Source organism: Vicia villosa, linkage group LG1 (assembly GCF_029867415.1).
Source record: "Vicia villosa cultivar HV-30 ecotype Madison, WI linkage group LG1, Vvil1.0, whole genome shotgun sequence".
In the NCBI taxonomy this organism is placed as follows: Eukaryota; Viridiplantae; Streptophyta; class Magnoliopsida; order Fabales; family Fabaceae; genus Vicia; species Vicia villosa.
Window position 1 is genome coordinate 96,359,969 of NC_081180.1, and position 72,089 is coordinate 96,432,057.

General features: G+C 33.9%; 1 long non-coding RNA gene across 2 annotated transcripts; it reads right to left on the reverse strand.

Annotated features, from left to right (window-relative positions):
* Nucleotides 1-46,919: 46,919 nt before the first annotated feature.
* LOC131613044 (uncharacterized) lies at nt 46,920-52,465 on the reverse strand. 2 transcript variants are annotated; one of them, XR_009287555.1, is made up of 4 exons: nt 52,152-52,465; nt 51,152-51,222; nt 50,982-51,065; nt 46,920-47,068 (listed from the first exon to the last, which is right to left on the reverse strand). It is a non-coding gene; the product is annotated as an uncharacterized LOC131613044 (long non-coding RNA). The 2 variants fall into 2 exon arrangements; XR_009287557.1 differs by lacking the exon at nt 46,920-47,068 and adding an exon at nt 50,681-50,789.
* Nucleotides 52,466-72,089: the final 19,624 nt, after the last annotated feature.

Genomic DNA, 72,089 nt, shown 5'->3' on the forward strand with positions numbered 1-72,089 from the left:
AATGCTTGTAGTTGGAGCATCCAAAACTGATCGTGGGATGTCCTGAACTTACACATACTGTCACAAACACCTCTCAGGCAAGTGTCTAGCCACTAAGGTCTCCCACCTCATATAGCTTGAAATTAAAAAAAGACTCGTCTTACTGACGGTGGACCTTGTGATTTGTGTATGATCTCCAATGGTGTTGTCCTTCCTCCTGGTCTTCACCACAATATAAAAAAAATCAATGAACCAATTTTCAAATTTCTAAGAAATATAAAAATTCACGTATTTTTAATAAAATATTAATAAAAATCAAGTGATTTTTACTAATATTTCTTAAAATATGTTATTTTTATCATTTCTTAATAAAACTATAATTTTTTTAGTTAAAAAAACTTGTATTCTTAATTTAAAAAAAACGCACTACTTTTTAAAATAAAATTTTATTTGATTCACGACTGAATTATTATGTTCTAAATAATTATTATTTAGTTTTTTTTATTTGTTATACATATTTTGAAAATTATTTTGTATTGTTTTTAAAAATAAAACAGTTTTATTAGTTACATTAAGTGAATATAATATTTTTTTTAGACTAAAAAGAAATATATCATTAAAAGGAAAACAAAGTACACAAGGGGGGACCGAACCAAGACCCCTTAACGACAAAGTCTTAGCCTAGGAGTACCTGCTTATCTAGCAAGTACTCACTAATGATATCTTCATGAATGTAATTGAACCAAGTAGTAGCTTTGTTTCTTAATCCAATACCGGCAAGAAAATCCGCACAAAAATTGGCTTCCCTAAAAATGTGTGTGATCATAAAATCTATGGAAAGTGAAAATGCCCAACACACGAGCCAACGAGATTTAATTTTCCAAGGCACAAAGCTATGGTCCTTAAAAGCGTTAACAACTAGAATGCAATCAGATTCAATCCAAAGTTTAGATAACCCCAAATCCTTGGATTTCTCAAGGGCCATAAAAACTGCTAAAAATTTTGCAGTTTCCGGAGGTTCCTTGCCTAGGAAGGCACTAAAGCTGAGCACATGAAGATCATTATGATCACGGAAAATACCTCCACACGCCGAGGTCCAAGGAGAGCCACAAGCAACACCATCGACATTACATTTTAACCAGCCATGAAGGGGAGGAGTCCACAAAACATTCACATTAGTAAAAGCCTTACTAGGCCTGATAGAGATGTTGAAATTCTTAAGCACAATGAAGTTAGAAATGGAGGAGTTGGAGGTCCTATTGGTGTTATTTCCAATCATTTGCAGCTGAGCAGCAATTAGGGAAATGCAGTGTTTCCAATGAATCTGCTTGTCCTAAAATCTAGCATGGTTTCTAGCAATCCAAACCTGATAAAAAACTCCCACCAAACCAGCTTTAACCACAAACATGGCTTGAGCAGACCAATTCATCTCAATAATTCTTCTGCAATCCTCAATGCAACAGATATTAAAATTAAGATTGAGAAGACCCTTCAACCAATTCCAAAGATTCTTAACATAACAGCAATCAAAAAATAAATGCTCATCAGTTTCAAAGTTGGTCAGATAGAGATTGCAAATGGAAGGGAAAGAGAAGCCACGAATCCTAAGGTTATCATCAGTTGTCATCTTTTTATGAATCACTCTCCAAACTATCATAGAGTGGGAAGGAGGTGAGTCTTTGTCCCAAGGGAAGGAATACCATAAAACAGAAGGCCTAGGTTTAACCAATTCCTTATAGGCCTCTTTGATAGTTAGCAGACCAGAAGTAGAATTTCACCAAACAAAAGAATCAGGAACATCCACCTCAAGGATAGAAAAACTGGAAATAGAGCTAAGAAGATGATGGACAACTTCCTGGATATTACTATGAACATACCATGCATTGTTCTTCCACCAATCACAGACCCTGGAAGTCAAAGCATAGTGAAATTGTTTTGGAATATGAAATTTGAGAGCCAAAGTCTCACCAATCCAGTCATCCAACCAAAAATTAACACTGCAGCCATTTCCAACTAACCAACTGCAATTGTCTATAACAGTCTGATGGACCTCCTTGATGCTTGTCCAAATGGAAGACTTAATGGCATATTTGATCAGATCTCCATTTCTTTTCACCCTGGCCTTAAGAAGCTTGCACCAGCTCTGAGTATTGTTGAGAAGTCTCCAGCAAAGATGAAGATTGGTAGCAGTATTATAAGCTTTTAGAGAAATGATACCAAGACCACCTTCATTAGTATGCTTGCAGCAGTCTTTCCAAGAAACAGTGATTATTTTCTTTTTGTCTGTACATCCACTCCAAACAAAATTCCTCATCCAACCTTCAATTTTCTTAACAATGCTGCCTGGCCAGTTATAAATGGTGATGCTATGAACAGTCATGCCAAAGATTATAGATTTGATCAGTTGAGTTCTGCCTGCCATTGATAGAAGCCTTGCCTTCCAAGTAGCCATCTTAAGCCTGATGTCATCTGCAATTTTCAGAAAGTAACAAGCTTTAGGCCTCCCAATGAAGATAGGAACACCAAGATGAATAAAGGGAGGAGTAGCTTTAGTAAAACCAATAATATTGGCTAGACTGCAGTGTCTCTCATAGGACATTCCTCCTGCATAAATTAAGGATTTAGATAAATTGCAAAATTGCCCAGAGTTATTTCCATAGTCATTAAGGAGATTGGATAAAGCCATGAGAGATTTAGAATCACCCTTGCAAAAAACCATGATATCATCAGCAAATAGAGTGTGAGATGGAACCATACAACGTCTGTTAACTTTGATAAGGTTTATGTGCCCATCTGTGACTAATTTGGAAATGCCCCTGCTGAGGACATCTTCAGCAATGCAAAACAGAAGTGGAGACAAGGGATCACCTTGTCTCACACCATTAGAGCAAGAGAAGTAGCCAACAGTATTACCATTGAAACAAATAGACATAGAAGCAGAATGAAGAATAGTATGTATCCAATTACAAAAAACCTGGTTGAAGCCAAAACTCTTGAGGGTGAGCAGAAGAAAATCCCAATTCAGGGTGTCAAATGCTTTGGCAATGTCAATTTTGAGGGCCACATTTCCACTATAGCATTTATTATTGAGGGTGTTTATGGCTTCAGAGGTTAAGCAAATCCCATCATGAATATTCCTGCTAGACACAAAAACCTTTTGCTCATGGGAAATAATGGAAGGGAGAATAGAAGAGAGTCTATCAGCCAGGATTTTGGATATGATTTTGAACTTGAAGTTGGCTAAGGCTATAGGTCTATGTTAACCCAGGGAATTGGCCTCTTTAGTCTTAGGGATAAGGATAAGGCTGTTAGCATTGAAATTAGGCAAGATCCAGCCTTGGGTGAAAAACTGTGTAACAACATTCACCACATCCCTCTGAATGATATTCTAGTAATGATAAAAGAAGATCCCACCAAAGCCATCAGGGCTAGGGGCAGAGTTAGGGTTGAGATTGAGGACAGCTTTATGAATCTCTTCAGCAGTAGGTATCATGGTAAGAAGCTCATTAGTTCTATCATTAACAATAGAGGGAACAACGTTCCTAACCTGGCAGGGACCTTGCATAGCATGATTTTTATTAAACAAGTTTTTAAAATGCTCTTCAATGTGATTCTCTAAAATCTTCTGATGAGTAACAATAGTGTCATCAATGACTAAGGAAGAGATGGGTTTGGTTTTTCTCCTAATTTTAGCATAAGTGTGAAAAAACTTAGTGTTCCTATCCCCCTGCAGAGTCCAATTAAGTCTGGACTTCTCCCTCCAAAAAAACCTCTTCAATGGATTGAGCCTCTTCCAAGGCATGCTAGGCTTTAGCCTCTTTGTCATGTAAGCTGTCAGTATAGCCAGAATTACCAATCTCAGTTTGAACCTCCTTTAAAGCCTTCTTAGCCTCAATGACTTTAAGTTGGACATTACCAAAGTTATTCTTATTTCAGTCCCTAAGTCTAGATTTTAGGATTTTAAGCTTTTTGTCAAGGACAAACATGGGACAACCATACACATGGACTTTCCAAGTCTCCTCAATAACTCTGTGATAGTCCTCACTCTTAGTCCACATATTATGAAACCTGAACCGAGACTTAAAAGGTCTAGAGTCCATATTAATAGCATAGAGAATGGGATAATGATCATACTTGACCTTAGGAAGAGTATTGCAAACAGCAGACTTACAAACATCTAACAAATTCAAATTGCATATAACCCTATCTAATCTTTTTTCAGTTCTTTGTCTACCTCTCCTACCATTACACCAAGTGAAGAAATTGCCCAAAGTAGGAAGATGGATATATTGATTGGAATCAGACCAGTTAAAGAAATCATTAATAGGAGTTTGAGCAGGGGTGTTATTACCTTTATACTTAGCAGCACTGACAATAGAATTAAAATCACCAATAAAGGACCAAGGGATATTAGAAGGGATGTTATTGAGACTAAGCCAAAATTGTCTTCTAGTTAAGTAATTCGTAGAAGCATAAACCACAGAGAAGCCAAAACCATAGTTATTGCAATTAATGGTGAAACTGATATGTTAATCATCAGACATAATAATAGTTGGATTTAAATGACTTTTGCAAAAACCAGTGAATATAATATTATTTTTTCTTTAAAATAAATCACAATTTTCATACCATTTTTTCTTAATAACAAACATTATTTTTCATCAAATAATGCTTACTAACAATTTTAAAGAAATCACAATTTTTATAATAATATAAAAATATATTCTATTCAGTTATTCTTATTAATATTTTAAAAAATTTATGATTTTTAACATTTATTAATATCAAAACTTATTTTTATATAAATTTTTTTTAACTTTAAACAAAAATTTTCTATTTTTTATGTAAATAAATTTATATTTTATTTACTTAAAATTCTATATATAATTGATATATTTTAAAATCAGAAAAGTTTTTTTTTAATCTTGATATTTTTTATGAAATATTTAGAATCATGTTTTTTATAAAATTGAAGTGTGATTTAATTGTTACAAAATTAGGAGAGATTTTATTTATTTTATGAGAAAAATAATAAATTATAATATGTTAAAATCAAAATTATTAATTACCAAAAATAGAATAAAACTATTTTAAGTAAGAATCACGAGTCACTAATTAAATATTTCTAACCATTGAATTAAAATAAAATCAAAGATTATTAATGAGTGTAACTATAAGTGTAACATATTGGTGTAATTTGATCCTTCCTCTCTCTCTCTCTCTATATATATATATATATATATATATATATATATATATATATATATATATATATATATATATATATATATATATATATATATATGTGTGTGTGTGTGTGTGTGTGTGTGTGTGTATAGGGCAACTCAAGTGAGTATGTGTGTACAGGGCAACTCAAGTGAGAATATTTTTTTTGAATAAGATTAAAGATTAAACCAAAAAAACTGATAAAAAAAGAGGGGGACAAAAACCAAAACTCTCTCAATGAGACATAAACCTAAAGAAAGGCCAACCAAATCTATTTTTTACAAAATCTGCCTGCAAAAAATTAAGAATGCTATACTTATAAATGTTAATTTTAATTATATAATAATTTTTTAAAAATAAATAATGATTGCTAAATGAAAAGCATTTTACAGATTTATTTTTTATTAAATAATTAAGATACACTTATATTAACACTTATAAGTAATATATCATTATATTAGTAGTATTTTGTGGATTAATATACGTTTATAATAATATTTTTAATAATCTATGATTACTTTAAAAATGTAAAAAAAATCATTTTTTACATTTAAGTTTTCAAAAAAAAATTATGTAAAAAATAATAAATTTTATGATAGGAAACCAACACAAATTAGCTTTTATTTTTTAAAAATCTCTAAACTTTTTAATAAGAAAATTTATTTATTTTAATCTAAAACAAACTGGCCCTAAGAAGGAAGGAGAAATTATTACGATTCAAATGAGAATTTAAATTTATCAGCTGAAGAGTTTGATAAAGTCTCTCTGGATATATCTCATATCATTTAATTATCATGGAGAAACAAATGATAACAATTCGTCTGATTTTGTTGAAACAACATTTGCTAGTAAGATTTTCAAAGCATGTTGCACATTTTACTAAAGTTGATTTTAAGAACAAAAAGTATAATTCGATAAGATTAAAATTTGTTGTCTATATGCACTTGGGGTAATATTTTTACTTGAATGATCAACACATGAATTCATACTTCTAATCATTATATCTTTTGGATCGGGGAAGAACAGAGATTAATTAAAATTTGAGATAAGAGAAGACAATTTAAACTCAGTTGCTCAATAAAAATACGAAATCGATTGAAATTAAGTTGTTGGGTTGGAACAATGGCGATAGATAACACAAATTGAGTTTTATGGTACAAGACAATTGCAAAATATATAAACCATTTTGCTTAATTTATTTTGTTTTAAATTAATATAAATTTTCATGTGGAAGTCATTGATTGTGCAATCGATACATAAATATAATTTCTTTGTCTAATACTTTAAACTGTTTTTGTTGAATTGATTGCAATCTATGTGATTGTAATTGGTTTCTTATAGGAACAAAATCAAAGAAAAATCTGATTTGAATTGATTGTACACAAAGTGTTCGACAAATTGCTTAAGTTAATTTTTGTTTTTTATTTCATTGGTGCTGTTAAAAATATATTGATTAAGTTTCTCATCTAACGTATACGTTCTATAAGGTTTAATGCATATCCGATCTTTTCGATAACTGTCCGGGATAGACGATTGTCGACACGGGGTTGTTTCTGCTAGCCATAGTCAAACATTTTCAAAACAAAATTTTAATTAAGAAAATTTCATTTGCGATCTATTCACCTCCTCTAGATCGTAGCCTATCGTCTAACAAGTGATATCACGAGCACTGGTTTATCTTGTGCTTCAAAATCATTTATTAGATGATGGATTCTGAACCTAAAGGGGTGTATAATAAAGCGCACGTTTTCAATGGCGAAAACTATGGCTATTGGAAAGATTGTATGCGTATCCATCTTAATTCTATGGATAGGAATGTATGGAAAGCCATCCAAAATGGTCCATTTGAAATTACCATGACCAATGCAGATGATGTTGTTTTACCTAAACTGGAAGCACAATGGAACGCAGAAGATGAGAAAAAATAATCGTATGATTGGAAAGCAATGAATGTTCTCATATCCTCTTTAGGAGTTGATGAATATTATTGTATTACTCATTGTACAACCGCTAAAATTGTGTGGGACTCATTGCAAGTTGCACATGAGAGTACTGATTGTTGGGTTTGGACTCCCATCCTATGTGGAGAAAGACCCAAATATGAATAGCCCATTCGTCTCACTTATTTAAGTGGAGAGTGTCAATTTAGAGTTAAGAGAGATAGAGAGAAAATAAGGAATCAAATGAGAGAAAAGAAGAGAGAAATCTATTTCCATTTTTTCTGCATCAGTCTCACTAAGCCGATGATCCCCAATTTGTTCACCATTGAATCTAGCTGAAATTTTGAGGGCAGTTTGCAACTCATGTATCTAACTTTTGACCGTTTAGAATTTGAAAACAAGGTATGAGCTAAGGGATACGTGCCTCACATTGGGGCTGCAGATTTGGGTTATTTTTCAGATTTTTTTATTCTTATTTGTAAGTTAATCTTGCTTTGTGATTTACGCTTGTTAGAACTTGTTTGTGAATCACTCTAAGTCTCTCTTGTACCCTCAATTGATTATAATGGAGCTATTTCTTTGATCTGAATGACACATGATTTTTATTGAGGGGTTTTCCACGTTAAAATATCAGTGTTTTTTGTGCGTTTATTTGTTTGATTTCTCCTCTTATATTTGTTGTTGATCCTTAAGGTTCCAACAAGTGTGGAGAATTTTATATCCGCTGCGTATTGGTATGTTATTGTGTCTTAATTTTCCATCACTAATGAAGTCAAACAAGCTAGAATCAATACTTTGAATCAAGAGTTTGAACTTTTTCATATGAAGCATGGTGAAACCATTGCCGATATGCAAAAAAGTTCACTCATCTTGTAAAGCGTTTGAATGCATTTGGTAAGTCCATTTCTAATGAAATTGCTACTAACAATGTTCTAAGATGTCTTAATAGGAAATGAAAACCTAAAGTCACCGTAATCAAAGAAGTTAATGATCTATTGACATTGGATATCACTACTTTGTTCGGAAAGCTTGAAGAATGTGAGCAATAGCTCATTTGCCTAGAGAAGAATGAGAAGAAGATTAAGAAAGATGAGAACAAGGAAAAGGAGATAGACATGATGTCAATTGCTCTTATGACTTCTAGCTCTAAGTCCTTAACTAAAGAGCAAGATGATAGTGAATCTAGTGATGATGATTATTTGGATGATAAAGAAATGTGATTGTTTGTTAGAAGATACAATAGGTATCTCAAGAAAAATGGAGTGAAACATTCTGTCAAAAGTCTCATTAACTATAAAAGACAATCTAATTCCTCAAGACAAGATGAGAATAAGAAAGATAAATCTAAAGGTTCATGCTATAATTGTGAAAATGTCAATCACTATAAGTCGGATTGTCCATTACTTAAGAAAGATAAAGGAAATGGTCAATACAAGAATTCTAGCAAAAGCCCAAAAGAGCGTACATTGCTTGTGAAAGTGATAGTGAATCCTCAAGTGAAGATAGCTCAAATGATAATGATGAAACGACAAACCTTTGTCTCATATCCCATCAAAATAAGAAGAATGTAAGTCATTCTAAACATGGAACTATTGATAAAATGTCTTATTTTGACTTACAAATTGCTTTTGAAAATCTATATGGTGAATTTAAAGTTGCTTTTAAAAGGTTGACTTCAAATAAATGAATAATTTCACACTTAGAAGCCAATGTTTTAGAAACGGAAAAACAAATGAAAGCTCTTAAGCGAACCATGTTAGAGGTTCCAAAAGTTAAAATTTAGGATGATGAGCCTTCTTGGTTTGGTTGTGAAACTTGTCACATTTGACAAAAAGAGGTCAATACTCTAAAATCCAAATTGAACAAGGATTTAGAACCAATAGTTACATTTGCTATTGATCCGGCAAAGTTTAAAAGATCTTTAACAGTACCATACATGGAGTATATTTTTGTTGAAAAGGAACCAAATAGCAAAAATTATTCTCATCTTCATTTGACTTGCCACTATTGTTGGAAGAAAGATCATACCATTGCAAAATACAAATTTAGGAGATTTATTGTTCCTAAAGGTGTTCTTTAATTGTTGCCTAAGTGCAACATAATTTCCACTTACTCTCAAGGACCCAATGAAAATTGGGTACCTATCACTCTTGTTTGATATTGTAGGTTGAATATATTGGCTCCATGGAAAGAATTTGGTTTCTTGATAGTGGATGCTCAAGGAATATGACAGGTGACATTTCCCTATTTATTGACTTCACGCCAGAGAATAAGGGCTATGTGTTACACCCCAAAATTTTCCCTCCTATTTCTTGACTTCTAACTGACTTATACTTCTCATGTCATCTGCATACATCCCTTAGGACACCTAGCACATCATGCATTCATTCACTAAAACAATCTTGGTTCAATAAATCAGTGGTGATGGGTCGAAGACATCAACTGGATTAGGGTTTAATTCCCTATTCATGTAGTAATCAAGAGGATCTTTCTTATGGAGTTTGATTTAATTATTTGGTGCACTGCTTGAATTATAAGTTATGATGCAATATTTGGAAAAATCATTTGGAAGAAGTTGCTAGCCTATGACAAGCCTTATGAGACTGAGGTTCTTATTATGATTGCTTAAAGAACGAGTTATCTTAGACTATGGCTTGAAGAAGAGGTTACTGGTGTATGGTTGACTTTTTGGTACTATAAAGGTTGATTGTTAACTACAAATACTTTCAAGATCTTCGGTTTCCATTCGTTCAAGATGGCAGAGTAGGAGAAGATTTGAATTTCAAAGTGTTACTAGTTGGAGGGAAAAGAGGTAATTCAATGTTTATTTGAAAATGTGAAGGAAACAACATTTACATACTCAACATTCATTTCCTATCCAATTCAATGCAAGGAAAAAACAATCTTGTTACAAATACATCCACTACATAGAGATAAGCTATACAAAGTTTGTTCTAAATCTATCCTAAACTCAATCCTCGTTTCCAATTTTAGCTTTTCATGATAAGTTGCACCATGCTGATTGCTATGCCACAAGCTTTGTTTCCCTTATACATCAGCCTACCACAGTTCAAAATCAAACTGCTACAATAAACTATTTTCCAATTCCATTAACATTCAACCCTGCATAAAATAAACCGAAACCATATTAATACCCATAGGCTGCCAATAAAACTGGAACCGGTTCAACACCATTAAACCATCATCCAATGTCATTCATACTAATGCTAACTCCATACAAATACATACACTTATGAACATAAAATCAGAAACAATGCAACAGCAAAATAAAACTTCAAAAAACCAATTCTCTCTTCTCTCTCGTCTTCAAGGCTTTCTTTCCCTTAATCGAACATGTTACTTCCTTTCGATCGCAGACAGGTAACACATAAGACTTCGCTCAACGAGAGGCTATCCTAATGCTAGAATGCAAATGTAACTTTGTCCACTATAAAGCACAAACAAAAACATGTGAGCGGAACTACGACGCTCTGATTCCTCATAAGGGGATATGTAGGCATTAGGTTGCGGGACCTAAGCGAGCACAACTATTTAAAAAACTCTATTCCTCCCGTATTGTTTATAATCCTTTCATTTCCTTCTTAGCAAGTAAGAAATAATTAACACACCCTTAGATAGAACAAACATAAGCGGGTCTTGTGGAGTACCACAGACGTGAGGGGTGCTAATATCTTCCCTTTGCGTAACCGACTTCTTACCCGATCTTTGGTCGTAAGACCTTTCCTTAACCATTCCTTTCTTCCGGGTTTTCTCGATGTTTTCCCTTCTCTCCGGAGATAAATAAAGTTCGATGGAGACTCTGTTGATTCCGGATCATTTTTTTCGCGAGCGTGCGACACCATGTAACCAATGGAGAAAATAACAAGGGTGCTATACTTGGGAACAGTAGTGTAGGTAATCCCTCTTCTACTACTATCAATGAAATTATGCTTGTTGAAGGTCTTAAACATAATCTACTCAATATTAGTCAATTATGCGACAAAGGATACACAATAACTTTTACAAATGATTGTTGCATGATTGAACATAATGAAAATAAAATTATTTGTTTAAGGGCTTGAGGATAAACTATATATATATATATATATATATATATATATATATATATATATATATATATATATATATATATATATATATATATATATATATATATATATATATATATATATATATATATATATATATATATATATATATATATATATATATATATATAAGGGCATATCATATGAGAATGTCATCTTTATATGAGAATGTGAGAATGAATCTGAACAATTGAATTTTAAAATAAATGGTGGAGATTATGGGTGAATTTTTTTTTTCTCTCTCTTACATCATTTATTTCAAAATGTATGAGATTATTTGTTTAAGGACTTGAGGGTAAACAATATAAATTATATATATATATATATATATATATATATATATATATATATATATATATATATATATATATATATATATATATATATATATTGTTTACTCTCGACCCCTTAAACAAATAATCTTTATTTTCATTATGTTCAAGGGGTCGAGAGTAAACAAATATATATATATATATATATATATATATATATATATATATATATATATATATATATATATATATATATATATATATATATATATATGCTTAACTTGGATGATGTATTATTGACAAGCACTAAGTGTTTAGTAACCATGAGTCAACTTTGATTTACTAAACAAAGCGGTTTCAAAGGATCTAGTTATTGGTCTACCAAAAATTAAATTTTCAAAAGATCACCTATGCAATGCATGCCAAATGGGTAATCAAACAAGAGTCTCTTTTAAATCTAAAAACATTGTTTCAACTTCTACACCTATTGAACTTCTCCATAATGATATTTTTGGTCCTTCAAGGACCAAAAGCTTGGGTGATAACTACTATGGTTTTGTAACCGTAAACGATTATTCTAGATTTTGTTGGACCATCTTTTTGCGTAATAAAGATGTAACTTTTTCGGATTTCACTAGTTTTGCAAATTTTCCCCAAATAAGATGAGTTTAAAAATAGTTGCAATACTCGATAGTAATCTCCTTCTAAGGAATCCCATTATGTTTAACCCGTCAATTTTCTAAAACTCATGGTTCACCGATTCTATCAGTTTTGGCTGATTCTGATCGATTTCCACTGGTTCAATAGTTTATTTGATCAAACAATCAAACCAAAACAATGACCCTTTGTATTTTCAGTTCAAACGATTTGACTGATTCGATCCAATTTTAAGAATACTGTGTGCATGGATAAAAAGTTGAAAAAAAAGAAAGATGTTGAAATACATGTTTCTACTATTTGAGTTCAATTTCAGAAGGCAATTACTTTATTTTTTAAGTTATGACATATGGCTTCAAGCAGAGACGGAGCTACATACAATGGTACGTAGGTCTATGTCCCCACTAAAACTAAAAAAATTATTTATAATGTAGAACATAGGAGTGATAGTGTTTAATATAAAGCAAAATATAGTCTGTTAGATGATAATTTTTTTTTTTTAATGTTTGAATATTTTTATCTTATATTTATGATAATGTATTTTTTGAATTAAAGAAAATTATTTGTGAAGACAAAATATATTATATACTTATAATTACAAATAAGTAAATCATTAATATTTTTAAAATATTGAAATTTATAAAAAAGTAATTATAATATTTATTTATAAATGATATAACTGGTAATATATTGTATTAGTAATTTTTTTTATACACCGGTAATATATATTTGGCATTTAAATTATTTAATAAAATTAAAACTTTTTTTCTTTTACTTTGTTATTAATTTCATTCATACCAAACATAAAAAAAATCATCTCATTTTACATTTATTTTCTATTCACTTTATAATTCGGTTTCTTTCTTTCTTATCACTTTCTTTCATACTCCAAATCAATGTTTTAAAGACCGAATCGGAGAAAGAACCGATAAAACATGCATGTCATAGTTCAATCAGTTCAATCGTGATTGAACAGTATATTAAATTTAAACTAAATAAATAAATTATTAAATATCCTAATAAAATTAATTTATATCATAATTTGTGAAATAAAATTCTCAAATAAATACCATACTTAGGGATGGCAACGAGTCGGGTCGGGTGCATGTTTCACACTACTCAAATCCTCATCTAAAATCGGCATCCGAATCCGAACCCAAACCCAAATACTATTCGGATGACAAAATAACACTCACGCCCACATCTGTCGGGTTCGGGTTTTTTCACCCATACCCGAACCCGCAGCAAAATACATAAAATATTTTTTTCCTACAGTTTTCCTACAACATTCCACAATATATATATATATATATATATATATATATATATATATATATATATATATATATAAAATTTCGGGTGCAAGTTTCACACTACCCAAATCCGACCCGAAATATCGGGTGGCACCCGAACCCAAACCCAGTCAATTCGGATTTTCATCCGTTGACTCGGGTTCGGACGCGGGTGGGCCTCGCGGGTTTGGGTCTGCTTGCCATCCCTAACCATACTAATAAACAAGCTTACAAAATAAGAAGAATGCAATGTAAAACCTAATAACAAATCATAAAATTAGTTAAGAACCAATATGTATATATTTGCCCTAATTGCTTAACTCAAAGCCATAAATTATTCATCAGTATAATTTTTACATTTCTCACGTACATTACATTATTTCTTCTCTTTCTCCTTCAATTTTTTTTTATTTTGATATAATTAATTTTTTTTATATTTAAACAAAGAAATAAAATGAAGTAAAACATAAAAAAATTATTTTTGATTTTTTGAACCGTCTGGTTCACCAAAACTTGTCTCAATTTTACGGTTATTTTGCGTTTGAAACAATTTTATCTCAATTTTATAAACCTAACCGTTTATTGTCCAAATCGAACCAAATTAGACAACGGTTCAAAGTTGAACCGGTTCAACCGCCGGGTCAATCCGGTTTTAAAACATTGATCCAAATACATCATTAATATTTAAAAAAGAAAATTTATTTTTCAGCTTATTAAAAGATTAATTAATAATAACGTAATTGATGTCTAACACATCTTAATTATATTTAGGGTTAATACCTATTTCACCCCTGCTATATGGGCTTGGTTTGAAAAACTCCTTAAAAAAAAAGATGCAAGAATGGCCTCAACAAATTTCAAAAGTTTCATTTTGGCCCTTTATCAGGCTACTTCATCAAAAAGTCTGATGTGACAACTTTTTTTTAATTTGTTTTAATTTTTTACGGTTGACTTAGGTGGCATTTTTATTATTTTTTATTTATTTTAATTCCATGTGATATTTTTATTATTATTTTATTATTTGGTTCTTAAAATATTAAATATGAAAGTTTAAAAAATTGGTCCCATGTAGTGTTAAACCCAAGACTCAAAGCATAAATGAAAACCACCCTTAACACTAGACTACGCTTTGATTTTTGTTCAATAATTGCCTTAGTAACATATAATACTTAATGTTTAAACTAATATAAACATTAATATAAACTGTTTAAATACTAATATTTATTGTTTAAATAAAATAAAATATAAACATTAATATAAACTATTTAAATTAAATTAATTAAATTAAATATAACGTTAACAGTAAAATAACATTAATTAAATAGAATAAAATTATATATAAACATTAAATTAAATTAAACTAATATTAATTATAAAATATAAACTAAATAAAACTAAATAAAACTAAATTAAATTAACATAAATAAATATTAATTAAACTTAATTAATTTAGTTTATGTTTTATAATTTAATTAACTTTAATACTAAAATAAATATTAATTATTATTTTATAATTTAATTAATATTAACTAATAATGTTAATATTAACTAATAAATATTAACTAATAACTAATAATTATTAACTAGTAATATTAATATTAATTAATAATGTAAATATTAACTATTAATGTTTATAACGTTAACAATAACTATTATATGTTAGCTAAGACAATTGTAGAACAAACACCAAAATGCAGCCTAGTGTTAAGGGTGTTTTTCATGTATGCTTTGGGTCTTGTGTTCTGCGATTAATTTTTTAAGCTTTTATATTTAACAGTTTAAGAACCAAACAATAAAATAATAATAAAAATGCCACATAGAATCAAAATAAGTAAAAAATAATAAAAATGACACGTAAGCCAACCACGTCATTAAAAATAATAATAAAAAATTAAAAAAAAATTGCCACATTAGACTTTTTGATGATGTGGCCTGATAAATGGCCAAAACAAAATTTTTAAAATTTGTTGAGGCCATTCTTATAACTTTTTTTTTTGCAGGGGGATTTTTCAAACCAAATTCATATGGCAGGGGTGAAAATAAGTATTAACTCTTATATTTATTTATTAAAATAAATGAAATTTAATTTTGTCATTTTAACTTCACTATTATTATACATAATTTTAACTATTTTATTAAATTTACTCAAAATTTATAAATTAAATTTATATAACTTTTAATTAAAATTTTAGTATTCAACTTTGCGATCGACTAATTTAAAAGGATCAATTCCACTGTCAATTAACGAAAATCCGTTTAAAAATTGAACAAAACACTGTATGATTATCCCCTAGACCCCAACACAAAAATTATTAGCATCTAATAAAATTCAAACTCAAGATCTTGAGAGAAACACACTTAAGACCTAAACCTAAGATTATAGTTATTGTTGAACGGTGTAAAGTTGTACAAGAGTGTGAGTAGAATATGATCTGGCAAAAAAATCCAACCATGACCGAAGAACTAAAATCACTATGGCTGTTGGAGAACTGTTCCATTTGGTCCCAAACCGACATCAATTTCTATGCCAGAGCCCACATATTTAGGACTAGTAAAACCCCGTATTATCCTAGAGAACAATTCTAATCACAAATTAATTTATGCACCCCCTTATTTACTACAAAAAAAGTGTGAACAGTTATGACTGATGATCTACCTATTATTTGAGTTCGCAGTGTTATTTTCCATTGTGGTCCTTTCGGATGAGAAAATTGCCAAACACACTTATATAAAGTCCACTTGCACATGCTTATCTAATCCAAAGAAGTGGATATGTGAAAAAAAAGTTAAAATAAAAAATAATTTAAGCCATTAAATCAAAAAAAAAAAAAAAAAGCTAAGAAGTGGACGTGAGAAGATGTGTTTATTTGTTACGTAGTACTCTCCATCTCGTAAATTATTGTTTGTGGTCACATGGGCCCACCACCCTTCCTTGTTCAATATGGGCTTTTTGAGTGCTTCTAAATGTGGGGCCTATTATAACGACCTTCTTCTTATTAATGTCGGTCTTAATTAGGGTTAGCAACGTGTTTAGAAGTGATGTGAATTGGTTAATTACCCGTTATGATTAAGGGTACGTGCAATGTGCACATGGTTACACGTTTGATGAATCTAATGGACAAGACGTGGAGGAATAATTTTACTGTTGTAGTAGGTTATAAGTAAGAGGTGTAATTAACATGAAGTTGTAGGACTATATATGGGTATATAATTGTTTGCACATGGATATGATTACTTGTGATTTTAATTTTTGGAAATACTGTTTCCACTTTATAGACTATAGAGTATGATCAAGGCTTTAATTTGTTTGGAGATGCATAACTCAAATCATACAAGTCTTTCGTAATTCAGTCACACATTTTATTTCTGTAAAAAAGAATTTCGAAGATGCATATATAAATATTATTCGAATGTATTGGGGATGTATCTCTGTAACACTCTCCGATGTTTTCTAAGCAGCAATTTTATCATAAATTTGATGATTTTTAAGCCAACATATTTTTAGGTCATTTTATGCCATAAATTAGAAGGGAAACACATACATTAATTGATTCCAACATACTACACAAATATGAAAAAATTATACAATTATCAAATATTATCAAAGGGTATCCACTATACAAAAAACAATACAACCAAGCATAAATTACTGGGTATGTCTAACTCCTCGACTTCTCTTATGTTTGTACTGCAAGGTCTTCTGTGCCTCAGTAATCATGCCTTCTACGAGGGCCAGTTGAGGACTGCATTCCTCAATAAGTCCATCATCTATGTCCGATCTACCCATCCACAATACGCCAATAGACCGCCGCCACGTCCTCAATGTGGTCATCCATAGCCTCTAGTACCTCCTGATTAGATGGCTTGGATGGTCTTCCAGGAGCGTATGTTGTCATGATATGGTGTGACGCCTTATAGAACCATGTCATGTAGCCGCCAGCATATGTCCATTATATAGGAGCTGCCATCCCGCAATACTTTGTTGTACCAAGTGACTCTCAAAATCCTCAAGTATCACATCAAATTCTTTGTGGTGGACGGTGAGAGGAGCACCCTATTAGGGGTGTCTCAAAATAATCTACAAATACCTAAACTGCCGCATCACTCGCTTGGGCAAATAAGGATACATCAGGCTTGACCCACACGCTAGCCATCTAGAGTATAATGAAATGACGTCCAATTGACGCGTTTGACGATGATCGTCATATGGGCTGAAGGAATGTTATATGCTACATGAGAGTAAAGATAAACCCATAATGACTCGATCTCTTAATTCCCTTTGTACAAGGCAAAGATGGCAGCTAGTGGCCAATCCTCACTATAGTTTGGAACAACTTACCACTCGGTGATGCGAGAAAAGTGGGAGATGATCTATCTCTGAAAATAATTTTGATAAAATATTAATATTAAGTGTAACAAAATTATTATGAAAATATTGAAGGAAAATCGCGATACAATATGCAGTTGAAATTAAAATTTTCCTTTAGTGATCCTTACAAATGAGCATGATCAATGATAGAAACTGTTACCTCTTGTGGCGAATGAAACCTTTGATGCTGAATCGAAGGAGTGATCACGAGCGTTGATGAAGAACAACGCCTCTACTCAGTCCACACGAACAAATCCCTTCAGTCTCAATGCTAGCTAATACGAATGAAGGTTTTGAGTGAGAGAGAAAAAATGCGTCTACGGTTTCTCAGACCGAATTTTTATCAAGTAAGAATGCTTCTGCACAAGGGTTCTATTTATAGAACCACTTGTGTGGGCTGCAAGCTAAAAAGCCCACTTAAGTGTACGTGCACCATACCTTATGATGTACCGTATGTCACTTAAGTGCGTGGTACCTTACCGTATTTCGTATTCTACTTAAGTGCATCGTACCTTACGGTGTTCTACAATTCACTTAAGTGCACTATACCTTACGATTACGATGTTCCTTATTTATTTTATCTCTCATCAATCTGTCCTTGTGTGTGACCCTGTAGGTTCTCGTGACGTTGACAATTATATTAAATTACGTATTTAACATAATAAACAATGAGCGGTATCTAGCAACACATCACTGCTGCCCAAGTCACGAAAATGTCATGTGATTTGACAAAACCTTTTCTGTGATAATACTTGTGTGTAAAATTACCCTTTTGCCCTTATGTCTATATTGAACCCAAAGCATAGACCGTGTCACCCTTTTCTAGTTCAATATTGGGCCCTTAGACATTTATCCTGTTACATAGGATGAGCCAATTCCATCTAGGTCACTCATATCCCTCGGCATGCTTTGTGGAGTACCTATCAACTGTCTTTATGGTCATCCAGTTACGAACAACGTTTGATCAAAAATAAAGTATTCGACTCTACATCTAGGGTCCATAGTGGTTTCAGGTCGAAGTATGATACACCACTTATCACCATGATAATAACTTATGACGCTTTGCATAACATTCTATGTAGTATTCTCATAGAGGGTCAATCCAGTTAAATATTACTCCTAATATTTATACCTATGTTAAGACTTGATAACTCCTTATCCATGATTTATGAGATGTGATCATCCGTCTATCTACATAATAGTTTCAATGCTTCAATGTTATCCCACTTCATAGTAAAGCTCGACTACGAATTCTTTAAGAATAGTGTCCTTATGTTTAATGATTCTCATGATTAAGTCAAACTTAACATTTCATTAAACGGACTAGCTATTCTAGGGACTTTATTATTTTGGAAAAACAAACATAATAAAGAAATGCCTTTTATTATTAATAAATTATTTGATATAAGTACCAAAAGTACTGGCCTCTAGGGCTTACACCAACAAATATTAGTAACAGTAAATTACCGTAAGCAGCGTGCAACTTCATGTCATATGTTTTGTGTTCCAAAGATAACCCTCGCCCAGTTTCGAGTACAGGTAAACCAAATAGGCGGCCTACCAGTTGTACTAATAAATCGCTATCAAGTCGATGAAGTATTTAAGATAGACCACATCGACGTATGTTGCATTTTTATCCACAAAAATGGACCTGCCAACCAAGAAACAAGAGATTACACCTCAATGCACAAGTCTGATGGTACTCAACTTACATATCATCACCGTCAGAGTGAGTTACTTTGCAACAAATGAAGTACAACGAAGTGAGTGAACTTGAAGAAACTTGATCAAATGGAATTTGAAAATGGTTTGCAGCAAAAGAGGAAATGAGTTTTTTTTAGTTGCAGAAAATGAAAGAAGGAAGAAGGAAGAGTCTGAAGCGGGTATATGAAATAAAAGCGTCTGCAGATGCATCTCCGGACAACTCCCTGAATTTTAAATTAAGGGTTCGTAATGAGATACATCTTCGAATAAACCTCATATGCATACATAGATGCATCTTTTGATCAAATTTTGACAAAATAAGAGTGCCTCATCATTTTACAATGAGGAGTGTGTAAAAAAAGGCGCATCCCAAAATGTTTCTCTGAAAGCTAGGAGCATTTTCACACGGTGGTGAAGGAGCACCCTTAAAGGGTGGGAAGAACAATCTCCTATTTTTTTATACAATAAAATTTAGGTGATTTGGGTTCTAAAAATTTAGGGTAAGAGCATGCCTCAAAATTCATAGAACATTTTATAGATATATTTATAGATCATCACTAAAAAGATCCTCAAGTCCGATCACTAAAAAGATCCTCAAGTCCGATCAGTAAGTAATAAATGTTGCATATAATTAGTAATTAAATTATTATTCCCTATGTTTAACATTACACATAATTAAAAATATATATAGGAGAATTTTTTTTTTATTAAGAATTGATTATTCACAGTTATAAATGCAAAATAAAATATATTGGATTGAAAGTGATACAAACCTCTGATATTGTACGTAAGCAACAAAAGAATATACTATTTAAAAAATACATTCTATCCAACTTTGCCCTTATAATTTTGGAATACTATATTAAATATAATATTTTTAAGAAAATTATGATTATATTTAAGATTCTTGATTTTTTTTATTGCTTACTTAGAAGAACTAAAAAAAAAAGAAAGAATATACTATTTAAAAAATACATTCTATCCAACTTTGCCCTTATAATTTTGGAATACTATATTAAATGTAATATTTTAAAGAAAATTATAATTATATTTAAGATTCTTGATTTTTTTTATTGCTTACTTAGAAGAACTAAAAAAAAGTTAATATTCCTAGAAAATTAAAAATAATTATTTATTTTAAAATATTTAATTTATTTATAAATAAACAAATTATTTTAGAATGGAGGGAACACCATTTAATTTAATTGAAGTATATTTGTTAATTATTTATTCAATAGTATAAGCTTCAAACTAAAGAGTAGGAACAATCCGGATAATTCGGCCTACTTCGAGTTTATACAAGATCTATGAAAACTAGAATGTAGGGAAGATGAAATTTAGGATATTTATCGGTGAAGATGTGTTTTTGTAATGTAATGTTTCTCAATCCGAAATCGTCAATTTATAGGACAAGTAATGTTGTTTCACAAGGTTATGACCCTTGATTAAACAACTCGTTCAACAAGACTTTTTATTAAATGTTGCAACCTTTTGCCAACTGCAAAAGTTTACAAGCATTGTCTATTTTCTTACTGTAACACTTCACTAAATGTTCCCTATTTTCGAACTAAAAAAAAACTTAAGCAACGACCAATAAAAATAGGAGCAATGACCACGGCCATGTGTGGCGGCTTACCACCACAAGCCGGTCAAATTCATTAAAGCGCCACTGGCGCCTACAAGCTGCCACTAGTTCCTCTAAGCCCACGCCCCTGACCCAGGATTGGAGTCAGAGTCGGAGTCGGAGCCGATGTTGCTAATGGAGATACCAGCGGGGGGGGGGGGGGAGTATGGAGGAAACATGTGGCATAAGACTTGGAACCACCATAGTTGTTCGTATGGATCTTTATCCTTTTTAGTTCTTTTATTGAGTTAATTAATGTAGAACTATTTATGGCCATGTGCTTTTTCTATTGCATGAATTTTTCATGAGAGAAACTCCAGTTCTCACTTTGAGACGACACCATCTCGAAATTCGCATAGGTGAAATTCATAATGTATATACTTTACTTGAGATACATAATCTAGATAATGAACTTCATTAAGAGTTTGAAAAATTGAACCCTCCATATGCAGTAGTCAACATTATTTCATAATGTTGCACGAACATCCAAATCAACAGCTTGTTGTTACTGTAGCGGTGAAATTTGGGAGACTAAAGCCATTGAATTGACTTAGCTCATATGTTTTAAACAGAGTCGCCACCGCGCTTTATTGTTTCCAAAGTAAATGGAAGAAAGAGCGAATAAAACCCACAAAAGTTTTTAAAATCAAAACTAATAAAATTATCAGAGATTTGGTTAAAGGGGTTTGTTAAGCAACGAGAAGGTTTTAAGCACCCCTCACATCTATGGTACTCCACAGGAACCTCTTTGAAAATATTATTGTTGTTGTTTATAAAATGCCTTTTTTGTGTTTTTTGTTTGTTTAAATAGAGTGGGGGGGGGGGGGGGGGATGAGAAAAGCAGATTTAAAAGTGAGCTCAGTAAAATATCGCATCTCAGGCCTACATACCCGTGCAATTGGAAAGTCAGAGCTTTTGTAGTTCCTCTTAAAAGGAAAATAAAAGAGCCAAGTGGAAAAATATTTTGGGGTGTCGAGTGTAACACCCTTCTAAACCCCCGCGAAAAATATTATAAAAAATCAGATTAACATGTAAAAAGGATGCTACAACTCGCCAAAAATCATTTTTAAACCACATGTCATGCTTATCACGAGGAAAACTCAATAAATAGTATTCACCACAACATGTTTAAGCACAACAGAATAATTCATAAGTTGATTAATATAAAACACCAGTTATCAACTCCAAAAATTACTCAACAAATAAAACTAAGAGTTATCAACAACTCTAAAACAAACGAGCATTTTCCCTAGTGTTACAAGACCAGAGCATGACACCCGACACAACTGACACTAACTGATTACTCTACGAGCTATCCTCACCAAAGCACAAAGCCGCTACTCCTCAATCTGAAAAATGTCAACAGTAAGGGTGAGTCTCATTCACAATTAACCAATGTTATAAATCCATAAACAAAAAAATATCATAGATACATTATTCACCCTATCATACATATTTCAGATTTTAGAATTATTCTCACAGCAATTCATAGAGTACAACCAAATACAATTCATCACACAACGTTATAACATTGGACATCTTCCATTCATGTTATAATAATGTAATGAACTACATGCATGTGGTACCAATTCATGAGAATAACCCATCTCACCGATCCAAACACCACCAGGATACGACTACCGCCAACTCACTAATTCCACACAACAGGAATTAGCTACTGGTGATCCAAACACCACCAGGATACAACTCCAAAATGACTATGAATGCATGCACCACCTATAGCATGCTAATCATTCAACACCAATTAAATGAACAACATTATCATAATCCAATTCACTGAAACAACACTGGATAATGCATACATATTTCAACACCGATCAGAAATCATGTCATGCATAAATAGCACCAAACACAATATCAACAGAGAAAATACATTTTCCACAACCCCACCACATAAATACATTCATCACTTATGCATACATAATATAATTCACCACCATAATAAAACAAAAAAAGTTTTTTTTTTAAAAATAAAATCAAGCTACTGTTCATTAAACTAGTTTATTAGATAGAAAATTGAATTATCTTTCCAACGCACAAAACGGCGCTCAAAATGGACTTACTGTTTGAAAGTTACAAGTTTTTGAAATAATAGATTTTCCCAAAACTACAGTGTAACCGGTTACCACAATGGTGTAACCGATTACACCCTCGAAAATGTTATTATTTTTCAAAATGTTCCCAGTGTAACCGGTTACGAGCAATAGCGTAACCGGTTACTCTTGACATAACCTATTCGCTATTATTTGAAAACAGCTGTAACATGTTACCGTAACCGATTACGAGCTCGAAAATACAAATTTTTGAAAGCACACACCAATAACAAAACCAATTTCAGCCATTTAACACAATTATATCACACTAATCCTTTCTAACATCAGCCACCATTTCACAACAATCAATTGCATCAAACATCATGAATTTGAACCTAAAAACTTCAAAACCCCAAACCTAAAACACATACAATTGAAGAACTAATCTACCTAATCAATCTTATCATTCATGAATGCATAAAAGATGATAATCGAAAGAGTCTCCCCTTACCTTAGCTTAGTTCTTGGGTTCTTCCTCTTCTCTGTTCCTTCGCACTTTCACGTTCTCTGCTCTCTTCTCTTCTTTGCTCTTTTTCTTCTAATTTCCAATTTCCCTCTTTCCCTTATTTTATGAAAAATAGAAATAACTTTAGTAAGGGCCTAACATATAGAACCCCCTTTTTACTAAACACGACACTGACCCAATTATCTTATTTTCCATAATTCTCCAACTTAATCCAATAGAATGCCAAATTAATTTAAATTCTAATTAAATTAATAAATGGAAACTATGGGGTGTTACATCAAGCTTTAACAATACTCAACGGGTTTTTAATATGTTAAGCTTTAACAATACAAGGCAAAGGTTTAATAAAAGAGGTTGGTTGAACTTTAACAATACAAAACCATTTTCAAAACAAGTTGGGTGCAAAGCTTTAACAATACTAAGCACAAAGATAAAAGAGATTTGGAGGAGAGATTGAGTACCTTAACAATTTTAGTCAATACCATTCCCATTCCTTTGTATATTTCAACAACAACTTAAGAAATCCATCATGAATACCTCAAGTGTGTGTGTGTGTGATAACATGTGTCACAAAAGTAAACAAGTGAGTATAACAAAGAGATCAATGTCAAACTCAAATGATGATGGATAAAAGGATGTTTATACCTTTGAATCATTTCATATATGAATGAATATGATAGATGATGGATAGATATCTCATGCACTTAGTTAGTAAACAAAGTATGTATATACAATGATAATACCATAAATAAATCACAAATCTACAATGATAAAAATATCAACAAGTATGTACAAGTACACAAATAAGGAGAGATCAAAACAAACAAGTTATATTAACATGGCATTGCTAGAGATCAAAGGAATTCAAATTAGGGTTTTGAAATACCTAACCCTAATTGATTTTAAAATTGATTTAAAAGAACAAAACCTAAAAGAGAGTTGGTTTATGGGAACATGATGTTGTCAAGGTGACCTTAACCTATCCCTAAAAGATTCACACAAAAAATAGTAGGAGTTTACTTGGTGAAAAATATTAAAAGAAACGATTTTTTAGAGGTTTAAAACATATAAAAAGACTTGTTTTTGATTTAATTTTAAAATGATCAAATAATAAATATTTTTAGATTTTTTAATTATATTCTAAAGTAAACAAGTTAAATAAGAAGTGTGCAAAAAATTAAATCAAAAGACCTATTTTTGATATTTTTAATGATTTTATCAAAGTTAAATAAAAAGCAAATAAAACAAGTGATAAAAAGAAAGGTTTTGGTCCCTAAGAGTGTGTTTGGATGAAGCATTTTAATGAGGTAATGTAATGTTTTGAGGGAATTCAAAATGATTTGCACAAAATTTATTGTTTGGATACAAAAATGAAGAATTGTTAAAATGATGGAAATTTATGGAGTATTTTATCTAAGTTAAATTTGATCATTTTGAAATGACACCAAAAACCAAAGAATTTGAAATTCCTTCATACTCCATAAATATATTTGTTACTATTATTTCTTCAAATTTTGCCTATTGGTCCTCATATTTTCCAAAATTACAAAATTGACCCTATTTTTTTAAAAAATTGCAAATTGATTCTTAATAATTTTTAAAATTTACAATTTGGTCCTTTAAATTTTTAAAAATTACAATTTCGTCCCTACTTTTCAATTTTTTTAATTTGGTCCAAAAAATTTATATTATATAAAAATGACTCCAAAAATCTAACAATGAATTACCTTAATATTCCATCCAAACAAAATAATTTAAAATGAATGGATTTCAATTGAATCATTTGAATTGCTTTGAATTCTAAATTCCTTTAAAATTTCCAATTACCTCATCCAAACACACACTAAGGGGTTTGAGCCCATGCCCTTCACGTTACAAGACAAAAGCTTAGCCACTAGGCCAACTGCTTGTGTTTGATCATAAGGCCTAAGCATATCATTATATGGGAAATCAATTGGTAAGTGGTAAAAGCAAAAATAAAACAAACAAAAGTGTAAAAAGGGTGGATAGAATCCACGCCCCTATACACACGCCTTAAACACACACACACACACACACACACACACACAAACCAACTGAGTCAAACGATTTAGTCATTAATTAAACACCTATCAATCAAAATAAAATAAAACAAGTTTCAAATATCAGTTGAGCAATACAGTTGAGCTCTCTTCGAAATATCAGTTGAGCTCTCGTCGGTGTTGCAGAAATGGACACTGATGAGTGGCGTCTCGAATGATGCCTGGTGATTTTGATGCGTATTGTGAGTGTGTTATGATAAGATCTTCAGATTTAAGTATTCGACGGGTTGAGTAGAAATACGATTCCATAATGAATTCTCTTAAGCTACAATAGATTATTTATTTGCCTTATTTACTTTTCCCACATTTTACTTTCCGTAACCCAAAACCAAACATAGAATACGAGAATGTTGAATGGCAGTTTTCTCTACCAATATCTGTGGGATACGATACGATATAACCTATATCAACTGGTAATAATATACCACTTACTTTTGCTTACCGCTTCAACAGTTCTCAAATACTTTATAGGCTTTGAAGTGAGAAGATCCAATGAAGGCATCACATTATGTCAAAGAAAGTATACACTTGATCTCCTACAAGACACCGACTTAAGTGGAATGAAACAATGCAATACTACTATCCAACTCCACCTATAGTTGCATAAAGAATCTGGTAACCTTTTATCTGATCACTACTACAAATAATATATTTCATGGCAAAACTTTTACCTCAGTAAAAAAAAGGTATAATGATAAGGCACGTCATGTTTTATATTTTTAGAAGATAAATACCACCTATTCCCTCGGCTTCTGAATAAAATTGAGGGGAAAAATAATTCACGACAGACTTCGAATCTCAACAAATGCAGTTTATGTTTTTATTTCTTTAAAAGGGGTGCATTTAGTTTTATTTGTAAATTAAATGATCTATTCCTTCAGTTTCTGTAATAACCGAGGGGTTTTATAATCGAATTATACTATAAAAGCACACGTTAATTAAGTTTTATCCAAAATCTAACTTATATGTATCCGTTCCAAACTTGTTTGCATCATTCTTTGTGATGAATCACAAGATAGCAAAAATCTCAAGGTTCCGTGTTGTATGTTGTTCTTCTAACATCAACCTTGAACAAACCATTTTTTCTGCCCTTGCAATCTATCTCATATAATGGTGTTGATGTTGTTTTTTTGGAATAAATTTTTCTGCGTTGTATTTTGCAATAACGTTCCTATGTTGTCAATCAAAACACTTTATAATTTATTGCTTTATTTGGTTGACAATATTGAGAAATTTATTCCTAAACATGTTGTAAATTGCAAGCAATTGGAGCACAAAACAAATGATGAACGGTAAAAAATTAAAAAGAAAACAAGACATGTTACTTTCAATTTTTGATCATTCACCATTTTTTGCAAGTAATATATTACCTCGGTTTTTTTGATAAAATCGAGGGAAATGTCATTATTTTATCTTACTTTTTAATTAAAAAAGAAAAAGCTTTTTCCCTCGGTTTTAAAAAAGAAATGAGGGGTTTAGTTACTCAGCTACAACAACAAATCTATGCCCTACATTCATAAAGTAGCAATGCTCAAGATATTGCAAACACATCAATCCACAAGAAACTCTTTATATATTGTTCGCTTTCTTGTGAAAGCATTTGTCATGAAAATATTTGCCTTTATGGGATGGATAATGAAATTTTGAAACAAATCGCTGGGATGGATTGCAAGTGCAGGAAAAAAGTTTCACAGGGTTGGAACAGATAAATTATAAAAAATTGGATGAATGCAAAACCATTGAACTTAAAAAAAAATGCGCACAAAGGGAATACAACAAAATCTGGATAACAATAAAAATTTGTTGTTCTCCAAGAATAACAACGACGATGATGAATGAGATTTGTCAAAATATGGATTTGTTGTCCTCCAACAATAAGAACATTTGTATTTTAATAAAAAATTGATATTTGTAAACAATATAATTTGTATTAACAAAACTTTTCACCTCGGTTTTTGACAAAAACTGAGAGGTTTGTGGCACTGAGAATGGAACCTATTTTATTGTATATTTTATTTAAAAAAAAACAATTTAACTCAGTTTTAAGTCATTAATGAGGGGAAATATAAGCGTGTTTATTGATTTTACACTTTCCTTAAACAAATCTTTGCCATCCATTTAGTGAGTATCAACGCTCAAGACATTGTCATTAGTGATCCACATGAAACCTTATAAAAATACATTATAAAAGCGTTTTGAATATCCAAAATTGTTAATGAAAGTATTTGGGTTCAAGGGTTGTGTTCTTAAAGAAGCTTGAAAAAAATTCTCTATTATGGATTTTAAGAGAAAAAAACATTTAGGTTCAAGGTTTGTGTTCTTAAATAATCATGTAATTGAATATTTATTTTATATAGCTATTTTTTTTTTGTTTTATATCAGAAACAAATGCATGCAAAAGTAATTGAGAATATATTTGCATTCAACATTTTATCTTCCCCAAGATTCAACGAAACGAATATTCAACATCTGATCTTCATTGATAGTGATCACGATGACTCAAATTCAAAATTTTAAATATATTTTTACATTAGTATTTTGTATAAACAATGTAATATTGTGTGTAAGAAATGTAGTTTTGTAATCAAATTAATTTATTAATATTCTGTATAAACAATGTAATTTGTATGTAAAAATAGAATTTTCCCCCCTCGATTTTGGTCATAAACCGAGAGATATAATGTACTAGTTTTTAAAATATAAAAAATTGTTGGGGATTGAACCAATGGCCATTTCAACTATCCCCTAAGTTATTCAAAAACCGAAGGGTAAAGTGGCAAGTTTTCATGACGCGCTTCGTTACATCGCATCTGTAACTGAGGTTAAATACCATTCGCGTCCAAAATTAAATGTATTATTTGTAGTAGTGGATCAAACAACATATAGAAGATTAATTAGGAAACTTCTATACTTGACACACTCCAAGCCAGAGATTTATTATGTTGTAAGCAAACTTAACCAATTCTTAGGTGCACCAACTGATGAACATATGCTGATAGGTTTGCATGTATTGAAATACCTCAAAGGTAGCCCTGGTAATTGTTTGTTCTTCAGTTTATCATCAATATTGACACTTAAAGGATTCTATGATTATGATTTGGGAGCATGTCCCGACACTAGAAGATCTATAACTAGCTTGTGCTTATTTCTGGGAAAATCAAGAAGCAGAGTGTAGTTTCTAAATCATCATTAGAGGCTGTGCATAGAGCATTAGCTCAGGCAACATGTGAGGGTCAATAGATCATATACCTGCTGCAAGATTTTCACATCAATCATTCTTTTCTTTTTGTGATTTACTGTGACAACAAGTCAGCTATCCACATAGTTTCAAATCTAGTTTTTCATGAAATAACTAAACATATAGAGATTGATTGCCATATGGTGAGAGACAAGGTCCAAGCACTAGTTCTTCATTTACTTCATATTGCATCAAAAAATCATGGGTGACATCATGGCTAAGTCAGTGCATGTAGGGTCATTCAAGAACCATCAAAGTAAGCTAGGAATGATAAACATATTCTTTAGCTTGAGGGAGATGTTAAGCATGAAGATGGATGGTGGTTGATAGAGTTACTTGCTTAGTAAGTTAGCTCAACCCTTGATGTTATCTTTAGTTTAGCCTAAGAATAACTAACTTGTAATAAGTTGTTAAGAGTTGTTGAGAGTTAGTTAGTTATGATAACAAACTATAAATGATATAAATATGGTGAGCTTGATCATTGTATGATAGATTTGCAATTGAGACAAAAAGTTAAAATTCTTAACTTTTGAAGGACGATTTTTAAATTTTTTTTTTAGAGAGACGGAAAATTGAAAATGTTTAACTGTATTGAAACCTTAAACATATTTAACTCAATCATCTTTTAATTTAATTTGATTATCACAATTCTTAGCCCAAACTTATTTAGCAATAGAATAACTTTCATTATCTTGAAGACAAACCTATTCAAAACAAATATGCTTCATATATTTAGAGAAAAAAAAACATGAAAATAGATCTAGGGAAAAATCATTCATGATCAAATTATGGTCAGAAGTATACTGAAAAAGACGAGAAACCAAGTCATTAGGGAATATGTCATGCTACTTAAGATTAGCTAATCCCTATCAACTCTATATTTAATATGATGCTTGCTCAGTTGATTATTAGCTCAGTGAACTTATTTCCCTGATAACCAAGGTGATTGAACTCACAACGTTTTATACTGTTTTGAAAAAGAGGTTCCATTATAATTTATCCTCTTGGGATAAAATCAAATTAAAATCACCATAAACAGTCTAATTATTGAAAGCCATGTCATTATAAAAATCAGGGTTAATAGTAGTTTATCCTCCTATAATATAAGCGTGTTTCGGTTTACCTCCATCGTTGTCAAAGGCAGATTTTGGCAACGGTTTTTTTTTTAAAAACCGTTGCCAAAAGATAGGAAGGGAGGAAAAGCAAAATTCGCTAATATTACGAATTACTATTAACCCTAAAAATCATGAATTAAAGAACATGTATGTTTTTTTTCTTAGACTAAGTATTGTAACTATAAGTGTCAATCACCCTCCAACTAAGGTAAATATCAAAACAAGATACATATGATTTAACATAGTTTTTATTAGAACTCAAAATATCCACAGAAACATCATTAGATGCCATAGCAATAAGAGCACCAGATATTCCATAACCAGAGGTGCAATGAAAATGCTAGTCAAATTTCTAAAAAGAAAAGAATTATTCTTTAATATTTTCCTAAGACTTTATGTTTACACAGTCCTTAAACATGCCAAACTAAGCACATAAGAAACAAACCTAGATAACGGTTCATATTTGAAATCACCCAAACCATCCCACGTTTTAGGGCACACAATATACAAGGCTGTCCAAATGAGTTTAGAGGTGTCTATAACCACATTTATCTTCACCATAACTATCTTCTCTAAAAACTCTATATTATCAACATTTAACACTTCATCCAACCTCTCCCCACTCTTAGTGCCAAAGGAAATAGTCATGTAGTGCATAGGAATGCCTCTAAGTTGAATCAAAATCAAATTATCACAGAAATTAAGATATTTAAAATATCACTTTTTTTTTAACCAAGAAATATATATTAGAGAACGAAGGGTTCTTAACCCCGATTACAAAAAAGTCCGAACCAAAATTCGGCAAAAATAATGATTACACTTCATTTAGAACCTAATAAATATAAAAACGAATTTTTGCTAAACTCATCAAAGTTACAAATTAGATGTTTAAAAATCACATTTCTTTTTCAATGATCAACGACAAGCAAAACATTTCTAAGCACCCAAGAGTTTCTTATCTAAACTCTGATAATAACCTCGTCTCAATCCATGGAGAACTGAAAGAGTTTATCTTCTTCCATTTCTATCCCATTTATACCCCTTGGTTACACTAGAAACCAACTAAGGAATTAAGGATTAACATACTTTGAATGGGTTGGTAAAAATTTACCTATAATGCACTTCATGCAATATAAAATACCTTCTAAAATGTTTTGGGTCGGTAAAAATTTACCTATAATATGCACTTCTTGCAATATAAAATACTTTCTAAAATGTTTTCATTCTCATGGATGAAAAAAATTAAAATCTTTCTTAATAGTGAATTATGCCTTGTTAGCTTTTTCATATTAAAAATAATTATTATGTTTAGATGAATAATTGATACTATATGAATAATGATTATGTTCTGGTCGATTTTAAGTCTGCGCCACAATTGTCATGAGATATTGTCTGTTTTAAGTATGAGAATCCTCCCAATTTTGTCATTTAAAAACAGTGTCTCATTGGATTGATGTATGCGTATGTTGTATATAACTATCCTTAGACTCGATTTCTAAGCTATGTGGGACTATGTTTCCCAACCCATGATAGTTGTCCTTAGTCGAGGTTAAGGGGCACGTTACAACTTTAAGTTCAAATCAACAGAACCAATGTTCTAGTCGATCTAAAGTCCAGACCAATTCACTACGAATTATTGTCCACTTTGGGTGTGAAAACCTTCACAGATTTATCCTTTAGAAAATGTGCCTCTTGGATTAATGTGTATGGGTGTTGTGCATAAATTATCCTTAGCTTCAATTTCAAAGTAATGTGGGACTATTTCCCCATCCAAAAACAGTCCAATGTTTCAGTCGACCTCTAGTTTGTGCTACTACAACTACGTGGTTTTGTATGCTTTGGATGTGAGAACCCTCATAGCTTTTCCCTTTACAAAAGGCATTTTGTTGGGTTGATATGTATAGGTTGTTGTATATAAACTATCCTTAGACTCGATTCCTAAGATACGCGGGACTATTTCTTCAAGCTCAGAACAGTTGCCCCCCATAATCGAGGCTAAAGGGCAAGGTGCAAGCAAGTGGGCCCGATACCTCATTCTATAACGTCATTGTTTTGGTTGACATTAATTCTGCGCCAGTTCGATTACGAGGTATTGCCCATTTTGAGTGTGAGAACCTTCACAACTTTGTCTTTTAGAAAAGAAGCCTCGTTACATAGATGTGTTTGAGTGTTCTATATAAACTACTCTTAACATCGACTGTCTTGCAATGTCAGACTATTTTAGCCTGCCCAAAATAGTTTCCAACTAGTCGAGGCTAAGGGGCACAATTTAAACTTCGAGTTCCAACTAACAAGGGAGAAACAACAACGGCATGGGGTCTTTCAAAGGGAGGTATCGCCTCTCCCTTAAGTTCTCCTCGCCCAGAGAAGAGAGAAGCGTGGGATAAGACGTTTCTTGGACAGAGAGAAAGCCAGAGTCGTTAACTGACTCACGTTTCCCTTGGAAATAAGAATTCAAATGTCCATCATTTGACTAGGTGGAAGACAGACCTTTCGAAGACAACCCTAGGTCCTATAGACCCTTATAAATATCTCATCCCTCAAGATGAAAAAGGAAATCTCTCAAGTCATACACATTTACTACTACTCGGAGAGCACTTAGCTCATAGTAGCCTTATCATATCAATCTAACCTCTCGCCTGCAACCTAGACGAGCCGACCACAAATAGGGCCTCTCACCTCACGTGAGTTGGCCTGTTAAAGGACCTCTAAAACCACCATACAGGGCTAATCGTCGTCGTGAGCTAGCCATCACTCCCAAATCGTGTAATATACCTACTAGGACCTCTGAGTCTCCCTGTCCTTGTAGGGAAAACATGCACACACCTGTACTTTTTGATAATACAAGTCTCAAATAATGTGAGATTATTTTGGCCAAGCAGAAACATATTCTAATTAAAATCAAGTTGTTATTGGTTCTTATTCCTAGTAGATTGTTGATGAATAATGAGATTATTTTTGCCAACCCGAAACATATTCTAATTAAAATCAAACTGTTATTGATTCTGATTCATAGTAGATTGTTGAAATCATTAGGCCATTTAACAAGAGCCTGATAAGAAATGAAATCACTGCGTCAGGACTGACAACAAGATGAAGATATATCAGGAAAAAACAAAGAAAAACAGGCGTAATCTGAAAAGTGAGAAAAACACAACCTAAAAAATGGGAAAACAAAACATTGCCACATATATTTGCTATGGACCAAGGGAAAGAGAAGAGATGAAAAAACTTAATCCTATTTTTTTTTTTTAGAGAAATTGTTTTTTCAATAAAGAGTTTGTATTGAAAAAATAACTTATTTATTATTTCTTATATTATTGAAAATTATGTAAATTAAATAGGATATTATAGTCAATTAAAAATACGTAATAGAAAACTTTAAAGAGATTTTATACAATCTTGTAATTTTTTTTGAAAATGAGATAAATAATTATGTTAAATGTGTTTTTACCACTTGTCATTTGAGTGAGATTGTTTTAAAGGAGAAAACTTATATACAATTTTTTAGGTGTGATTTTTACTATTTTTCAATGAAAATACGACAATTGTTTAATTTTCTCATACACATATACAATTTCCTCATATTTTCACTCCCTAAACGATATTTAAGTATACTTGTCATATTTTCATTGAAAAATAGTAAACCACATCTAATGAATTGTATCTAAATTTTCTCCTATATTATATTTGCTTTTAAACTATATATATATATATATATATATATATATATATATATATATATATATATATATATATATATATATATATATATATATATATATATATTTCAAAGGTTGAATTGTTAAAAAAAAAGAAGGAGAAAACTTAGATACTATTCCTTAATTGTAGTTTATACTATTTTTCAATGACAAATGACAAGTGTACTTAAATATCGTTTATGGAGTGAAAATAAGAGAAAATTGTATATGTGTATAAGAAAATCATACACTTGTCATATTTATGACATATTTCCTCAGTTGTGTTGCAAACCGAGGGGAAAGGTTTTAATCAACACACCTTCTAATCCAACAATTAAATTTTAGCGCATTTTTTAAACTTTTATTTAATACCTATTTTCTCAGTTGCCTTGGCAACCGAGGGAAAAACTATTTTTTTTTTGTTTATATGTAATGAATATTTGTTGTCCATTTATAAATTATCATCGATCGAGACATTGTCAACTCATCAATTCACATGAAACATCAGCGATCTACCCAAAACTCACACCAACCAACCAATAAGAAAGTAAATACCATAATGATTTATCTTGAATGCAGAGTGTTAAAATGCAAATACTTATGATAAAAGCATTGCATGAAGTATAATAAATTCTCTAGGATGGATTGCAGAATAGAGAAATGTCTCAATGGTGATTCCTTAATATATCTTCTCTTGTAATTGTTAAAATGATTTCATTAAATGAATGCTTTGTTAAAAATGTTTGATGTTAGTTAAAAAAAAGCAAAAGATGTAACTTTATAGCAATGTTTATTGTTGTTAAAAATATTAAAACTCAACAATAATAACTAATTCATATATTCTCTTAACAACATTTTCAACTATGTATTGAAAAAGATAATTTTAATAATAACAAAAAAATTATATCAAAAAAATCAACCTTTAACAAAATATTTCGCTTTTCTTGCAAATCCATCGTTAAGAATGACTTCGTTGTTGTTAATTTAATCTCTATGAAAAATCCATCAGAAATAAAAAATTGAAGATTTCTCCTAAGTGAAAACCCAATCAAACGAAAAAGCCGTCAGCTGAGATTCAGATTTTTGTATACATCTAGATTTACTATTTTAAGACAATAATGATGTGGTAGAGTCGTGGTTGAAACTAATTGTTCATTATTGTCAAATTATTTTTGAACAAATTTATCATATATGCTTGATCTATAATTTGAAATGGTCGTGGATGCTCCGGCGAGCCGTCGCGGGTTCTGAAGGCCGCGCTTCTGTGTCTTCTACGGTGGATCTGGATCTTAGGGTTTTCATTGTCAAGATTTCGGTTTAAACTCCTGTTTTTCGAAACAGGGACCTTGTCGAGGCTAGTGAGAATCCCTTCGCTTCTCTTCTACCGTCTTCTTCTTTCTTCTTTCTTATGTTCAACAGGCGCGGTGGTCCACGACAAGGTGGTTGGGAGGAGGTTAGGAGGAAGGGTGCTTTTAGGTCTTTGAAACCTAAATGGGATACTTTCCCGTTCGGGGGGAGAAACGCAAACATTCCGGTTCAGTCCTCAGAGGAGTGTTCGGTTTATTTCTCTGAATTTCCTGATTCCTACAACGCTAAGGATCTTTTTGAGTTGTTTGGTTGTGTGGGCAAGGTGTTAGAAGTAGCAATAGCTCCGAGGAGGAATTTGGTGGGCAAAAGGTTCGGTTTCGCGAAATTCTTCGAAGAGAAGGATGTGAGGATGTTAGCAGTGAGGGTAGATAACATTTTCATACTGGGGAAGAAAATCCACGCCAACATTCCAAGGTTTCAGAGGGGCGAGACAACAGGTTTCAGCGGCAAACCTTATTCAGGGGCAGGTTCAGGTTCAGTTTCAGCGAAGCCTCAGCAGGGGATGTTTGTTAAAGCTTCTGATCAGATTAATGGAGGGTTCAGAAGAAATAACAGGTCCTATGCACAGGTAACCGAGAATTCCATTTTGAAGGAGAAGAAGTGCATACTGAACTTCAAATCTAAGGCAGAAACAAAGGCGAGATTGGCTAAAGCGTATGTCGGAAATGTTCTGATTTCGGGTTCGGCTTATTCTATTCAAACTCAATTCAAATTGGAAGGGATGTATGTTATTAAAGTCACTCCTCTGGGGGGTAATCGTTGTTTGCTTCAAGAAATGGAGGAGGGTTTCATTGAGGACTTAATCGGTGAGGGCGAAACTTGGTGGAAAGGTTGGTTCAGTGATATTAGAAAGTGGGAGGATACTGATATAGATGGGAGCAGGATTGTGTGGATAAAGGTTTTCGGAATCCCGGCTCACGCTTGGGACGACGATTTCTTTGTGGAGTTAGCTGAGGGCATCGGTTCGTTCGTGAGCATTGACGCGAACACGACTTCTAAAGCATGTTATGACTTTGCAAGAATCCTGCTGATAGTTGACATTGGTGCCTCAGTACCGGAGTCCGTGGAGGTCGTGATAGACGAGAAGTCTTTTTCTTTGTTCTTGAGGGAGGAAATCTATGACGCGTTGAGGATAAATCCAGGTAATTCTAAAACTCAAATTACTGGCCCCGAGTCCTCGGACTCGGATGAATTCTGGATGAATGATTTGCAGGAGCAGAGTATCAATTCGGTTGATGAGTGTTCGGACGACATCATAGAACATCTTTCAGAAAGTGGTTTTGGGGCTACTCCTTTTGTCGATATGGTTGTCCCAAAGTCGGGTGAGGGGAAGTGTGGTGGCAGTGGTGCGGTGTTGGAAAATAAAAACAGTGGCTGTTGTGGTGATGGTGTGAACAATAAATTGGGAGATAATGCTGCTGTCTTGGTGAATTGTAATAGCAACAATGGTGCGGTATTGGTAAACTCGGAGGACATCATTGAACAATTTTCTGATAGCGGTTTTGGGGCTATTTCCGTGGTTGCTAAGTCTGTTCCAAAGTCGGGAGAGGGGAGGCATGGGGGCAGTGATGCGGTTTTGGCAAAAACTAACAGTGGTCGGTTTGGTGATGGATTGAACCGTAACTTGGGAGATTTTGGCGCTGTTTTAAAAAATTGTAACAAAGGTTGTTGTGGTATTGGTTTGAAGCGTAACTTGGGAGTTGCTGGGGCTGTTTCTTCTTCTTCTAATGGGCTTTTTGACAGGATGCTGGGCACTGTTTCTGCCGCTGCTGAAGTAGCAGGGCAGCCGGTCCTGGTCCTCTCAGCCGGTGATGCTATTGGTACCGGGTCTGTTAATTCAGTGGTGAATTGCAGCTTGATTCGTGAAGATCCAAACACGGGGAATAAAAAACTGCGGTTTAGAAAAATGGTTGGCAAAGGAGGAGTTGGAAGCAAATTAAAGGGGCAGGGGCGGAAAAGTTGTGTTGGTAAGAAGACTGTATGTTCAGGGCAAGTTGGCAACGCGCCTTGTGTGAATGGTTTGGTGCGTTCGGATTCTTCTCTATCCTGTTCTTTGTGTTACGGAGAACAAACGGAAGAGTCGGATATTTGTAGGAATAATGGGCGGATTTGGGAGCACTTGGATCGTAATATGGGAGGAAAATTGTTAGCGGCTATGATGGCTTTGGGGGTTGTGAATGTGGATGGTAGAAATGACTTGGAGAGCAAGTGTGGTAGTTCTGAAAAAGGGGGGGCTAAGGAATCGGTGTCTAGGAGGGAGTCAAAAAAGGATCCCCAATGATTTTAGGATCCTTGAATGTTAGAGGATGTGCGAATGCACTTAAAAGAAGGAGAATAAAGGACTTGATTAAGAAAGGAGGAGCGAAGTTATTTTTGATTCAAGAATCGAAAATTTCTAACTTTAAGGAGGAGATGGCTAAAAGCTTATGGTATGGTGGTGAGGTTGGATATTCTTTTTCCAACTATGTGGGGAGGTCGGGAGGTTTGATTATCTTGTGGAATTCCATCAATATGGAGGTTATTAGTAGTTTTAGAGGGGACGGTTTTTTAGGAATAAAAGTCCTATGGAAGAATGATATTTACTATGTGGTCAACGTCTATTCTTCGTGTGATATTATCAAAAAGAAATTGTTGTGGCAAGAGTTGTTGAGATTGAAGAATGTTTTTACCGACGGCGAATGGATTTTTGGAGGGGACTTTAATGCCATAAAGGATAGAAGGGAGAGGAAGGGGAGAGCGGTTACTATTAATAATATCGAGATTGACTTATTTGCGGAGTTCATTGTTAATAGTGATTTGGTGGATGTTCCGAGCAAAGGAAAAAAATTCTCTTGGTATAGCGGTGACGGTAAATCTATGAGTAGAATTGACCGATTTCTTGTCTCGTATCAAGTTGTTAACAAGTGGGGGGTGGTTGGTCAAATCATTGGCGATAGGGATATCTCGGATCATTGTCCGGTTTGGTTAGTGAAGGATAATGTTAATTGGGGACCGAAACCGTTCAAATTTAATAATGAATGGTTCTCTTTTGATTCTTTCTTGCCTTTTGTGGAGAAAGAGTGGAAATCTATGAATGTTCGAGGGAGAGGCGATTATGTGTTAAAGGAAAAACTTAGACTTTTAAAGGAGAAGCTTAGGAGGTGGAATATAGATGTGTTCGGAAGGTTTGATTTGGAAGTCGAAGAGGGAGTTAGGGAATTAAATATGGTGGATAGTAGGTTGGAAGATGTGTCCGAAGAATTGCGTCGGGAGTTGGTGGAAAAGAGGAAAGAGGCGTCTAGTAGAATATGGAGTAATATGAGAATTAAGGAGAACATGCTAATCCAAAAATCAAAGGTGAGATGGATGAAAGAGGGAGATGCGAATAGTAGTTTCTTTCACAAGGTGATGAAAGAAAAAAGAAGGTTTAATCATTTAGGTCCTCTCCTCTCGGAGGGGGGTATGGTAGAATCGGTGGAGGAGATTAGAGAGGAGGTTTTCAATCATTTTAGCAAGAAATTTGTCGAACCGGAGGTAGAAAGGCCTTTGTTGGAAGGGATAGATCTCAAAAGTATTAGCATTGAAGAAGGTTTGCTCCTTGAAAAACCATTTCAAGAGAGTGAAATCAAGGAGGCTATTTGGGATTGTGGGATAGACAAAAGTCCGGGCCCGGACGGTTACACGTTTCTTTTCATTAAGAATTGTTGGCCGTTTCTTAAGGAGGATTTCGTTAAATTCTTCAATCATTTCTTTGATGGAGGAGTTATTTCAAAGGCGGTCACATCTTCTTTTTTGACTTTGATTCCGAAGTTGCAAAATCCGTTGACCTTGGACGACTATAGGCCTATTTGTTTGGTGGGATGTTTGTACAAAGCTATCGCCAAACTATTGGCGGGAGGACTTAAAGGGGTGCTTAATTCTATCATTTCTCCTTGCCAAAACGCTTTTGTGCCCGGTAGACAATTGTTGGATGGAGTGTTAGTGGCTAATGAGGTGATTGATTATGCTAGGAAGGAAGGTAGAGAGTGTATGCTTTTTAAAGTGGATTTCGAGAAAGCTTACGACAAAGTTAGTTGGAGCTTCTTGCGTTACATGATGAAAAGGATGGGCTTCGGGAAGAAATGGATGGGATGGATGGAGTTGTTGGTGTTTAATAGTAATATGTCGGTGCTTGTGAACGGTAGCCCCACAAAGGAATTCGGAGTTTCTAGAGGTTTGAGACAAGGTGATCCATTATCTCCTTTCCTCTTCGTTTTGGTGGCGGAGGGATTGACGGGCCTTATTAGGAAATCCATTGATATAGGAGATTTCGGGAGGTTTTCTATTAAGGGTGCTTGTTGTGTGGATCTTCTTCAATTTGCGGATGACACTATGATTGTGGGGGAGGGAACATGGAAACATCTTTGGGCCATCAAAACAGTTCTAAAGGCGTTTGAAATGGTATCGGGTCTTGGAATTAATTACCATAAAAGTAAGTTGATTGGCATCAATGTTAGGAGATCTTTTTTGGATGCCGCATCCTATTTTCTCTCATGCAAAGTGGAGGAAAATAACTTCTCTTTTCTTGGTATTCCGATCGGGTGTGATCCTAGGAAGACTTCGACATGGCTCCCCTTTTTGAGTAAGGTGAAGAAGCGGTTAACGGGGTGGAAGAATCGGTTTCTAAACTTGGGAGGGCGTATCACTCTTTTGAAAGCGATTCTTACGCCACTTGCAATTTTTACGATGTCTTTCTATAAAATGCCGTTGAAGGTGGTGAGAGAATTCAATTCGATTCAAAGTAATTTCTTGTGGGGTGGAGTGGAAGAGAAAAGGAAGATACATTGGATTAGTTGGAAAAGGGTGATGTCTCCGTTCGACAAAGGGGGTTTAGGGATAAAAAATATTTCGGCTTTTAATTTAGCACTCCTTTGCAAGTGGAGGTGGAGGATCCTAAATGGTCACGAATCTCTTTGGTTTAACGTCTTGAAAGCAAGGTACGGAGATTTATTTTCTTTTATTTTTCATGGGGGTGATGGTTTCAAAATTCCTTCTTCTTCTTCTTTTTCTTCTTGGTGGAGGGATTTAGTGAAGATTGGTTATCGCTCGTTTAGAGATCCTATAAAGGAGTGTTGTTTGTTTGATGTTCATAATGGTTTCAACACTCCTTTTTGGGAAGCAAGGTGGTTGGACGGTGTCATTTTGAAGGATTTGTTTCCGGACTTGTTTTTGTTTTCTAGTTTGAAGGGGGTGTCGGTGGCGGCTATGGGAGGGTGGTTGGAGGGTGTTTGGAGGTGGGGGGATTTTGGTATTTCCGTGTTGGTTTTGGAGGATGCCGAGGTGAGGAGTCGGTTCCTCTCTTTTAGTCTTTTGGTGGGTAATTTTGGAGGATTTAAGGATGGTAAGGACTCGGTAAAGTGGGAGGGTAATAAAGGTTTGGATTTTTCCGTGGCTTCTTGTTATGCTTTCTACGGTAAAGACTTTGTCCCGCATGGACCACCTAACAAATTTGATGACGTTTTTCGGCTTGTTTGGAAAGTAGAAGTGCCTTTCAAAATTAAGGCATTTGGTTGGAGACTCCTTCATGATAGATTACCTACCAAGGATCTTTTGGTCTTGAGAGGTATTCATTTTCCCGTTGATAATTTAATGTGTTTTTTTGTGGAGTGGATGTAGAGAATAGAAACCATTCCTTTTTTGGTTGTGACGTGGTGAAGAATATTTGGAAAGAAATAGCTTTTTGGGTTGGTAAAGTGGGTTATATGGAGGACGAATGTTTGTCCAATTTTATGGATTGACATAGGTTCTTTTGTACACAAAAGTTAGTAGATAGCAAAGTTGATGTGGTTTGGTTGGCAACAACTTGGACTATATGGATCACTAGGAATGGAGCTTGTTTCCGGGAGGAGGGTTGGAACGTTAACGACATTGTTTGGAGCATTAAGCTTCTTGTTTGGAAGTGGTCTTTTTGCGGAAAAATTACACATTCCAATTATTCCTTTTACGAGTTTAGTAAGGATCCAATTCTTTTTCTCTCGTAATTCTTTTGTAATTGGCGTGTAATTTTTCTCTTGTTCCGGGTTTTTTCCCGTCTTCGTGTAAACAGGTTTTGAGAACCCTCAGTTCTCTATTATATAATATCTTGCTTACACAAAAAAAAACCCAGCTCACATAACCGAGGTAAAAACTTTTTTTCAATCAAAATATAAACTCATTTTTAGTATATCAATCTTTTACTTTTACACCCTAGCTATACAAATAAAATTACATGTCAGAAAAAGAAAATAGAACTCGTCAAAATGACTTAAGGTAATATTAATTAGGCTTAATTGCAAATTTGATCCTCCTATTTTGTCTTTTTCTCGATTTTAGTCCCCCCATTTTTAAAACCACGATTTTGGTCCCTTTTTTGAATTTTCTATTGAAAAAGAGACAGAAATAGGGACTAATTTTGCAGAAAAAAGCAAAATAGGGGGACGAAAATTGCACAGAAAACTTAAAAAGGGGACTGAAATAGTGATTTTTAAAATAGAAGGATCAAAATCAAGAAAAAGACAAAATAGGAGGACTAAAGTTGCAATTAAGCCTATTAATTATTATTGAGATTTTTTGTGCAGTCTAATGTCAATAAAAGAAATAAAATATATAATGTAATTGAAAAAATAATAGTACATTTTTTTTTCTAACTCAGCTCAAAATGGCAAAAATCTCATTAACCCTAAATTATTTATAAAAATAAAAAAAATTATATATTTTACAACAGTATATGTTGGGTGGTTATTTAATTCTAAGAAAATGAAACTATACCTAAATCAACAATCACTCTTTCATGTGCTGGGCCATAAAATCCGACTTTGTTAATTTAATTTAATTTTACATCATCTAGTGGTGCATGCACGTGTAAGTCATTTGTCAAAATTCAATTTAACTTGGACAAGATGCAAGGAAAGGAATAAAAAGAAAGAAAGAAAAAAGAATAATAATAATAGTAATAATAATAATAATAAGATTGGTGGATTGCTTAGCTGTTGACAGATAAAAATGTTAGGGTTAATCCATTCCACATGGTAGACAAAAAATGTAAGTGTACATTCACATCACATGCATGCCCCATGTGAAGTAAACCTTTTGTCTATATGTAAAACTTTTTTTTCTCATATGGGTCCTGTAAATATTTATTCAACACATATTGTATTGTATTTAATGAGTGCATATGCATATGTATATGTTTTTGTTTTCCCTCCTAACTCAGCAACTTCAAAAGTGACAGCCACTCCTTCATTTGATTCCCTTGTCTGCAGGGTCACTCTACAGTTTTTCTTTATTTTATACTTTTAAGGAAATTTTTATTTATTTCTTGTAATAAATTGTATATTATTGAGGTGGGTACCCTTCTTCATATTCACATCATCAGAGCTGTGTTTTTATCTCTTTCTTGTAAAGATTACAATTTGCAAGTTCTTGTTGTCAAGATATGGAATTTAACCAAACTTGTTAATACAGGTAGTTATTACATTGTTGGATTCGCCCTCCCTGCATGTACAATGATTATTACTATAACAAAATCATGACCAAAAATAATTGTTTTTAATTTATCGTATAAATGTATCCTTATTATAATATTATTATTATTATATTTTATTAATAATAAAGAACGAATCGAAAACTATGAGGATGATTAATTAAGTGATTGGATAAACAAGTAATGGTATTAATCACAAAGAAGATTCAATCGTCCGAACAATTACCTCTTAATATACTACAGAGGTAAAATATTTTAAAAGTGAAAATTATAGGACACAGATGAAACATTAACTGACATAAACCACTTCTAAGAAACAAGCACAATAGCACTGAAACACTCGTCAATAAACCATTCTAAGAAACAAGCACAATAGCACTGAAACACTCGTCAAAATATTTCGTCTGAACAAGATTCACTACGCCGTACAAGAGCTTTCACAGCGCTTTTTTTGGCCTTTAACAGCGCTTTAAAGCGCTGCCAAAGCCAGCGCTGGCGTAGGCTACGAAAGCGCTTTTAAAAGCGCTCTGGTAGACCCCCCCTTTAAGAGCGCTTTCCTGGAAAAAGCGCTCTGGTAGGACCCCCTATAAGAGCGCTTTCCTGGAAAAAGCGCTCTGGTAGACCCCCCTTTAAGAGCGCTTCTTAGTAAAAGCGCTGGCAAAGACCAGTAAAAAAGCAAAAAAAATTAAAAAATTACGCAGCATACAAAAGCGCTTTTTGAAAAGCGCTCTGGTAGGCCCCCCTATGAGAGCGCTTTTTCTAGTATGTGGACCTTTAAGAGCGCTTTTTAGAAGCGCTGTAGTTGCTAAATGAGGTATTTTTATGTGCAGCCTATAATTTAATCCTCCCAGTCGACCTGTAATGTTTTCGACCTGTAATATTTTCGACCTGTAATATATTTTCGACCTGTAATATATTTTCGACTATATTATTTCAGCCATCAGTAAGACAATATATATACTAATATATACCATTATAATATCCAAAATTATATATATACATCATTACAAAATTATATATATACATCATTACAAAATCAACAATATTATAGTTCAAATCTGCATGAAAAATAGCTTAATATAAAATTGACACAATTCCTCTTTGATTTCTTCTAACTTTAGCTTCGAGTACCCAGCAGCACGGAATTCGTCAAGGTACTATAAAACAAAAACATAATATGAATAATATATTTAGGTAAATGTAATAAATTATATGAAATTATCTTAAGTTATAACTTTATACCGTGGGAGGAATCTCTAATTGATTCGCCTGAATGATTTCTTTCATAAACCTCAATACAAAGTATCCGCAGTCTGAACTGTTACGCTGTAGCGGACACTACATAGAAAAACAAATAAGATTCTATATAAGTTGTCTTGTTTTACCAAGTAGCATAAATATTATAAGCAAATTTGTGAAAAGTAATGTACCTGCACTTCGATCCAGGTGATGTTGTTTGATTTAGTCCGGGATACCTGTGCGTCCCGTTGACTACGGAATACTTGTATTGATCTAATTAACAAATATATAAAAGCATATGTTTAGATCAATCCCACAAATAAGTAAATATATAAATATACACGAATATATATTTAGAACGATCCTACTTACAAATCAACGATTTCCTTCATGGCCGGATAATTGGTCCATTCACCCTTTACCGAATTCAGATAATACACGACTTCCCTTATCGGGTTGATAGCAAGCAGCAACCAGTGTGCTCTATAAATTAAAACAATAGGTTATATGAAAATATTGCTATACACTAAAGAAACAGAGATTAGATGAATAAAGAATGAGAAACTAACCCTACTGGTCGGGTATTATACGCCCAAAGATGCAGACATTCTGTATTGCCGGTGGACATGAATCTATCGACTAAGCGCTGTCTAACAGATTCCGGATCCGAAACAATTTCCATTCCGCTGCAATGGGCGGAAGACACGAACCGGAATCTGTTAGACAATGCAGTCCCGCGCAACACTCTGTCATACAACAACCTTAAATAAAAACATAATAAACATTAGATTCTTTTCATTGAAAAGTGTAAATAAATTATATTGTGGGACTAATTAAATAATATATCGGATGAGTGAATATTACCGGATGTATGATTGCATATTACTGACGCCTAGTTGATCTTGGTTAAAAATCTCTTGCAAGTCATCAATTGTAATATGTGACTTGAACTCAATACCGAAGACACTTTCATCCATATCGATTTCCCGTAAAGCACCATCCTTCATATCGGACATATCAACCATTGTTGCGAGTGTCGCCCGGTATCGAGGCACAAAAGCACCGCCTTTTCTTGCCGCTTGCTTCGGAGGACCACTGGGTGGTACGCTACGAACCTGCTGCGTCACTTGTTGTGACTCCCGAGCGGATGCCTAAAAATCATATAAGTTAGGTAAAATATAAAATCATGCATATTTTGATTCAGATTATATATTAACACTTTAAATGTACCTCTTTTAGCGATGCAACAGACTCCTCCTCCTGTAAAATCCCTTTACCCTTAATTGCGGGTTTTATAGGAGCAGTCTAAAAATAAAATGTAAAACATAATTAATAAACGGTTTAGAATTGACATTCGAAAACTAAATGATTCATAATCGTTTTCAATTTACCTCATCACTAATGGTAATGAGCTCCGAGGGCCATGCAACAAACGATCCTATTGCATCTCGCAGCAATGTCGTCTCTGAGACCATGTCAGGTACCGGTAGAATCGCATCACGATCTAATACAACATCCACCGATACTTTCAGGTGTCCATCCGGGAGCGGTCTGTGGTGAAGTAAATCTCCCGAAGTGTTGTGCACTTTTCCCTTGCCAACTAGTCGATAATTCGGTTCCGATAAGTATAGTTGGCAAGATGAAATGCCCTAAACCAAAAGTAAATATAAAGTCATTATCATTAATAAAATAGAACAGTTTGTAAGGAAAAAAACTTATAATTACCTCGGGAAATTTCTTTTGATAGTTGATACTAGCCTTATCACTAGTTTCTCTCACCGATGAAGTGTTGCACTTTTCTCTCATATACATATCTTTATCTCTTTGCAATTCAGAGACCTGTGCTTGCAATTCCGCCAACTTTTGCAACACTTCTTCATTGGTAAGATTTGATCTTCTCCTAGAACTCTTATAAAAAGAGGTTGGAGTCACACCATGACCCTTACCCCTCACCCGACCGGGATACTCGGGAGCATCTAGTACTCTACTAAGTACGCTCTCCTCACCGGTGGATGCCGATTGCGACAAGGTCTCCTGTAATTCATTTACATTTAAATAATTATTAGTGGAGATAAAAAGTCATTTATATATTAAAAAACATTTGATTTAATTAAAGACATAGTATTATACTTACACATTCAGTATAAACTCTCTGAACATCGGGATCGACAGCGTGATTCTTGCCCACACGAGCTTCCTTCCACAACACATGTACAGGAAGTGAAGCTTCCTCACTTTTAGTCTCCTCCAACTATGCATTGACACAAACGATAAAATCGTCAATTAAAACATGCACATGTAGACAATTAATTAAATCGAATTTCTATTTACTTACAATTTTATCCTCTAAGCGTGCATATCCCAAACGCCCTTTTTTGTATGGATACGCGGGTTTGGATGCTCTCTCCCTATTCGTGGCACTCTTTTTCTGAAAAGCTTCATCTCTTTGCTTTACAAACTCAGCCCAATCTGCTTCATCAATGAAGGTCGCATACTTTGTTGGCCGTCCCGGTGCATCTTCAAGAAATTTTCCATCTTTATCCTTAAGATAGGTGTTTGTCAAAAAACTTTTCCACCCTCTATATCTCTTGCCGGCCAAACTAAGTATGTAGCTTTTACGTTCATCTGGTATCTCAAAAGTCCTCTGCAAAAAAACGTACGCATAGTGTGTTAGTATAAATAATTTAAACAATTTATCGTCAAGATAATAACAACAATTAACCATATATGATATATACCTGAAGCTCTTCCCAAATCGCTTGTTTTTTCTCCTCCAATTCTAAATTTTTCGTTTTCGATTTCCAGGTAGCTATGGAGACCGGAATATGCATACGGACAAGTGTACCAATATAACTTGTCAACTTTGCAGAATTAGGACCAATTGGTTGTTTATCAGAATTCCATTCCAATCGGTATACTAATCCTTGGTCTCTATGTCGTATGATACTCCTCATAATAGTGATGCCTCGTGCAACCTCTTTTGCTTCAGTATCAGGTGGAGCATTTGTATCCGAAGCAACTCTTTCTTGTGAGTTTTCTTGTAAGTTTTCAGGTGGGTTTTCAGGTGGAGCATCTCTATCTGAAGCCATTGAACCTGTATCAAACAAACTAAAGCACATTAGTACACTATTAATAAGCTAACAATCTATACAAGTCAAATGGAAGTCAAACCATGCATGTACAAGTAAATCGGAAACGAAATCGGTACAAATCAAAATAAGCGTAAAAAAGAAAGTTATCGGAATTGAACGAAATTTACATGGCTATGGTAAAACGTCGCCACGGACTCAAAAACAAAGTCGGTTTTCCGAAATTCAGACCCTAAGCCCGACTTTTGATTACGGGCAGAAGCAAAACCGATAAAAAAATAGTCCCGAAATGTAAAGATAAGTGCATGAGCAGCTCCGGAATCGTCAAAATAGTATAGTTACATGTAAAGAAGTCAACAAGCGGATACATGGTTCAAAAGTTATGTACAAAACGAGAATATGCACCAAATTGAATAAAACAAATTAGTCGGACTATGTATACTATTACCTTTATCACTAACGTCTCTTTCTTTTCTTGGTAGGTTTATGTACTACGCGTCTCTTAACAATGCGGACGGTTGGATTGATCCAAATACCCTCATTATGATCATTTCTAATACAAGATTCATTCTCATTTTGATCGTTTCTTGTACAAGATTCAATGCCAACACCAATATCACCTTGATCTTCAATTTTTTCATCAACTATTTTGTTAGATAAAAGCACTATAGACCATTTCGTACTTGTCGGATCATTGACATAGAACACTTGTTTAGCTTGAGAGGCTAGAATGAAAGGCTCATCTTTGTACCCTACCCTATTGAGATCCACTTGCAAAAATCCTGACTTATCCATTCGTACGCCACTATTATTTTCAACCCACTTGCAACCAAATACAGGAATCTGAAACTTCGCGTAATCAAACACCAAAATGCGCTCGATAACCCCAAAATATGACAAATTTGCAAATTTCGGATTTAAGTCATTCGCACTTGATATGTGCATAGCTTCAGCTACCAAGGTTACACCACTATTTTGCATAGTACTTTTATCATCCTGTTCTTTGGTATAAAATGTGTATCCATTAATTGCGTATGCGCTATAAGAAAGTACAATTACAGATGGACCATAGGCTAAACATCTCAACCTTTCTGTTACTGAAGCAGGATCTGAACGATACTTTGAATAAATATGATCTCTAAACCACGGTATGAAACTTCGATTGTGCTCTCGTACTATCCAGTTCTCATTTCTATTTGGATTTAAATCTCGGAGAACAACTTTGTGCATTTCAACAAACGGCTCAACCTCAATCTCATTGTGCAGAACATACAAGTGCACTTGATCCCGTTCGACCATTGATACTGTCACAACTTTATTTCCAATTAGCCTTTTTCCTTCTTTTTTTTCGACAATATGAGATTTGGGGAGTCCAATTGATTGAACATTTGACAGATATTCAGTACAAAACTCAACCGCTTCTTCAGCAACGTATCGCTCGGCAATACAACCCTCCGGTCGACTTCTGTTTTTCACGTACCCTTTTAATATTTTCATATAACGTTCAGCAGGGTACATCCATCTCATATAAGCTGGTCCGCACAGTTGTGTCTCTTTCACAAGATGAACGACTAGATGAACCATTATGTCAAAAAACGAGGGAGGAAAATACATTTCAAGATCACATAAAGTAACAACTATCTCATTTTGCAATGTTGGTAAGATCGCGGGATCGACCACCTTACTGCAAATAGACCTGAAGAAGAAACACAGCTTAGTTATTGCGCTTCTTACTTTTTCTGGCAGAATAGAACGTATACCTATTGGTAAAAAATGTTCCATTATAACATGGCAATCATGCGTCTTCAAACTCTTTAACTTGAGGTCTTTCATGGACACAAGTCTTCTAATATCTGAAGAGTAGCCTTCTGGAACTTTTACTTCACTGAGGAACTTACACAATGTTTTCTTCTCCTTTCTAGATAGAGTGTAAACAGCAGGTGGCAGATATGTTCGTCTTCCTTTCGTCACGGGCCCCAATTCAGTTCTCATCCCCATGTTTACCATGTCATTCCTTATGTTAACGCCATCCTTAGACTTTCCTTGTATATTGAGTAGCGTACCTATAACGCTGTCAAATACATTTTTTTCAATATGCATAACATCCAGGAAATGTCTTACGTACAACGACTTCCAATATGGAAGTTCAAAGAAAATTGACTTCTTCTTCCACCCACCCTTGACAATTGAATGTGCAAAAGGCTTGCCAAACTGAGTGCTCACATCTTTCACCTTTTCAAAAATTTGATCACCTGACAAAAAAGGCGGGGCTGTACGATGTTCGGCCTCTCCATTGAATGCTTTTCTCCACCCACGGTAGTGATGATTAGAATTTAAGAATCTACGATGGCCGAGAAAGACATTCTTCTGACAAAGCGCCAATCGTGTCGTATCGGTTTCATCTTCACAAACAGGACACGCCTTTTGACCCTTGTTGCTGTACCCGGATAGATTTCCGTATGCTGGAAAATCATTAATTGTTCCAAACAACATCGCCCTCAAGTTGAAACTTTCTTTCCTATACCCATCGTAAACCTCCACACCTCTCTCCCACAAAAACTTTAAATCTTCGATTAAGGGTGCCAAGTATACGTCTATGTCATTCCCTGGTTGTTTAGGCCCAGAAATTAGCATAGATAACATCATGTACTTACGCTTCATACATAGCCACGGAGGTAAGTTATAAATCATAAGAATCACAGGCCATGTGCTATGCGAGATACTTTGAATACCATGCGGGTTCATTCCATCAGTAGACAATGACAACCGAAGGTTTCTTGCTTCTTTTCCAAATTCAGGATATTCAGTATCAACTTTACTCCATTGTGGTGAGTCTGCCGGATGTCGCAACTTTCCATCAATAATTCTTTCATCTGCATGCCAAGTCAAGTGTCTTGAATCGGTCTCACTACGATACATGCGTCTAAATCTCGGAATTATAGGAAAATACCATAAGACTTTAGCAGGAGACAACTTTTTCTTATATCGAGGGGCACCACATTTAGGACACTCATTCAACGCTGCATACTCGTTTCGAAACAAAACGCAATCGTTTGGACATGCGTGTATCTTATCATAGCTCATTCCAATAGAAGACAACATCTTTTTGGCTTCATACGTTCGATTGGGAAGAACATTATCCTCTGGTAGCATATCTTTCATAAGGGCTAATAACTCTGTGAAACTTTTATCCGACCATCCATTGTCCGCCTTTAAGTTGTACAACTTTAACACCGCAGACAATCTTGTGAATTTTGAACAACCATCATACAACGGTTTCTCTGCATCGCTTACCAACCTCTCAAACATTTTGGGACAATCCGCTAGATCTTCTTCCAGCGCTTCTGCAATCTCTTCGACTCGATCACAATCGTATGTGTCTGTGCAATCGTCGTTTGAAGCATACTTCCTATTACACCTCGACCCAGCATTCCCGGTACTTTTCTCACCATGCATTGTCCAACATGTATAACTTCTATCAATTCCAAACCGTAGTAAATGAGATCCCAACTGATTCCCGTCAACCTTACCCCCGGCATAATAGCAACCCAAGCAAGGACACGGCATTCGAAGCGGGTCTTTGGAGTTCGCAACCGCAAACTCAACAAATTCCCATACCCCTTTCTCGTACTCTTTCGACAATCGGTTTGAATTCATCCATGTCTTATCCATGTCTTAATTAAGCTAAACAACAACGGTCAAACTTCCACTCTTCACAAGTAACCCCTATGGCGAATTCAATTCACAAAGTTAGTAAGTACCTCCTATATTAACTCTCTAAACACATAAAACTAATGTGTTTCTGTCAAAACGCAAAGTATAAACGGAATGAATCCGAAGCAATAAAACGTAACATATATAATCACACAATTTCAGACAAATTCATCATAATACCAGTAATTTGAGAAAGAAATTTACCTCGGATGTTACCGAACTCAAGAAAACGCCAAACGTCGAACTAGGCTGGGAAACGATCAAACTTTCACTATACACAAGTTACCCCTATAGCAAATTCACAAAGTTAGTAACCACCAAGACAAAATCGATTGAACAAAGGAAATCAACAATAGTTTGATGTGTGTACATACTCCTAAATATGTAGTACCAGAGTCAATGATACGAGCTCCAAAGAGATCCAAAGTTATCAATCCAGTCAGACCTATACAAGAAATTCAATTCAATGTATGATTATAATAAGAATGGGTGAATAGCTCATGATGCAGTTAATTAAATACACCACTACTAACACTACTAACACAAGACACACGATGCAGTTAATTAAATACACCACTACTAACACGAAGCTATAAAACTTTTTGCTCAAAAGCAAACCTTATGAATCATCCTTGTCTATATACATTAACTCACTCTTGTTTCATTCTTTACCTTCTCTCTTCCTCATTAATTCAACTCTCATAAGGTATATATTATTACTATTATTATATATTATTTATTATTTAATTTCTCTATGTGCTGTCATTCTCATACTTTACAGTACTTGGCATCCTTGAACAAGCCAATTTATTGTACAATATATATATACCATCACTCTCAATCTCATACACACACAACATATATATCATAGAGTTATTATATATAAATAAAAGTATATAATATATATTTTAAAGTAGAAACCAGAGACAAAGATTTGAAGATGGCACAAAGATTTGGTTAACTCAATTCTAATAGAAAAGTCTCATTCTAATACATTAATAAGCTACACTTGTGATACTATTGTTTGATGAAATGCCAAAATTTTGTGATACTCATGGTGCAAGTTTAGCCGTACTATGTTACTATTGTTTGATGAAATGCCAAAATTTTGTGATAAACAGTGGCAAGTCTATTTTGTATTCAGTAACTTCAGAATTTTATCAACACTACAGCCAAAAAACCATGGATTTTTGAATCATGAAAAGCGGAAGTAAATCAACTTAGAATTTAAAAATACCTACTAAGGATTGTGGCATTTCATCAATTATCAACTCAAATCATTTCTTTCAGGCATTTCATCAAACAAGTTGCAGGCAGAAGTTCAATCTTTGATACCAAATAAAATTTTCACTGAAAATTAAACCTAAAACTCACCGGCGGTGGATAAAACGAGTGACGGAGGAGAAGCCGACGGAGGGACGCCGACGGTGGTTGCCGATGGTGGTGGACGGAAGGGTTTCGCGTGCAGTGAGGGTTTGTGGATGAAGAACAGTGGTGGACGGAAGGGTTCTGCAGAAAACGAAAGAGAGAAATGAGAAACAGTAACGCGTGTTTTGGTTTTTAATTTTTAGTAATAAAGGCTACTAAAGCGCTTCTGAAAAGCGCTCTCATAGCCTGGTCTATACCAGCGCTTTTGACAAAAAGCGCTCTCATTAAACACCCCTACCAGAGCGCTTTTGAAAAGCGCTTTCGTTCCCCCCACGTTCCCCCCACCTACCAGAGCGCTTTTGTAAAGCGCTTTCGTACCCCCCACCTACCAGAGCGCTTTTGAAAAGCGCTCTCATAACCCCCCCCTACCAGAGCGCTTCTTAAAAGCGCTTTCATACCCCCCCACTATTAGAGCGCTTTTTTAGCGTGTTTTTTAATTTTGTCTTTAGCGAAGCCTATGCCAGCGCTTTTCCTAAAAGCGCTTTCGTAGGGGTGCTGCTAAAAGCCAAATTTGGCGTAGTGATTGCATTTCTCATCATCCAAAGTTCGACATTACAGCTAACCAAATAACCACCACAATTAATCTTTCGTTTGCCGTCTTCATTTTATCAAAATAGTCCAAAAAAGATCTCAGTTTATAATTTTTGTTTGACATATTTATGCATTGATCAATTTCTTTTAATTATAATACCTTATATATATAATTTTAGTATTAATATTTATAAAAGATAAAAAAAAGAAGAGATGATAGAGATAAGAGATAAAAAAGAAAGAAAAACTATTTAAGATATATGAGAGAGAAATTAGATAGAGAAAATATATATGAAAGAAAGAAAAATCTATGAAGGGGATATATATTTTTACTCTTAGAATAAATTAATAAAGTTACTCTAAATTTATTTATTTATTTTAGTTTTAATATAATATTCTCTGTTAATTAACGTTTTTAAAAGTATCAATATCTTATCTAATATATTCAGTCATATACACTTTTTAAAATAGATTGCACAAAAAATTTGAGTTATTTTTTATATTAAAAATGTTTTTTTTTCTTTTAGATTTTTATTTATAATGATTAACACAAAATTTTAATTTTAATTACATATCATATTTTTTATTACAAATGTAATTTTGTTTTGAACATTTCTTTTTTCATTCTTGAAAATTTTAAATTAAATCTATGAAAATCATAATTTCATTCAACTAGTAGTTTGAAATTTAACTTCATGACATTAATATTTAATGAAATTAGACAAAGTTTAATTCTATTACAAGAATAATTTTATTTTAAACATATTGTCTTCCATTCTTGAGGATTTTAAATTAAATCTACTTAAAATTGTAATTTCATCCAATCCGTAAATTGGAATTTAACTTCGGTGAGAAAAATATTTAATGAAATCAGAAAAATTTTGATTCTACAATTTTTTGTAGCTTGTTTTTAATTTAGATTTTAATAATAAAAAAAGTTTCGGTCTCATTTTTTTGATATTTATGAAATTTATTTTTAATTTAATAATAATATAAAAACTATGATGGAAGAGAAGAAATGATTCTTTTACAAAAATAAAATCAAATAAGGGTTGAGCGATAAATGTGACAACTATGTAACTTACTTTTTTTTTTTTTTTTTTTCAATAAGCTATGGAATTATAAGGAGCAAAATGGATGCTCCACCCCGAAACAAGGCGGAAAGCTCCTACCTCTCAAAGCAATCAAGAGGTAGAATATTCCAATAATAATAATTACAAAGGTTCACCTTCTTATAAGAGGAACAAAGCCAAACCCATGAGTTATAAACTATCTCCGACATACAATCGGTAAAACTAAAAAGCTCCTCTTTGAAAATCACCGCGTTACGCTTTAACCAAATAGACTAAACCGTAGCGAGCCACACAATTGCCACAATCGATCTCTTATTCAAGCAAAGAAGTTTACCACAATTATGGAAAAAAGCCACAAAATCCTCAAAAGACATTAGTTCGGATAAATCTAACCACATGTATACCCTTCTCCAAATGCTAGAAGTTACCCTACAATAATAAGACAAGTGCTCTATAGATTCCTCCTCCAACAAGCATAGGGCACATAAGGAGTCATTACCTTCTCTCAAAATTCCTCTTCTCACCAATTGGTCCCTAGTAGCTATTCTATCAAGAATAAATCTCCAACCAAAAAATAAGATTCTAGAAGGAGCAATGCACTTCCAAAGATAGGACAAAGCCTTTACCTTATTCTCCTCCATAGGGGTTTCGGAAAGGATTGCCATAAAATGGTCATAGCAAGACTTCACCGTGAATCTACCATTCGATGTTAACGTCCACGAGAAATTGTCCTCATTAAAACCGTTCACCTCCGTATGCTTCAAAACCACCAACAAACGCTTCAGAGAATCAAACCAAGGTTGCCCTTCAGCAGAACCCGAAATAGCAGTGTTAACCGCGACAGAATGATCGGAACCGGCAGCCATACCAGCCTCCACTTGCTCCGACAGGGGCCTGTGCAACCCAGCCAGAACAGCCGCACCATCAGCGCTAACAGCTCCCTCCGACTGCCTGCTGGCTGCCTGAACCACCCCCAAAGACTCCGGCTGAACAGAAACATACTCCCTTGTTGCAACATCCGCTAACTCACTCCCCACACCAAACCACTTCTCAAAATCCCATCTCCATCTTCCACCCACGATCGATCCTGCATCAATGACAACACTCAAGTGGTTAACAGATAAGATAAAGAGGTCGGTGAATCCTTCCATCAAGGAATATTTGTCCGCCCAAGTCGCATACCACAAAGGAGTAAAAGAACCACAACCTACTTTACATTTGATAGCACTTGTAAAATGATCAAGAAGAAGCTTCTCATAGTTATCCGAAATAATTAAATCTCTCCACCAAAAGGAATCCTTATTGTTCAAAACGGAAACATCTCCTATCAACACCTTAAGCTTCGTATTACCGTATCTAGCTTCTAACAACTCTTGCCAAACCGCCTCCTTTTCCGTCAAAATACGCCACTTCCATTTACTTATCAAAGCCACGTTCAAAATCTCCACATTTTTAACACCCAAACCCCCTTCTTTCCGAGATTTACATACCGTGTTCCAACCCACCCAATTAATAGACTTTTTGAGATCGACACCTCCCCAAAGGAATTTGCTTTGAATAGATTTAATCTCCTTCAACACCTTCTTGGGGGCTTTATAAAAAGAGAGAGAATAAATCGGAATAGAACTAAGAACCGAGTTTATCAACACCACCCTACCCGACATATTAAGGTATTTCCCTTTCCAAACATTTAGTCTTTTTCTAAGCATCACTAGAAGATCCTTCCACATTGAAATTTTCCTTGGATTGTCACCTACCCTTACACCAAGAAATTTGAAGGGGAGAGAGCCCACTTTGCAACATAAAAAGGATGAAGCCGCTTCCAAGAACCAATCTCCTACATTAATTCCATAAAGATTGCTCTTATGAAAATTAACACGGGACCCCGACAACAATTCAAAACCTCTAAGAATAGCTTTTATACTCCAAAGATTCGCGGTATCACCTTCGGCTAAAATGACCGTATCATCCGCAAATTGAAGCAAATCAACCTCGAAACCGTTATGCAATCTAAAGCCCCGGAACTCACCTCTTTCCTTGGATTTCTTCATTAACGCCGTGAGGGCCTCCATAACTAGAACAAACACAAACGGAGACAAGGGATCACCTTGCCTAAGTCCTTTCTCCACCTTAAACTCTTTCGTTGGACTACCATTGACAAGAACGGACATGGAATTGTTAAAAATACAGCACTCCATCCATCACATCCACCGATCACCAAACCCCATTCTCTTGAAGATAATTCTCACAAAATTCCAACTTATTCTATCGTAGGCCTTTTCAAAATCAACTTTATAAACTCTTTTTTTAATAGAAAAAAAACTTTATATGTTTGATGTTTCATTGGGTTGATGGTTGATACATTGGATAAACAATTTAGATATGTAATTTGTTTGACATATTTATGCAATGACCAATTTATTTTAATTAGAATACCTTATAAATATAATTTTAGTATTAATATTTATGAGTTTTAATATTAATAAAAGAGATAGGGGAAAAATGAATGTTGAGAAAAAAGAAGAGATGATAGAGAGAAATAAGAGAGATAAGAGATAAAAGAAAAAAAAAATACTATTATAGATATATGAGAGAGAAATTAGATGAGAAAATATATACGAAAAGAAAGAAAGGCCTATGAAGGGGATATATATTTTTTACTCTTAGAATAAACAAATAAAGTTACTCTAAATTTTATCTTTTATTTTATTTTTAATCTAATAATCTCGGTTAATTAAATTTTTTAAAATTAAAATATCGATATCTTCTCTAATTTTTTCAGTCATATATACTTTTTAAAATAGATTGCACACAATATTTGAGTTATTTTTTATATCAAAATATTTATAACGAGTGACACAAAATTTAAATTTAAATTACATATCATATTTTTTATTACAAGCATAATTTTATTTTGAACATTTTTTCATTCTTGAAAAATGTTTTTCGCATATAGTCAATTGATTGCAAGCTTAAATAATCAATTATGAGTAAAAATTATCCTGAATAATCGATTATTCATTAGGTCTAGTTGATTGTCTCAATTGTAACATCTTATAACCAATTACTATAGTTGATAGTCAATTAGTAACGACGCAATTTAAAAATTTACCAATTTACACTTCATAATCAATTATACTTATGGCATAATCAATTATGAGTATTAAAAGGCCCATGAATTGTTTTCCTTTTTGAGCTACGTTTTCCACTATATAAGGAGGGCGCCTTCTCACTATTTCATACACCTGAATTTGATTTTAAATTATTTTTCTCTCCTTTTAACCTAACTCTCTTATATTCTTTCTTTCATTAAAAGTTGTCTTAGTGACTTTTTTGAGTGAAATACATTTGCGAGATATTAGTTGTACTGGTGTTCAGATATTTTTATCAAGTGTTTGATTCTCTTGAAGTATCTTTTGGTTGGTTGTTGAGGTTATCCATGCATTACCTCTATTTTGTTTCGAGATTAGCTGGTCGAAATCTTGTTCTTGGTTTGTGAGCTTAGCCTATGAAAATCTCCTTATCATCCTTATAAAATCTCTCAGTCGATTTGTAAGAAGATTCGTGGGCATAAACTAACAAAAGCTCAAAAGATTTTAGGATATTACACTTATAACAAGGCTTTTAAGTTTTTAATAAAATAACCTTGACGAATACAAGAATCAGTTCATGTTACCATAATACCATTGATGAGTTTAACCCCTTTTCCCTACATGTAGATGTTGTGCATGTATCACTACTACAAAAGTACATACAACAACGCCACCTTTACTATGGTCCTTCGAATGACCATGGTGATATCTATAGATTCGGGGGCATATATATATATATATATATATATATATATATATATATATATATATATATATATATATATATTAAACGTTGTTGATTTATTACCACAGGTCATACAATCAACCGTAGTAATATTTTATACGTTTCATGAGTTTGATTCTCAACGCTTGTTAATTTGTGATTTCTTCAGTATTTTAGCTGTGTCTTTCATTTTTATTTAAAAAATGAAAGCGATATCACTATGGTTCTTTAATTTAGTTGTTGTGATATATTTTCTATTTTTTTTTAATTTTTAATTATTTAAAACCTGACACTTTTTTTATAAAATATCATAATGTAAATATTATATCACCACGGTTGTTTAACAAAATTGTTTTTATATATTTTTATTATTTTATAAAATTTTTAAAAGCTTAAAACTTGGTGCTTTTTTTTTTATAAATAAAATTTAATCATATATCACAACGATTTTAATAAACAGTCGTGATGATATGATTTATTAACTTTAAGGAAACAAAGCTAGCTAACTTGTCTCTTTAGTTCCATAATTTTATTTCCATCTTGAAATAACGCGATTTTAATCCCTGACGAAACAACACCATTTGCAACCATAACCAAACAACATTAACGAAACAAAACCAGTTTCAACCCTAACGAAACGTACAACACCATCTTCAAACCTGAAGAAACAACTCCCTTTTCAACCAACTTCTGTACTTTCGTACCTTCGAGGAAGGAGCCGACATTGTATTCTTCGTTCTTGATTAACCTTCGGTTTAGCTATCAAGGAGGAAATCAAAGAATCTGAAAACATTTTCCCCCATGCATCTACAGTACCGTCATTTTCCATTATTATTTATGTATTTGTTGTTGTTGAATCTATTGTGTTGATGATGCCACTAATGCTTATGTATTTGTTGTTGTTGATGCCATTTTTGTTGATCATGCCATTGTTGTTCTCGATGCCATTGTTTTTAATGATGCAATTATTGTTATTGATGTCATTATTATTTATGATCTCACTGTTGCTTATGTATTTATTGATGTTGATGCCATTGTATTGATGATGCCACTGATTCTTATGTATTCGTTATTGCTGATGCCAATGTGTTGATGATGCCACTGTTGTTGATGATGCTTTTGTGAATGATGTTTGTATCTTGATAGTGATTGTTTTATGTTATGATAGATGACCTCTTCTTCATCTAGTAGCGACGGAGCTACATGTACAAATGAAACCAGTACAAATGATTCTCAATATGTAGGCGGAGAACAGAAAAAAATAAAAAAGGTGCCACAATGATGGCTAAATTAAGAAAAGTCCGCAAGTCGGGGTGCCATACTTTCGGTTGAATTTAGTATCATTTTTATGATTCTTGATGGTCCTTATTCTTTGCTTTTTAAGAGTTATGTTCCATTCTTTGGACGTAGCAAAGTTAGCATATTGTTAGATGATTGGAAAGTTGTAACAAAGGATATGAAAAATAGCATATGGACTGGGATTCAAGTATAAATTTTAATATTCATCGGTTCGATATTACTTTGTATAAACACTAATACATACTTATTGATGTAAACGTGTGGTTGATGTTTGAGTTTAGTGATGATTTGAGGTTGAAAAAAATGTGGATCACTTATGCTGGTAAGACTTGGAGGATTTTTAAGTCACGGCTCACGAGTGACTACGTTACGAAGCCTAAACCTAATATTGAGCGCCCGTGGGTGAAATACCCTTTTCTTGACAAGAAGGTAAGGAAAAAGTTTGAGAAGTCTCGTAGTTCTGAGAAGTTCATGGTTAGTACCAGTTTTATTTTTTGATGATTTTATATATATATAACCATGGACATTAATATTTTTCCTATGTTTAAAATAGATTAAAAGTGAAGCAGGAAAGTTGAACAAGGCTAAATACAAATATCCCCATAGATTGTCTTGTGGGGAATATAGGAAACTTGAGAAAACAATGATTGCTAAAAAATACAACAGCTAGGAGATGCGGATTCCATGAGTCGTGATCGGGAACCATCTCCATCATCACGACATGAAAAGTGGAAGAGGGCTCGACAAAGGCCAAATGGAGACTACACTTATTACGCCTCAAGATTTGTCGCTGAGAAAATTGGAAGTATGACTTATTCTGCATATGTTAAGTGTTATTTAAATGGCTTTGGTAATTAAAAATGTATGTCTTATCATGTTGTGTAAGTTTAGTTGGTTATCTCAGACCGTGAAGATTCCTTTGTTCTAGAACCACAACATGATATATTAGTAGAAGAAATAGGAACAAAGGAGCATGATGGGTGTGTCTGTGGTGTTGGAGATGGCATCGGCCTAATAGTGTATTTTGGTTTATCTAAAGAAAGCACCAGATAGGTGTGAAAAAATGCGTTAGAAGAGTTTGAGAGAAAGTTTGATACTCAACAGAAATAATTTCAAAGCATGATAGACGCGGAGCGAGAAACTCGCAGAAAAGAATTGAAAGCAATAAAAGAGCGATATATGGTATGTGAGAATATTGAGACATCTGAAATGTGTGATATATTGTGTTAATTCTGTTTTGTGTTCATGTGTTTTTATGATGTATATAATCAGTGGAATCGTCCCATATTGTACGAATGAATAAGATGATGATGATGATGATGATGATGATCAATTGCATGATAGAAATATTGTATATGGTGCAAGCACAAAAGGAAGTTGTTCATCCTCCCCCACCAGTAACGAGATCCATAACGGGTTATTAAATCCCTCTGAAGGATCATATACCAAAATGTTATGGTACGTTATGCCCAACGAAGATGCAATGTTTTCTCTTGCGCTAGAACATGATCCAGAGATAGAGGGGTTACAGAGTTTCTTAATATTTCCTAAAGATATAAAGGATATGATCGCTGGAAATTGGTGGCTGGATGTAGGGTTACTTCAAGTTTGATGCACGTAAGTATATCTCATTATGGTACATTCATTGTTTTGTATAAAACTAATTCCTCATGTGTTTTATGTATTTTGTTTAACCATTTAGGTACATTCACTATGTTTGTATATAATTAAATAAATAGGATACTTATGGATTGTTGGATTCAGTTAGAGTATGATTTATAAATAATTCTCAAAAAAACTTGAAGATTACTTAACATCATGTATAGCGGGGGTAACGAATGTTACTTAGCACCATTCCTTAATAAGTGAACAATTTTAAAATTATGTTTTTTCTTTATAGTTAGTTTTTATGTTTGACCAAATACTAATTATATATGCTTGTATTATTTATTCAGAGATCATTTTCAATTTTTTATCATATCTCTTTGGACGAATATGATAACAACACTGTGTTTGTTAGATAAACCACTTGAACCTAAGATGAAACAAATCATTACTAAATAACTTTATGTTTATGAGACTTTTATTAATTTTTTCTTTGAATTTGTAACTATCTTAGCGTGTAATATTTTAAAATCATTTTCAATCTACAGTGTTGTGGAGAGACATAATATGATGAACAACTCTAAAAAAAACTCACATTTGTGAGCCCAAGGTAAGTGGATTACTTGTGACAATCACTTTATATATATATATATATATATATATATATATATATATATATATATATATATATATATATATATATATTCATGAAATGTGTGGTTTTATATTTATGAAATGTTTAAATTTTTAGACTAGGAAACAACCAGCGGGATACGAGTGTCGGTACCATGTAATGAAACACATGGTTAACATCGTCTCTATTGGCATTGTTGATTCATGGGATCAGGTATATATAATGTCATAAAATGTTTACAATATGATATTGATTGTAAGGTAATTGGCTATTATAATTCATATCACATGATATTCAATTTTTTTTCACTTGTTTATGTACACGTTTAATGATAGGACACCTTTCTCTCCCGATGACTTAGACGACGTCTGTACACGTTCAGCATTTATTTTCAATACGTTAGTCGAAAATGGGATGGTATTGTGTGATTTTTCTTTGATGGTTGTAAATATATTTTTGTTAATTTGTTATTTTGTCAAATTACATGTTTATAATACTACTACAAAAATATTATGTATATATGTGTATATTATGTATAAATTAAAGTTAAAAAATACAAGTTCGTAATATATGGAAAAAATAAAAAAATTAAAAAAAAATTATTTAATCACGCTTATTATAACAATCGTTGTTATAGAGATAGTGCTCAAAATATTATGAACCATACAATCACTAGGTTTCGAACCCATGATCTTTCACTTTATATCACAACGATTGTATACTTTGACCGTTATGATATATAGCACGCTACCTAGTTTATTAGAATGGTCCTACGCCCGTGGTGGGAAGCGTCATAATATTGGAGTTTAATGCCTCGGAGTTTAATCCCAAATTATTCTATATACCATGACATAAACTACGTTAAAACCTTGAAAAGACCTCAAAAGTGTGTTTAAATATGATTTAATCGACTTGGTTTAAAATTTATAAATCGTTGTTAAATTTGTTTGTATGTTGATTGTGTGATTACCCTATCAAATTGAGTGAGTAAATGCGAGATGATAGACAGGTTGAGTACTTGTGTGTTTGGGAGAACTTTTTCGAGTTAATTGGATTGAAGTAGGGAACCGAAGTGTTGATCAGAAGGGTAAATATTTTAATTCTAACAAAATATTCAGTGTGTAGATTGGTTACTTGAGGACAAACAATAGATTAATTTGGTTTGTGGTGACACTTATGTAAAATTGGCGAATAATTTCAACAAAATCGGTGGAATAGTGGAAAAATTCAATCAAATATGTGGAAGAATTGAACAAAGTTGTAAAAGAGTCAGAAATGCGGACTTAGTAAAAAATTAAAGAAAAAAGGGAAACAAAGTGAATTTTGCTTCTGAAATTCTCGATTCGCAATGTTGGCATCGTGGGCGTGATGACGTCACATCAAGGTCACGATAGGAACCAACGTGGGTGCGATGCAACAAAAATTTGGACTCGTTTTACAACTTTAAATATTGAATATGGAGAGCTTTTTAGGTGTTCTGATTTTGGAGACAGAAAATGATGGCCAGGAGCTTTTTGGGAGCACAATTTTGAGAGAATTGGATTCATATGAGAACTTATTTTCAATAGATTTTGATGGAGAATTCTTATGGTAATTGTTAAATTCTCTAGGAGTAGCTAAGTAATTCTAGATTAGGTCTTTTAAGATGAACTTTTTTGTACTCTGTTGGATCATATGACTGTTTGAGATTAATAGACTGCTTTTATGTTATTATCGTTATCTAATTGTTCTTGATCTTAATATTGTTTGTGTGTTGACGAGCACGCAAATTGATATCAGATGAGTAGGGATTATTGACTGTAAGTCTACCGATCCGATCTAGGATAATTATTCAACTTAGTAATCAACTATGAATTTGCAATTATAAGTTGAGGCATTTGAATTAACGAACGTAGAAGGCTTAGTTTAACTTTGAATTGACCTATAGAATTAGAGAATTGTTGTGTAAATTAGAGAGCAGAGAGCTATACACAAAGGAATTAGGTTCAGTGGTCTTGTTGATTTGCCGTAAGATAATACCGTAATTGTAATTCCATTAATACACAGTTCATCAACGATTATAATTAGGGGATCCAAAACAAATATCTAATCGCCTTTCATTATCGAACTGTCAATTTCCTAATCTTATTTTCTTAACCGAATCATTATTGAAAATCCCCCATTTTATTATAAATTTTAATTAGCATTATAATTACCTTGTTTAAATCCGCAATCTCCGTGGAGACGAATTATCTTATTACTTCGACGAGACTAGCATACATATCAGAATTGTCATCAAATTTTTCGCGTCGTTTCTGAAAATTGTTGATAATTTCAACAAGGCAATTTTTGTGTGACGTTTGTTATGTTTTTTTGTTTTTTTTTACATTTTAAAATTTAGTTTTGAATTTTCTTTGTTTTTAATTATTTGATGTTTGTTAATTTTTTTTATTGTTTATATTTCATTGTTCCTCTTTATTTGTTGTTTTAGTTTTATTTGTATTCTTATTTTTAATTTAGTTATTGTTAATTTTTTTTTTTATTTTGGTTATTTTAATTTTTGATATTTTTAATTTTTCATATTATTTTAGTTTTCAATTTCTCTTATTTAGTATTTATCTAGTTCAGAGATACTTATGTATTTTTCTTCTGATTGTTTATGCGAGGTAAAAAGAAGACATGTATGATGGAGATGACTTAAAATTGCTACGTTAGCACAACTTCAAGTGTTATCAAAGTTATTAGTTACCTCAGCTCTAGTTCTGACAAATGTTAATTCATTTAGGACTTTACGATGTGATTTATATGGTGAAGTTCATGCCAATGGCTATTGTGTATCATACGTTGAAGAAGCGCATTATGCGGGAAATTTTTAAGAGTCAGATCTTTACTTCAACACCTATGATCATGGTGAGATGATCATTCAAATCTTTTTTTTAATAGGCAATGGAATTAAAAAGGAGCATAAGGGGTGCTCCACCCGATTACAAAGGCGAAAATAGACCGCTATTTAAAACAAGAAAGCGGAAGAATATGTCATGAATGAAAATTACAATTAGAATCAAGGATAAGACTAGATTGTAACCACATCCATGCTCTCGAAACGATATCCGACCAACACTCATGAAAACTAAATTTCACCTTGTTGAAAATAATATCGTTACGTTTACACCAAATACTCCAACATGTTGCTAACCAAATTGCCCCCATTATCTTCCTCGATACACCATTCTTCATCTTTTCATAAGCAAAAGGAAAATTCAAGAATTCATCCAAAGAGAGATTCTCACTCACTCCTAACCATTCAAACACCTTCACCCAAATACCTTTCACCACCCGACACTCGCCTAATAGGTGCTTCAAACTTTCAATCTCCGAAGAGAAAAAAACACAAAATGACCCGAAATCATCTAAAATTCCCCGCTTGAGCAAATGATCCTTCGTTGCAATTCTGTTATGAATTATCCTCCACCCAAAGAAAAGGAATTTTGAAGGGGCAATAACCTTCCATATGAACACCGAAGCCTTAACAATAGAATGCTGTAAATAAATTCCGGATAGTTTTGCAAAGAACCAGCGGCAACACGAACTAACCGTGAATGTCTTATCCGAATTAAGACTCCACAAGAAGTCATCCTTATCACCGGCAGAAGGAGCTGATAGCGAAATAACATCCTGGAGCTGTTGCCATGCTGCCACGGCGCTGCTGCTGTTGCTAGGATAGAGGATAGCGTCCCTCTGCCACTGCCAACCGGAGCTGCTAGTTCGACCAGCCTCTGCCACTGTCATTCCATCGTCTAAAGCCATAGCGTACAGTTCAGGAAAAATAAGCATAAGAGGCTTAGAATCAGCCCAACTGCCATACCAAAAAGGTATGTGTCTTCCATCTCCAACCTTGCAATTAACAACACCTGAAAAGTTATGAAAGAACAGCATCTCATAGTTATCGGAAATAATAAGATCTCTCCACCAAATTGAGTCATTTTTCTCTATAACCGATATGTCACCAATCAACACCTTCCTCTTCACATTCCCATATCTAAATTCCATCAAATCTCTCCAAACAACTTCCTCTTCATTTAAAATCCGCCACTTCCATTTACTTAATAATGCTAAGTTCATCACCTCCAGATTCTTGACCCCTAAGCCACCTTCCTCACGCGTCTTGCACACAATATCCCAACGAACCCAATTAATAGATCTCTTGTTTTCGCATCCGCCCCAAAGAAACCTCCTTTGAATAGACCTTATTTCCTTGAGCACCCGAGAGGGAGCCTTATAGAAAGAGCGTATAAATAGGGATAGCGTTAAGAACGGAGTTTATCAAGCAAACCCTTCCCGCTATGTTCAAGTGCAAACCCTTCCACAAAGCTAACCTCTTTTTCAACCCCGTAATGACCTCCCTCCCTAAAGAAATTTTCCTCGGGTTATCCCCTACCATCACACCTAAAAATTTGAAAGGTAATATATCAATTTTGCAACAAAGAAAAGAAGAAGCCGCCTCAAGATACCACTCTCCGACATTAATTCCATAAATTTTGCTCTTTTGGAAATTAATCCTCAAACTCGACATCAACTCGAATCCTCGAAGAATAGATTTCATAGTCCACAAATTAGGCAAATCACCTTCTCCGAAAATTATAGTATCGTCCGCGAATTGAAGAATACTAACATCCTTATCCTCATTGATTTTGAAAGCTCTAAAGTCTCCCAAAGTAATGGCCTTTCTCATCAACGCTGTTAACACCTCCGTGACTAACACAAAAAGAAAGGGAGATAGAGGATCTCCTTGACGAAGCCCCTTCTCCGCGATGAAATCCTTGGTTATGCTTCCATTGACAAGAACGGACAAGTTACTAGCCATTATAGTATCTTGAATCCACCTTATCCAATTATCTCCAAACCCCATATTCTTCAAGACGTAAAGCAAAAAGTTCCAACTTACCCGATCATAGGCTTTCTCAAAGTCTACCTTCAAAACCACACAACTCCTTTTCTCTCTTTTTGCGAAATCCAACACCTCATTCACCACCAAAACACCGTCACTAATCATTCTACCCGGCACAAAAGTCGATTGATTTCTCGACATCAAATTCCCTACAATGTTTCACAACCTCCTCGCCAAAATCTTCGAAATAATCTTGTACAAGCTTCCCACCAAACAAATCGGTCTATACTCCCCTAATGAAAGAGGGTTTTTAACTTTTGGAATTAGAGCTAAGAACGATGAAGTGCAACCCTTGGTAAGCTTGCCTTAAGGAAAAAGTCTTCCACAAATCTAAAAACATCCTCTTTTAAAATATCCCAACAATGTTGAAAAAAATCAAGAGTGTACCCATCCGGTCCCGGACTCTTGTTACCATCACAATCCCACACCGCCTCCTTCGTTTCCTCCATTGTAGGCTCCCTTTCCAACCACTCTCTATCACCATCACTCAAACGATTAAGAAACAATCCTTCCGGCACCGGCCTAGAGAAATCTTTTTCTTTGAAAAGTAACCATCACAATCCCACACCGCCTCCTTCGTTTCCTCCATTGTAGGCTCCCTTTCCAACCACTCTCTATCACCATCACTCAAACGATTAAGAAACAATCCTTCCGGCACCGACCTAGAGAAATCTTCTTCTTTGAAAAAATTTACAAAATGGCTTCTAATCTCCTCTTTCACCTCCGTGACACCTTCCACTCTACCATTCTCCCCTTCAAGCATAGAAATAGAATTCCTTGCGTATCTCTTCTTGAGAGAGTTATGGAAAAATCTAGAATTCATATCACCTTCTTTAAGCCACAATTGTCTAGATTTTAGTCTTAACATGCTCTCTTTCAAATTCAACAAGTGCCTCACCTTTTTGGTAGCTTATCTTCTTTTCTCAACCGCTCCCTCCAAATCCACCCCAAAATTCTCCACCAATTGATCGTCCATATCATTGATAATACCAACTTCATTTTCCACCTTAAGATCTATCCACCCGAACACCTCCTTGTTCCACTCTTTTAAGCGAACCTTTAACCTTTTCAATTTTTCGAACAACACGAAATCTCCCCTACCTTGTATCGACATTTTCTTCCATTCCTCCTCAATGAAAGTTTTGAAATTTACATTTTTGATCCAAGCATTATTGAATCTAAAAGGTTTTAGACCCCAATCTAAGCGCCCACAATTAAGGCTAATCGGCGCGTGATCCGACAAATCCCTCATACCAACACGTTGATCCACCACTCCCCATAAATCAATAAGATTTTGAGAAACCAAGAAACAATCCAATCTACTCATCGCTTGACGGTTATCCTTAAACCAAGTGTAGTTACCTCCCACACACGGAATATTCACCACCCCCATTCGACCAATAAACTCCCTAAACTCTTCCAACCCTCTTCTATTTTGGTACCTCCCTCTCCATATTCTTTCCGAGCTGTTAGTGATTTCATTAAAATCCCCCCCAAGCACCACTCCTCATTTAAGCTCTTCTCCTTTCTAACTATTAATTCCTTCCAAACATAATTCTTCTCCTCCCTACTACATGGAGCATAAATATTCACCAGATTAACGCTTTTTCCTTTCCAATCAATGTTGATTCCGACATAACCCTTCCCGATAAAACTATAATTCACCTTCAAATTTCCTTTCTTCCACAATATTACCAAACCACCCGACGCCCCATTCGAGTTGCTAGCTGTCCAATCCAACAGATTACCGCCCCAAAAGGATGAAGCAATGAAATCGTTAAATTTCTGAATTTTTGTTTCCTGTAGAAAGCCCACCTCCACCTTGTTCAAGTTTAACAAAAAGCTAATTCTTCTTCGTTTTGAAGAACATCCACCCCCTCTTATGTTATAAGATAAGATATTCATGGCAAACCTCTCTTATTCTCCCTCTGAACCTCCCCACGTCTCTTGTCTCTTAACTCTAACAAATTGAGTTTTTTCACACCTTCAGAGTCTTCTCCTTCACATCTCACACCTAAATTAGCTATAGACTTCCACATTTTTGTACCCACCCTCGAATTATAAGAACTCAACAGCCTATTGTTACATCTCAGCACTTCAGTGTCGGTATGAGAAAAACACGGTAAAAACGTACCAGTGGAAATCACGTCCTCATCTTCGTCTTCCAAGTTGCTGTCACGCTTCTCCATCCGGGTGCTTCTAATTCTTCTCGGTTCCAGGCACGCAAAGTAAGAAGATCCAGCTTCCACCCTTCTTCCCAGTCCGTCTAAGCTCCTTTTCTTTCCGGCCTTCTGTTTTTTCCCAATTGAAGGTTTGTTGCTATGTTTCACAAGAGCATAACCCGTATCAGAAAATAATGGGCCTTTGTTACAACTGTTCGGCCCATTATAATGTTCTGGCCCACTCACTTCACAACAAGAATCTTTTACAAAACTTTTGACAAAAGAATTCTGCTTTGAATGATCCACGTCACCGCTCCCTTCTTCGAGAAAAGCCCCACCTTTGTTTTGAGCATTTAATGCATGAAAACCACCTTTCTTCAAAATAGTGCAAGAGTCAGAATCCGAAGATTCCGCTACCACTATTTCTTCCACAAAATTCTCATTCTCCTTAAACGAGGATAGTCCCTGACCAACCTCCGCCGCTGCCGTTCCTACGTTCTCCCCTACCCCTCCATGTGTCAGAATGTCTTCTCTAGTTTCCATCAAAGCTTTATCGAAAACAGAGCCTATCTCTTCCTCGTTGACCTCCAAACCACCTTCATCTTCTCCGTCTTCCGATTCCTCTGATGGAACGAAGGTATCTTCAGATCTTACATCCTCCTTCTCAGCTCTGCACACTTCCGTTTCTATAGAGTAGAACGCTTCTTCTCTAATATGCAGCTTGAAGATGACATCATCAACAAGGACCTGCATGGGGACGTTTAAAGATCCCATTCTATCAGTCTTGATGAGTATTCTTGCAGCAGTCATCTTTAATCTATTCGCCGTATGTATGTCACATTTAACATAGGTTCCTAACGAGTTAGCAATAAGCTTAAAGATCTTGAAACCCCACACATGACAAGGAATCCCATTGACCTGAATCCACACCAAACGTTCCTTGTCCACGTCAAGAAGTTCCCATGGCTTGATACTACTGAACCAGCTTTCCCACCATTTTCGTCTTTCTTCTACGAAAATCTCAACCTCCCCAGAAACAAGATCTTCGAGAAGACAGAGATTAGGCCCCAACAAAGTAACCCTAATAGTGAAGATGCCTTCCTCCAGAAAATCTCTCTTGATGTCTGTTGCAAGCCCTGCATCCCTCAACACCCCAATAAACGCTCTACCACAACAAGACATATCCTCCTCTTCCAACTGCAACCTCAAAAGATTGACCTTAGAAGCATCCGTTAAGTCAACATTTCCTTCCGTACTATTAGACAACACCTCCGCAAAAGACCTCTTACCAATCCAGCCACTACCTTGATGTTCCGTAGAACTAGAGTGCCTTTGAATGACGTTAGCAACACCACGCACAACTCCTTTTCCACGAACATCCGAAGTTGTTAAGGCGTTCCTGTTGAACTTGGGCAGGTTAGCGTGCAGTTTTCTTCCATCTAGAATGACATTGTCCAACTTTGTTTCCAGAAATTTCGCGTCCAACACCTTGAGAAAACGAGCAAAGCAGAACCTCCTTCCTCTCTTATCCCTCCTAGAAGGAATAACCACCTCCGCTAAATCTCCCATCTCTTTCAACTCGTAAAAAAGATCTTTCGCCTTCCATCTTTCTCCAAACTCTGTGATGAAGTAAGATGTGACCGGTTCTCCATCTTTTCTCCTTCTGCCACCGTCCTCAATGTCCCAAACCAGTGGCCGTATTCCTCCCTTCAGCTGTTGGAATCCCATATTGCTGAATGGTCTCCTATTTCGTCGCACCTCCTGCCACTCATCATCCCGCTGTTCACGCATAATGGTTCACCGGACTTCCCACCCTAACCCTCTTCCTAGAGAGAGGTTAGAGAAATCGTCCTTTTTAGAGAGAGAAATGATCTTTTCTGCTGCAAGATTTTGAGCATTAGTATATTGTCATTTGGCCCTATGAGATGTTAATGGCTGAAATATTTAATGTTATTTAATCATTCACTACAACACGGAAGGCCTACGAAAGCGCTTATTTTGGCCTTTAAAAGCGCTTAAAAGCGCTGTGAAAGCCAGCGCTGGCGTAGGTAACAAAAGCGCTTCTGAAAGCGCTCTGGTAGACCCCCCCTTTAAGAGCGCTTTTTCCAGAAAAGCGCTCTGGTATCCCCCCCTATGAGAGCGCTTTTCTGGAAAAAGCGCTCTGGTAGCCCCCCCCTATAAGAGCGTTTTTCCAAAAGCGCTTTCGTATGTTGCGTTTTTTTTTTATTTTTTATGCTTTTTTTTAATCTTTGGCAGCGCTTTTACTAAAAAGCGCTTTCGTAGGTGTTTTTAGTAAACCTATTATTTTTATAAATTCTAATATTTTGAAATATCTCAAATTCTCACAAATATTTTGAGAAATACATTTATTATATTAAACAAATAAAAATTAAAAAAATACATTTAATATGAAACATTTTATGAATTGAATCTATAAGTATTGCATATATTTATTATCAAATACAAATAAAACATCACTAATTTTATAAGTGCTCTAGAAGCTAAGTTTACAATCAAATTCTCAAAACACAAAATACAATATATATATATATATATATATATATATATATATATATATATATATATATATATATATATATATATACTGATTTGCTCCCTAAGAAAACTAGTTCTCTTCAGCCGAACGTGACTCCTCGATGGCCATAATTGACTTTCCAACAATGCACAATTGTCAATCTTCACCATGTACATCTTCACTAGAGTTCTAATAAGCCTTTTCAAAGCCAATACGGGTAGTAGAGTCATTGTTTTACATTTCAAGAGTAAAAGCATAGAAAACAATACCTTTCTCGCAATTCCCGAATCAAGCATCCATGCAGGAGGAATAAACTATAAGATTCTTGGTCAATTATTAAATGACAAAAAATATCATAACTTGGCTGCCAAAGTTTAAACTCATAATAAGATACACTAAACAACCAAATGAAACAAAACCAAAAACATAAAAAATGAGATTTTATCTTAACTTGAGCATAAAAACATATTGAAATTTATACGAGAATGAAGTGTGTCAATCACTCATCAACATAAAGAATCAATGATAGTTTTTAAAATATGAACCATGATTCTTTATTGAATAATTTTAACAACAAAGCAAAATTTTATACTATTGTATAAAAGTAAAAGACAATAATATTGAATTTTAACAAAAGAACTTTCAATATAGTAGTTTCTTAAAGCACACATTAATTACCGTGATTATCAAATATAATTATATAGCAGTGAACCAACATATAATTAGCTTTGAACTTTCAATGTGTATCTCAATTGATAAGAAAGTATATTACAATAACAGCTTAAACATCAAGAAAGAATGGAAAATAGACAAAGAAAGAAGTTAAGATTGCTCACCGGAAAGCATTAATGCATCAGTGTGTTTTCTCACTACCTTAAGAAACATTTTCTACTTCAGCTCCGATACTCAATCACGAGTTCAAGTAGCTGAGAGGCCACAATAACAAGTTTATTCCTTTGCTTTTAGACTTGAACAATCCTTTTTTGAGAAGTTGGAACTTGTTACAAAGGTATATGAGCACCCAAATCTCTATGTGCAGCCATAGCTCCATTTGATGCTTGAATGATCTCATCTAGAATGATCATTGTATAAATACTCTATCTTTGAAATGACTGAAATATCAATGTATCACTACAACACAGTTTAGTCTGGACTATCAAAAAAATATGAAACATAGTTATTAAAATCACACTATTGCATCACTATAGCCGCAAAAGGGCTTCACAAAGTACCCTTTGGCTGCATTTTAATGCACCATATCGTGCTTCCGTGCTATTTCTGCTCATAGCTACCAAAAACAC